This window comes from Peromyscus eremicus, chromosome 5 (genome assembly GCF_949786415.1).
Source record: "Peromyscus eremicus chromosome 5, PerEre_H2_v1, whole genome shotgun sequence".
In the NCBI taxonomy this organism is placed as follows: Eukaryota; Metazoa; Chordata; class Mammalia; order Rodentia; family Cricetidae; genus Peromyscus; species Peromyscus eremicus.
Window position 1 is genome coordinate 123,906,349 of NC_081420.1, and position 72,089 is coordinate 123,978,437.

Genomic DNA, 72,089 nt, shown 5'->3' on the forward strand with positions numbered 1-72,089 from the left:
GGTTTTTGTATAAGTCAGTTCCTTATGCATGCATGGCTTTACCAGATGAAGCCAGTCTCCAAAGCCCTTCTTCCTTCCTTCCTCTGAGCCATGCTGCACCTGGCTTCATTTCTGCTTAAAACTGGTTACAGTACTTAGAATACCCATGAGGTGGTGTGGTCATCATCCTACACAGCCTTGGTAATCTCCCACCACCCCAGATAGGCAGCATAGACCAATTCAGGTCATCCCAGCCCCCACCACAGCTGCAGCAGCAGCCACTGTCTGCCATTGTGAAGATAAGTTGTTGTGATTGATGTAATAGAAAGCTGAATGGCCAATAGCTAGGCAGGAGAGATAGGCGGGACTTCTGGGGAAAAGGGAGGAAGGATCTCAGGATGATTTTAGGCACACGCAAGGGTGACACCAACAAGACACAGAGGGAGTTAGACATACAAAATGAAAGACAGGTAAAAAGCCACGAGGCAAGACATAGATTAATATTAGTGGGTTAATTTAAGTTGTAAGAGCTAGTGGGACAAGCCTAGGCTAAGTCCAAGCTTTTGTAATTAATAAGAAGTCTCCATGTTGTCATCTGTGGGCTGGTGGTCCAAAGAAAAATTCTGACTACAATTCCACATAGGGCCGGGATCTGAACTACAGTCCCCGACTAGAGCAGCAAGTGTCTTAACCACTGAGTCATCTCTTCAGTGCTAAATTATACGAGTTTTAGAGAAAAACTCCAGAAGAGAGGATGTAGCACCGTGATAGAGGGCTGGATTCCTATCACTCGCAAGGAAAAGATATGCATGTATGTAATGTGTGCATGCATAATTAACATGAAAAATCCCAGACTTACTTTGGAAAAACAGAGTCATTTTGGTGATTAAAAATTACTCTAAAACTGGCTGTGGTGACTCACACTTATCATCTCAGCATGGCACGCTGATGCAGGAGGATTGCCAGAAGTTTGAGACCTCGCTGGGCTACATTCTGAGTTCCAGGCCAGATTGGACTACAGAGTGAGACCCTGTCTCAAAACTAAAGGTACTTTGAGCCAGAGGCTGACATGGCAGCAGGAGGGGGGTGTCACTTGAGATACTGTCTCAAAACCAACAAGCAAGCAAGCATGGGCGGAGAAGGGCCTCCGTCAGTCAGGCACCTGCTACACACGCACAGAGACAGAGTTCCGATCCTCAGAACCCACAGAAAGCCACACTCAGCAGTGCAAGGTTGCAAACCCAGACCAAGAGCGGGAGACAGTCCTTGGAGCTCTCTGGCCCGGCAGCCTAGTAGAGGAGACGAAGTTCATTCTCAAAGCAGAAGGTGGGTAGCAACTTAGGAAGACACTGACATCAGCCTCTGACCTCCACGTACACATGTGTGCATGTACCCACCCACCCCCACACACAGGAGAACACGTGCACACCCCCACATACATAAACAAATAAATAGACTTTTGTCACTAGCGAGGAGACTGGAGACAGTGAACGTTTCTGATACCCAGTCTGTAAGAATGGCTTTTCTGTTTTGCACATAAGCACACCAACATCAGAGAGGTCATTCACTTACCCAATATCACACAGCCCCAGGTCATGCTGCCTTTTAACACAGCTTTGAGCCCAGTTACATCCTTCCCTTGTTTCTGTCCAAAAAGGGGAGGGTTGGGTTTGCTTTTTCTTGATAATTCTTTGAGACATGTTCTTAAATGGATGCCTCCAGGAAAAGCACTTTCAGCCACAAAGGCTGAGGCCATGTCTGAGAAGGGAGAAAGAGAAAGACAGAGACGGCTTTCACTGCCTGCCTGCAGGTCACTCCATTGTGGTTCCTCTGTGGGGTGACATGCACTCAAGTCCCCCAAACACAGCATCTCAGCTCTTCTGCTTGTCTCCACACACGGCTCAGATGGGGCTTGACCCCCTGGAGGTAGTGCTGTCAGGCTCTCTTGCTGTCACTTTGCTTGTCTGTGTCTCTAGTGTGTTGTCCTGTTTGTGTCTTCAGGCGCTGTGAGGTCCCTGGATTTGGCAGGCACACTGCCAAGATGGTCACTATGAGGCCGGAGCTCATTTACCACCCCAGGGTATCTGTGGCGGGGTGGAGTGTGCAGGTGCGTGAGACCAGAAGACAATGTCAGGCATCTCCTACCGTCACTGTCCAAGTTATCATTTGAGACCAGACTCTCACTGAACCCAGAGCTCCTAAATTGTCTAGGCTACTGTGTTCTGTGTGGCTTTGTTCTGAAACCTGACTGGGATGATGAGGGAATAAAGGAAGGACAGATACACAGACACTGTACAGAAAAGCTGGGATCTGAGCTCAACCTGCTGGAGCACCAACTACATAACCTTGAAAGGCAGCGTTTACTGGGCACTGCATGGGGGTGGGGGGGTAGTCTCCATGGAGATCTCTGCAGTTGAGTAGTCTAAGGATGCAGTCATCTAGGAGGAGGAGGAAGTGGTTGCTCATTATTGTACACACTGGTCAGTTGTCCGTAAATACTCTTTCTGGGACCAGGGGAAGGCTTTATCTAGAAAAGTGTAACTTTTCTTAAGCATGCCTCCCTCAACACTTCAGGGCTTTTTCACCAACATTTTGAGTTTCTTTACTCTCTCTCTAAAGATCCCTCCATGCCGTGTGGCTGCCCTCCACGCCAGCTCAAATGGCCTTTTCCCTTCTCTCTCCACTCTCTCCTCCAGGAAGCAGCTGAAGTGTGCAGCTGATCTACCCTGGTTTTTCTTTTAAACACTTCTGTTTGAGCCCACTCCTAAATTATTTTATTAATAAGGCTAATAACACCAAGGAGGAACCCCAACTTCCTCTGTATCGTTTGGCGAACATGAAGGGACCCCAAAATTCCAGCAACATCTTTTCTGCAGAATGTATAGAAAGGGTCTTTGCCAGCAGATAGCCTTTAACACAGCTCTGAGGTTATGGGAACAAATGCTGGGCCTGCATGGTGGCCACCTCAGCGACCACCGTGGCTTTTACCTTAGTGTTTGGGAGGCTGAGGTGACAGGATTTCATGTTTAGGACCAGCCTGAGCTACATGAGACCCTGTCTCAAAAATAAAGTTTTTTTTTTTTTTAGGGTTTAAGAGATGGGTCAGAGGGTGAAGGAGCTTGCCACCAAGCCTGATGACTGTCCCCAGAACCCACGCGGTGGAAGGAGAGAACCAATTTCCCCAGTTGTCTCCTCTGACCTCCACTTGCACCCTCCACGTGTCCAATACATAAGCGTACAAATATATACAAGTAATAAAATTAAAGTGCAAGTCTTGGAGCCAGACTTTCTGGTTTGAACTTGGGCAGTGTTCCCTGGCTGTGGAACACAGATGTTGCATATCTATTTCGGCCTCAGACCCTGGGAGGTTCAGCAAGTTGGTATCTGTGAAACACTTAGAGCGACTGACATTTGTGACTTAGTGGTCAAACACAGTTGTCACCACCTGGACAAACTTCCATGTCAGCTTTTCTCCTTTGCCTAAACTATGTCCAGGTTTTAAGAAGTCTACTTTGCACAGGACGCAGACCCGGGTAGCACCCCCCATGCCAGCTGGCTCCCTCATCTCTTAGGGGTGGGACCACACTGAGCTGCAGTGCAGGAATTCCAGCTAAAAATGCTGTGCTGTCGAAGGTGTGCTGGCAATGGAGTGCTTCTCTGGAATACACAAGACCCTGGCTCCAGCCTGAGCACTGTGAAAGGCGGGGAGGAGGGAGGGAGAGAGGAGAATCAACCAGGCATAGCAGCCCCTTGTCAATCACCATTTTGAAGACTGTACAACTGATTTAAGAAATTGGCCTCAGAGTAGCATTCACAGCTATTTATATATAGATGCAGACTTAGTTTTCCATGCATAACAAAACTCCCAAGGCAGGTGTGTTCGCCAGCCCAGGTTGATATAATACATGAGATAAGCCAAAGTTTCCTGTGTCTCGGGCTTTGGAAGGTCCATGCAGCAATCAAGCATCTCCAGTGCTTTGAACCCTGGAAGAGGAACTCCCCATAACCCAATTTCCTCCTGGCCTCACCTCTGGAGGCTCCCATACTTCCCAATAGTGCCCCCTGGGGACTAAGCCAGACTTCTAGGTTCAACCATTCTAGGTCCATATGGGCTCAGTGCTGGTGGAAGCCAGAAGAAGTCATCAGATCCCCTGGAGCTGGAGTTTTTATGTGGTTATGAGCCACCCAGAGTGCTGGGAACTGAATTCAGGTGTTCTCCAAAAGCAGCCAGTGCTTTTAAGCACTGAGCCATCTCTCCATCCACCAGGCTTATTCTTTTACAGTCTATACTGGTAAGACCTCACCAGCATCCCATGAGTCCTACCTTAGTTCTTTTCAAGACAGTGACCCCCAAAGAACCCCAGCTAAGCTCTGCTTTTCCATCACCCCCTACATACTGATCTCAGAGATCAAACTTGGACTCTGCTGTCCAAATCACAGCAGATGGTGTAGGAAGGTCTGAGGTCTTCAGTGGGCACACTGCAGATGAAGCCTGTGTGACAGACTTGAAGTTTCTGTGGGTCTGATGCTATGGAAGCTGTCTTCTCACTTACCCAACACATCCCAACACGTCTCAACACATCCTTCAGAGTCGACAGGGACCTCTCCATGGCATTTACACATAGAGGCAGTCTGAAGGAGCCCTTGCCATCTGGAGCTTTGCTGCATTTCCTATGCAGTAAAAAGGCTTGCTCCAGGGGGGAGCTTGCTGTCCAAGAGAATGTTCCAAAATAATGCACCTTACCTGTGTAGTCCTATAAGCAGCTACTTTAAAACACACCTATAAGACACGTGGGTGTGTTTTAAAAGTTCTTTTTAAGAAATACATAAATGATGTTTAATTATATGTGGCAGGGGTGGGGGCTGTGTGTACATGTGTGTGTGTGTGTGTGTGTGGGTGTGGGTGTGGGTGTGGGTGTGTGTGTATGTGTAGGTCATAGGACAACTTGAGGCTTGAGTTGGTTCTTTCTTTACATGTGAATACCAGGAATTGAACTAGATCATGAGGCCTGACAGAAAACACCTTTATCTGCTGAGCCACCTCTCTGGCCTTTAAAAAAATATTTTCTTCTTTTTATTTATTTACTTATTTAGTCACATGTGGGTTTTGAGTAGAAATGTGACTTTTTTTAATGATTTATTTATTTTTATTTTATGTGCATTGGCTTGACATGCATGTACATCTGTGTGAGCATGTTGAATCCCCTGGAACTGTAGTCACAGACAGTTGTGAGCTGCCATGTGGGTGTTGGGAATCGAACTCAGGTCCTCTGGAAGAGCAGCCAGTGCACTTAACCATTGAGCCATCTTTTCAACCCTGAGATGTGACTTTTATGACTGAAAAACACATTAGGGCTGGAGAGATGCCCAGTGGTTAGTAGTGCTTCCTGCTCTTGCAGAGAACCTGAGTCCAGTTCCAATACCCACACAGGGCAGACCACAGCAGCCTGTGATGCCAGCTCCAGGAGAGCCGATGCCCTCTTTTGGCCTCCACTGGTACTGCACTCATGTGCACATGCTAACTCACAGACGTACTTACATGTAATTTAAAAATAAATGTCTGAACGCATTGGCATAGGAGACCACTTTCTAAATAGAACACCGGTAGCACAGACACTGAGAGAAACAATCAATCAATGGGACCTCTTGAAACTGAGAAGCTTTTGTAGGGCAAAGGATACGGTCAACAAAGCAAAGCGACAGCCTACAGAATGGGAAAAGATCTTCACCAATCCCACATCTGACAGAGGACTGATATCCAGAATATATAAGGAACTCAAGAAATTAGACATCAAAATGCCCAACAGTCCAATTAAGAAATGGGCTATAGAACTAAACAGAGAATTCTCAACAGAGGAAACTCAAATGGCTGAAAGACATTTAAGGAATTGCTCAACATCCCTAATCATCAGGGAAATGCAAATCAAAACAACTCTGAGATACCACCTTACGCCTGTCAGAATGGCTAAGATCAAAAACACTGAAGACACCTTATGCTGGAGAGGATGTGGAGCTAGGGGAACTCTCCTCCACTGCTGGTGGGAATGCAAGCTTGTACAACCACTTTGGAAATCAATATGGCGCTTTCTTAGAAAATTGGGAATCCATCTCCCCCAAGATCCAGCTATACCACTCTTGGGCATATACCCAAGGAATGCTCAACCACACCACAAGAGCACTTGTTCAGCTATGTTCATATCAGCATTGTTTGTAATAGCCAGAACATGGAAACAACCTAGATGCCCTTCAACTGAAGAATGGATAAACAAAATGTGGTACATATACACAATGGAATACTACTCAGCAGAGAAAAACAATGACATCATGAGGTTTGCAGACAAATGGATAGATCTAGAAAAAATCATCCTGAGTGAGGTATCCCAGACTCAGAAAGACAAACATGGTATGTACTCACTCATAACAGGATACTAGATGTGGAACAAGGATGACTGGACTGCTACTCACATCACCAGGCAGGCTACCTGGAAAACAGGATCCCAAGAAAGACACAGGGATCGCCCAATGACAGAGAAATGGAATGAGATCTACATGAACAGCCTGGACATGAGTGGGGGTAGTGAAGGGCGAGGGTCGAGGGAAAGAGAGCTTGGGTGAGTGGGAGATCCCAGCTGGATCAACAACAGAGAGGGAGAACAAGGAATAGGAGACCATGGTAAATGAAGACCACATGAGAATAGGAAGAAACAAAGTGCTAGAGAGGCCCACAGAAATCCACAAAGATACCCCCACAACAGACTGCTGGCAATGGTCGAGAGACAGTCCGAACTGACCTACTCTGGTGATGGGATGGCCAAACATCCTAATTGTCGTGCTAGAAACCTCATCCAACTACTGAGGGATCTGGATGCAGAGATCCATGACTAGGCCCCAGGTGGATCTCTGGGAGTCCAATTAGCGAGAATGAGGAGGGTTTATATGAGCGAGAATTGTTGAGACCAAGGTCAGATAAAGCACAGAGACAAACAGCCAAACAAACGGAAACACATGAAATATGAACCAATGGCTGAGGGGTCACCAACTGGATCAGGCCCTCTGAGTGGGTGAGACAGTTGATTGGCCTGATCTGTTTGGGAGGCATCCAGGCAGTGGCACCGGGTCCTGTGCTCATTGCATGAGTTGGCTGTTTGAAACCTGGGGCCTATGCAGGGTCCCTTGGCTCGGCCTGGGAGGAGGGGACTGGACCTACCTGGACTGAGTCCAACAGGTTGATCTCAGTCTGTGGGGAAGGCTTTGCCCTGGAGGAGATTGGAATGGGGGGCGGGCTGGGGGGAAGGTAAGGGGGGCGGGAGGGGGGAGAACAAGGGAATCTGTGGCTGATATGTAGAACTGAATTGTATTGCAAAATAAAAATTTAAATAAATAAATAAATAAATAAAATAAAAATAAATAAATAAAAATAAAAAAAAATAAAAATAAATGTCAATCATCCCCAGTTTACTCATGGAGATCTCATCTATTTTCCCTTCCCAGGGCAATCCATGATTCATCCCTCTTTGGGTCTTCCTTGTTAGTTAGCTTCTCTGGAGTTGTGGGTTGTTGTCTGGTTATCCTTTGCTTTACATCTAGTATCCACTTATGAGTGGGTACATACCATGTTTGTCTTTCTGAGTCTGGGTTACCTCACTCAGGATATTTTCTAGTTCCATCCATTTGCCTGCAAAACTCATGATGTTATTGTTTTTCTCTGCTGAGTAGTACTCCATTGTGTATATGTACCACATTTTCTTTATCCATTCTTCAGTTGAAGGGCATCTAGGTTGTTTCCATGTTCTGGCTATTACAAATAGTGCTGCTATGAACATAGTTGAGCATGTGTCCCTGTGGTATGATTGAGTATTCCTTCGGTATATGACCAAAGTGGTATAGCTGGGTCTTGAGGAAGATTGAGTCCCAATTTTCTGAGAAACCGCCACAATGATTTCCAAAGTGACTGTACAAGTTTGCACTCCCACCAACAGTGTATGAGTGTTCCCCTTGTTCCACATCCTCTCCAACATAAGCTGTCTGCAGTGCTTTTGATCTTAGCCATTCTGACAGGTATAAGATGGTATCTCAAAGTCATTTGATTTGCATCTCCCTGATGACTAAGGATGCTAAGACATTCCTTAAATGTCTTTTGGCCATTTTAAATTCTTCCTTTGAGAATTCTGTTAAGCTCTATAGCCCATTTTTTAATTGGATTGTTCATTATTTTGATGTCTAGTTTCTTGAGTTCTTTATATATTTTGGAGATCAGACCTTTGTCAGATGTGGGGTTGGTGAAGATCTTTTCCCATTCTGTAGGTTGGGTGGGCAATAGAGGGTAGGGGATAGGGGTAAGGATAGGTAAGGGAATGGGATGGTCAAGCTGGAACAGGGATGGAGTGGGAAAACAATGAAAGAGATACCATGATAGTGGGAGGCATCATGGGGATAGAGAGAAACCCGTTGCTAGGTAAGTTGCCAGGAATCCCCAAGGATGACCCACCAGCTTGGACTACTAGCAATAGTGGAGAGGGTGCCTGAACTGAACTGGCTTACCCCAGTGATCAGATCAGTGAATACCCTAACTGTCATCACAGAACTTTTCTCCAGTGACTGATGGAAGCAGATGCATAGATCCACAGCCAATCACCAGGCGGAGCTCCAGGAGTCCAGTCAAATAGAGAGAGGAGGGATTCTATGAGCAAGTGCATCAGGATTATGATGGGGAAACCTGCAGAGACAACTAAACCAAACTAGTGGAAACTCATGAAAGTTGGATCAATGGCTATGGAGCCTGCACGGAACTGGACTAGGCCCTCTGCATGGCAAGACAACTGTGTAGCTTGATTTGCTTGCCCCTCCCCCCCCCCGTAGGATCAGGATCCATCTCTGGTGCATGAGTGGGCTTTTTGGAGCCTACTACCTATGATGGGACAACTCCTGCAGCCTTGAGGCAGGGGGAGGGGCTTGGACTTGCCTCTACTGGATGTGCCTCCCCATGGGAGGCCTTGCCTTCTTGTGAGGGGGGAGTAGGTGAGTTGGGGGGAGTAAGGGGTGGATTGGGAGGGGGAGAGCCTGGGAGAGCAGGAGGAGGGAAGAGGGTAATCTTTGATTGGTGTATAAAATGAATAAAAATATTTTCTTAACTAAAAAAGTAAAAAAAGATAAAAAATAAATGTCAGTCATTTTGCTTTTTCTTTTCTTAAACATTTTTTGAGATTATACTATAATTACATCATTTCTCCCTTCCCTTTCCTCCATTCAAATCTTCCCATGTACCCCTCTTTGCTCTCTTTCAAATAGATGGCCTCTTTTTCTTTAATTGTTGTTACATATATGTGTGTGTATATATACATATGTGTTCCTAAATATATCTACATATGTAAACACAACCTGTTCAGTCTGTGTAATATCTCTTGTATGTATAAGTTTCAGGGCTGACCACTTGGGAATGGATAACAAATTGTGTTCTCTTCCCTTGGGGAGACTGTTTTTCCTGCTCTCAGTATTCCTAAGCAGTCTGTAGTTCTTTGTCTAGGGTTAAGGCCTCATGAACTTCCCCTTCCACACCAACATGGCTATTGGTGTTGCCCGGACAAATATATTTTTTTTTAAACTAACAACACATTTTAAGCCAGGCATGGTGGTACATGCCTTTAACCCCAGCACTTGGAAGGCAGATGCAGGCAGACCTCTGTGAGTTCTAGGCTGGCCTGGTCTACAGAGTGAGTTTCAGGCTCATCAGGGTTACATAGTGAGATCCTGCCACAAATATAAACAAACAAACAAAAGCCAAAACAAAACAAAACAATAAAACTCACATTTTAAATTTGGTTTATTTTTGTTTGTATGCATGTGAATGCATATGTGAGTGTCCTGGCTAAATTTTATGTCAAATTGACACAAGCTAAAGTCATCTGAGAGGAGGGAACCTCAGTTAAGGAAATGTCTCCTTAAGATCAGACCATACACAAGCCTGTAGAACACTTTCTTAATTAGTGATTGATGGGGGAGGGCCCAGTCCATCGTGGGTGGCGCCATCCCTGGGATGGTAGTCCTGGGTTCTATAAGAAAGCAGGCTGAGTAAGCCACGATGAACAAACCAGTAAGCAGTACCCCTCCATGGCCTCTGCATCAGCTCCTGCCTCCAGGTTCCTGCCCTGTTTGAGTTCAGGTCCTGACTTCCTTTGATGATGAACAGTGATGTGGAAGCATAAGCCAAATAAGCCCTTTCCTCCCCCAAGTTGCTTTTGGTCATGGTGTTTCCTCATTGCAACAGTCACCCTAACTAAGACATGTGTGTTCACATGAGTATATCCACATGTTAAGCATGCATGTGGAGGTCAGCCTTGGGTGCTGTTTCTCAGTTACCATTTACTTCATTTCTTTGAGACACAGTCTCTCACTGGCCTGGAACTCCCTGAGTAGACAAGACTGATTGGCCATTGAGCCCTGGGAACCTGCCTGTCTGCAAACATGGGCCCCCACCCCCCAACTCCCCTCCCCCACCACAACTCTCAGCTGGGATTACAGGTGAGCGCTGCTGTGGGAATTGAACTCAGGTCCTTGTGCTCACAAGACAAGTTACTTTACCAACTGACTTATCTCTAGAGCCCAAGTGTTAAAATATATGTAAGACTAATAACCTCATATAGCCAGTAGTCACTGTCTGGGCAGTGCGGCATTAGAGACATCTGCACTGGCCATTACATCATAGAATTCATTTCCACTGAAAGCTCATTGATCAGACATAGTCACGTGATCCCAGAAAATTTTTTTAAAAAAGAGGGGGAGGGGAACCTACCTTGACATGTGTCTGCAGGTGGAGAACTAGAAACGTTTGGTGCATAGGTCTGATGGCTATGGAAGAGAATAGGTCACTTGGGATCCTGGGAGGAAAACCGACTCTTTCTTCTTTTAGGGAGCATCATGGCTTTGATCTGGAATGTGCTCTAAAGAACCTTGTTCAGAAGGTTTGATCTTCAGGCTATGACACTATTTGGAGTTCACAGAACCTTTAAGGGGGGGAGTCTATTGGGAAAAAGTTGAGTCATTGAGGGACTATTAGGTATAAGGCTCTTCTTCAGGGCACACAGAAGCTTTTAGGTTATTATTGATACTTTAGCTAAGAACCCAAGCCCCTGAGGTTTTGTTACCTTTTACCATTTTGTCCAGGAAAATTAAAATATATAATATAATCATTATAATATATAATCGATATAATCATTAAATTTCCAAAAATGTTCAAAAAATGTCTTCATACCTGATTAACTTCTTTCTTCCTTTCCTATTGATTGTTGGCTTTTTGAGATGAGATCCCTCTATGTAGACCTGTGTGGCCTGGAACTTACCATGTAGTCGATGCTGGGCTTTAGCTAAACCCTATCCTTCCTGCCTCAGTTTCCTGAGTACTAGGACTACAGGTGTGCACCACCATGTGAAGCTATCTTTGCTTTTTAATAAATGGATTTGTTTGGTGTTTTTGTTTAGCTTTGTTGTTTGTTTTTTTGGTGATGATATTACAAGATAAAATGAAGAGTCTCATATCTACTAAGCTGGCATTTTATCACTAAGTCCTTCTTCCAGTCCCAGCATCTTTAGATCTACTGAGGCTAGAGAGCCAATTCCAGAAATCAAACAAATTCAAAAACCTCATCCTTAAAATTGTGTGGCTCTAGGTATGTCTGTAAGACCTGCAAGTAAAGACCAGCACCAGGACCGCTGTGGCAGGAGAGAGGGAGGGCCAGTGGCTGAGTGTCCTCCACCTATGTGACTGACAGTCCCCAAGCAATCCTGGGCTGGAAAGAGTTCAAGGTGACCAATGAAGAACTTCCCAAAAAGGTCCATCTAAGTGAAACAGAGTTCAAAGTCATGGCATGAGATGAGTTAATTCTAAGATGGAAACATCATGAAATGATGTCCACTCAAATGATGTGACTAGCTTAAAGGAATCTGAAGAAAAACCAAAACAGCAACAGCAGGAGTCTTACACAGGGAAAACATTCTTATTGTGTGACTAGCAACCAAGGAAGAGGAGGCATAGGAGTGTACCTCTCAAATCTAGTACCTCAAGCAAATCCAGCAGCCAGTGTGGCCCCACCGAAATCACAGATGGTATGCCCAGTGATCAGCTTGTTTTTCCTAAAAATAAAAGGTCAAGTGCCACAGGCTAAAGACAAACTCGAAGAAGCCTAAAATGACCTGAGTGCCTGAAAGTTTGTTTCTACCTGATAGGTAAGCGAATCATACTCCCAGCCTTGGCTGCCCTGAAAATCCCACATGGAGAAAGCTGTGGTGGGACAGCCAAAGACTCATTTCAACACCAAGACTCAGACTTTTAGAGCTAAAAAAGCCACATTCTTATACTGCCAGATTATATTGGCTAATGTAAAACTTCCCAGATTAACCTTACATTTCAGCTTCTTTCTCTTCCCCTTGTTTCAGATGGAGAAGAGTCCACCTTTGAAAAACTCCCTCCTTGAGAAATGTTTCTGAAGATAACAGAGGGAGAAACAGAATTCTTACATGTATGGCACACCGTGTCTTCAGTTTGGAGGATTGAAAATCTAGAGATGTTAAATCATGAATTAAGCATGTAAAATTCCAGTAAAACGTAAAAATGGAAAATTCACTGCTCTTAACCTTGAGCATAGTGACTTGGAGATAGTGCACATCAGTTATGCCAATAAGACTGTGGACTGACTGTTGACTACTGGGTCAAAACTCAAATGAGGTGAATTTTGCTTTTAAAGGGTTTACATGTACATTTACAACCAGCTTCTAATAGTCATGAGACAATCAAGTTATAGCTACCAGTAGTACAAGTAGCAGATCTATTTCTGCAATTAGCTCTGAGCTCTATATTACATAATGGAGCCTTAAATCCATGGGGTTCATATAAATCATTTTGTTCTTTGAATGCTTGTGGAAACTGTAAATAACTGTAACTGAGGAATGTGATAATGTGAAGGTGTGGTCTTAAACTTCAGGTTTAAACTGTTTAGAGCATTTTAAGCATCCATTTCACAACTAGATTGTATAAGGTATTGGTTGTGATGAGACTCATTCCATTATTCAATAAACCATCTCATTCAGTAGGTACATGGTAAACAGCATTGTCTTTGGTGTTCCATGGGGAGTAGCTTTCATATTGATCTATTGAAATTAAATTAAATGTGCCTTGAAATAGTTGGGGTTTTTTAACTTTTTTTTTATTGAAAGCAGATTTTCTTTCATACAATATATTCTGATTATGGTCGCCCTCTTCCAACTCTTTCCAGATCCTCCCCACCTCTCCAAATCTACATTCTTTCTTGCTCTCCCTCATTAGAAAACAAACAAGCATCAGAAAGAAAGAAAGAAAGAAAGAAAGAAAGAAAGAAAGAAAGAAAGAAAGAAAAGAAAGAAAGAAAGAAAGAAAGAAAGAAAGAAAGAAAGAAAGAAAGAAAGAAAGAAAGAGGCGAGGGAGAGAGGGAGGGAGGGAGGAAATAAAATAAGATTAAATAAAAACAAATAAACCTGATCAGGACAAAACAAATAAATAAACAGAAAAACAAAGAGCCAAAGAAAAAGTACAAGAAACACAGAAACACATGGAGACACACACATTGGCACACACAGAAATCCCCTAAAAACACAAAATCAGAAACAATAATATATAAGCAAAAGACCTATAGGGTAAGAAAAAATACAATTAAGTTCGTTTTGTGTTGGACATGGGACCTCCCCTTAAGAGTGGTTTGTTTCCCCAGTGAGACTCCCTTGGAGAAAACTAAATTTTCATTTGTGAGCAGTTATTGGTTGGAGATAGATTCTGGGTTAGGGATGGGGGCTTGTGCCTATTTCCCCTCTCAGAGTTGCGACCCATCAGGTGAAGACCTGAGCAGATCCTGTGCCTTCTGCCACACACTCTGAGTTCACACACGCATCAATCCTGCCTTGTTTCCTTGGTGTCCTCCATCCCCTCTGGCTCTTACAATTTTTCTGCCTCTTCTTCCATAGGGTTCCCTGAGCCTTGTGGGGAAGAAATTGATAGAGGCATTCCATTTAGGACCAGCTGTTACAAAGTCTCTCACACCCTGCACCTTGTCCAGCTGTATTCATCCCCATCTGTTGTAGGAGGAAGCTTCTCCAGCGATGGCTGAGCTATGAGTAGAGCAGAATATCACTTTGTTGCTTCATTCCTATCTGTTAAAGGACAGTGTTTCATTTTCTGAGGCAATCAAACCATTGAGTTCTTTCCTCTTTTCTATTTTAAGTATCTGGTGCTACAACAGTTCCCTCTCAGCAATATTCTATATGAGTCTGATAGTCATTTTTGTTGTTCATTTTGTGGTAATGTTATTCTTCAAGATTCCTACTTTAATGGCTCCCTCCTCTGTCAGTACAGTCAAGTCCAGATACCTAGTCTCCTCTGTTTTTTAGCCAGAAGTTAATAAGTTTTATTAATATTTTCAACATACATACTAATTTTTGTTTCATTTTATCAATTGTTCTTCGGCTCTTTTTTAAATATTTTTATTTTATAATTAATTTAATTTTATATATCAGCCACAGATTCCCCTGTCCTCCCTCCTCCCACCCCCCAGCTTTCCCCTCTAAACCACCCCCATTCCCACCTCCTCCATGGCAAGGTCTCCCCTGGGGAGTCAGCCCAGCCTGGTAGATTCAGTTGAGGCAGGTCCAGTCCCCTCCTCCCTACACCAAGGCTGAACAAAGTGTCTCAGCATAGGCCCTAGGTTCCAAAAAGCCAGCTCATACACCAAGGACAGGTCCCTGGGGTCCTCCGAAACAGTTCAAGTTATCAACTGTCTCACTTATCCAGAGGACCTAGCCCAGTTCCATGGGGGCTCCTCAGCTACTGGTTCACAGTTCATGCATTTCCACTAGTTTGGCTATTTGTCCCTGTGCTTTTTCCATCATGGTCTCAGTATCTCTTGCTCATATAATTCCTCCTCTCTCTCGCTGATTGCACTCCTGGAGCTCCACCTGGGGCTTGGCCATGGATCTCTGCATCTGCTTCCATCAGTCACTGAATGAGAGTTCTATCATGACAGTTAGGGTGTTCAGCCATCTGATCACTAGAGTAGGTCAGCTCAGACACTCTCTCGACCATTGCCATTAGTCTATTGTGGAGGTATCTTTGTAGATTTCTGGGGACCTCCCTAGCACTCTGCTTCTTCCTATTCCCATGGGGTCTTCATTCATCATGGTATCTCTTTCCTTGTTCTCCCACTCTGTTCATGATCCAGCTGGGATCTCCCGCTCCCCTAGGCTCTCTTTCCCCTGACCCTTGCCCTCCATTACCCGCCCCCTTACCCCCAGTTTGCTCATGTAGATCTCATCCATTTCTCTGTCGCTGGGCAATCCGTGTGTCTTTCTTAGGGTCCTCTTTACTAGGTAGCCTCCCTGCAGTTGTGAGTTGTAGTCTGGTTATCCTTTGCTTTACATCTAGTGTCCACTTATAAGTGGGTACATAACATGTTTGTCTTTCTGAGTCTTGGTTATCTCACTCAGGATGATATTTTCTAGTTCCATCCATTTGCCTGCAAACCTCATGATGTCATTGTTTTTCTCTGCTGAGTAGTACTCCATTGTGTATATGTACCACATTTTCTTTATCTATTCTTCAGTTGAAGGGCATCTAGGTTGTTTCCATGTTCTGGCTATTACAAATAATGCTGCTATGAACATAGTTGAGCATGTGTCCCTGTGGTATGATTGAGCATTCCTTGGGTATATGCCCAAGAGTGGTATAGCTGGGTCTTGAGGGAGGTTGATTCCCAATTTTCTAAGAAAGCACCATATTGATTTCCAAAGTGACTGTACAAGTTTACACTCCCACCAACAGTGGAGGAGTGTTCCTGTGCTCCACATCCTCTCCAGCATAAGCTGTCTTCAGTGCTTTTGATCTTAGCCATTCTGACAGATGTATCAGTATCTGTAAGATAGTATCTCAGAGTCGTTTTGATTTGCATCTCCCTGATGAGGGATGGCTCAACCATTAAAGGCTCACAACCAAAAATGTAAGTTTTTTGGCTCTTAATTACTTCTTTCTCTTCCTGTTTGTCTTATTTTTTGCTTTTCTTAAGTCTGTGTGTTCTTTTGTATTGTGTTCCTCTTTCCTTTCCTCTCTCCCCAAAGCACTGAGGGTTTAATCCAGATTCACACACACTAGGGAACTGCTCTGTCACTGAGCCAGATCCCCAAACCATGTGTCCATATCTCTTTTCTCGATTTGGACACAAATTTTGGCTCCCCACAACCAACACTGATTTGCCAAAACAGCTTCTCCATTGATTTTACTTTTTCTTTCTCATAAACTATCTATTTCAAACATTGCACCTTCAAATTACATGTGCTTTTAAATCTCTTTCATACACACACAAAAAAAAATGTGGGATATCTATACACTGTGTGAAGATGTATTTGCTATGATTGGTGTAATAAAAAGCAGCCAATAGCTAGACAGGAGGTATATGCAGGATTTCCAGAGAGAGAAAGGAAGAGGAGGAGAATCTAGGCACACAGGAAATGTCAGTAGAAAGAAAGAAAGAGGAGCTGCAAGATAGAAGAGAGGTAACACCATGTGATAGAACGTAGATTAATAGAAATGGGTTAATTTAAGCTATAAGAGCTAGATAGGAACAAGCTTGAACTATAGGCTGAGCTTTCATAATTAATAAGAAGTCTCTGTGTCATTATTTGGGGCTAGTGGCAGAAAAGAAAGTCCATCTACATACATACATACACACACACACACACACACACACACACGCACGCACGCACAGATCCATTTAGATTTTTTTTTCCAGAGCTGAGGACCGAACCCAGGGCCTTGCACTTGCTAGGCAAGCGTTCTACCACTGAGCTAAATCCCCAACCCCATTTAGATTTTTTAAAATTAGGATGAGCTTTATAACTTTCTAGTAATGGGTCCATTAGATGTTTATTATTTCTCTTCTGTTTTCCCTTCCCCACAAAGCCTTGTAAAAAGGCAAGTGAGAGGAATGGAGGAATATAAGCAATAACACGTTAAATTTGGTATTTATTTCTCCTTTTACTCAGATTTATTTTGAAGTTGGGCTATTCTCTCTCTTCAAATTATTGTAAGGGCATGACTTTCTGTAGTTTTATTTTTCTCTTCTGGTTGCTCTGCATTAGTTTTGGAGGGAATATTGGAAGATTTTGTAGACCCACGTGACTGCCATTGTTATCTGATACCCAGGAGTCCCAATCGTACAGAATTCTAAAATTAGAAACATGTTTGCCCAGAGTTTTTGTGCTCACCTTTCATCCCAGCATTGGAGGGTAGAAATATACAGATTTCTGTTAAGTTCAGGAACAGTCTGATCTGCATAGCAAGTTCCATGCCTGCCAGAGTTACACAGTGAAACCCTGCCTATAACTAACTAACTAACTAACTAACTAACTAACTAAATAAATAAATAAATAAATAAATAAATAGGTTTTTCTGCTGACTGATTATTTCTTGTTCTAAGTATGTTTTAACTTACAGTAAAAATGTGTAGCATACTAATGTGGAAATAATATACAATTTTCCAGGTCTAAACTGATTTTTTTTTCTTTCTATTGGTTTTGTTTTTATGAGACAGGGTCTCACTATGTAGTCCTGGCAGGACTGAAATTCTCTCTGTTGTAGACCAGGCTGGCCTCAAACTCACAGAGATCTGCCTGCCTCTGCTGCCCAAGAGCTGGGATTAAAGGTGTGTGCCACCATGTCTAACCATATTTCTTTATTTGATTCTGTTTTCAACCTCAGTGGTTAAGATCACATACTACTTTTGCAAAGGAGCAGAGGACCCAAGCTAGGTTCACAGAACCTACATCAAGCAGTTCAAAACTGCTTGTAATTCAAGCCTAGGTGACCTCATGCTCTCTGCTGGCCTCCTCAGGTACTTGTACTCACAAACACACACATAATTAAAAATAATAAAATACATATTTTTAAAACTTTTCAAGTGTAGACTATAATGCCCTTTGTCATTCTAATTCAGAACATTTGGCTAAATCAAACAGACTATACAAAAGTCAACTTAAATGTTCATCCATTTCTATACCAATGCCTTAGCATCATCCTCCATAGTCACTTTTTCAGAGACCTTTCTTGCTAGAACCATGATAGGCAAAAACAGATTATTCTTACGTAGTCTGCTTTAGGTGTCACTGTTTTAAACATTATACTTTCAAAATAAATGTTCACTGCTAAAATCTTGTATTAATTTAGCAGTCATGTTCTGGCATGTATTTTTTTTCAGAAATTATGACTTTGGAGTCAATATATGAGAGTGGTTAGTACATAGAGTTCTCAGAGCCAGGACACCTGGATGAAAATCCAAGTTTTGCCATTACATACCTATGTGGCCAGGTTGCTTGAACACCTCTGTACAAGAAAAGGAAATAGGGGTAAGAAAAATCTTTACACCTCATAGGGGCACTGAGTTAATACATATGAAGCCCTTAGTGTGTGACATATAGTAAACATATGTGTTTATACTACTTACTGTATCACTTAGCTTGTTTTGTACACCTTTTGAAATACTTTTGGAAATTAAGTATAATTCTATCATTTCCCCTTTCCCTTTCCTCCCTCCAATCCATGTACAACCCATGTTTGTCTCTCTCAAATTCATGGTCTTTGTCTTTACTTGTTGTTATGTGTGTGTGTGTGTGTGTGTGTGTGTGTGTGTGTGTGTGTGTGTGTGTACACATATTATATAAATATATATCAATACAATCTGCTTAGTTTGTATAATGTTAGTCGTAGGACACCAACAGACATGGTTCCATGGAAAGAAAAAATCACATGGGCCATGCCCATGTCAACAACATACATTCACTCAGGGCTTCACTTGCTCCCTACAGCTGTGCATCTCTAGGTTCCTATTGCTCAACTTTTTGTTTCATAAAGGTTAATACTAGAATTGATTGGCCACCATTGACTTTATTTCTTGGGTTCTTTTGTCATCTTTTCTGGCTCCCATCCTCAAGTTCTTTTCAGTCCCTGATTCCTGCTTTTGTTGTCATAGATGGTGTTTGGTGGCTATATTTCCTTATATAAAGATCATAAATAGATACCTGAAGGCCTACTTAATCATCCCATCATCCTGTTGTCCTTTCTAATGTGATAGCTCCAGAAAGTCTGGAGTATGTCACTGATTTTCTAAGATGAGCACTACACCCAACAACAATAGTTATTTTTGTGATCTATATGGTCTTGTGCGTACTAGCCAAATGCTCTATGTCTAACCCACATCCCCAGCCCCAAAGCTAATGTTTCTTCATCATTTCTTATGTGATGGCATCTTGCTAAATGCCATACATGAATTATTTAATTTAGTCTTATGTTTTCATGTAGAAGCTTCTATTATTTTTCCACCTTTAAATATGACAACATAAAATACAGAAACATCAACTTCCCCAAAAGTCACCTAGCTCATAAATGTTGTCATATGTCATCACAATATCCATCTTCAGAAAATTTCTATGATCTCAAAGTAAAATGCTGTCCTCATTCAATTTCCTGTTCTTCACACTACCAAGTCCCTAGCTACTAGCATTCTGCTTTCTGCCCCTGTGAATTTAACCACTGTAAGAATATGATATAAGTGAAATTACAGCATATTACTTTTCTGTTAGCATAATGTCTTTAAGGTTCATTAACATAAATAAAGTATATTGAAATTCCATTCCTCTTGAAGGTTGGATAATGTTCTATTGAATGAATGTAACCTATTTCATTTATTCATCTCACCACTGATGAACACTTACTTGAGTTTTTGAACCTTTTGGCTGTTATGAGAAATACTGCTATGACCATCAGAGTATGAGTAGTTGTCAGTAAAAACTATACTGAAAATAATACTGCACAGATAACCCATGTATGTGTAGCACGTGTGTGCTCATCATGTACATAGATGTGCTAGTTAGAGTGCCAAAAGTGATTTGAGGGGGCTGGCACAGATGTTAAGAGCACATGCTTCTCTTCCAAATGTCCTGAGTTTGTTTCCCAGCAGCTGTACTGGGTGGCTCACAACCACTTGTAACTCCAGCTCCAAGGGATCTGATATCTCTGACCTCCACAGGCACCTGCACTCACATGCACATACCCCCACACACTCATACACATAATTCAAAATAAATATCTTTAAAAGGTGACTTAAGAGATGTACATCAAACATTTAAGTTATCTCTAGAATGAGAATAGAGTGTGGTAGAAATGAGTCTATAAATTTTGTTATTACTACACTATTGTATTTTTCCAGAAAAAGAATAGATTGATATATATCTTACATAATTTTCAAATGCAATAAAAAATAATAATGAAGACTTCTGGCATCTGGTAGACTGAGAGTAAAACATACTTAAAGAAATTTTCAAAATGTCAGAAGAACACAGGGGACACAGGAAATTGGAAATGACTATGTGACTCATGCCTGTAATCACAATACTAAGGAATCTGTAGGAAGCAAATTGAAAGAGACTACCCTGGGCTACATAGGCATCACTGCCTTGGGGGACCAGCCTCCAGCATCACAGGGCTCAAAGGGAAATCCACAGTCAGTGAGTGCTAGAGTTTTCTATCTGAGGGGGTTAGGGAAAAAGACACTCACACTCTCTCTTGATGGTTTCCTTTATTCTTCTGTGTTCTTCATTCTGTGTTCTATATTCTCTTTTCTTATCACTATGCAGAAATGGCTGTTTTGTCTCTCTGAATATTTTCCTTCTCCTTCTACTCTCTGGATGTTCTCCTAACTCTCTGATATTTTCCTTCTCTCTCATTCTTGATGTTTTCCTTCTAACCCATTTTAACTCTATCTGTATTCTTTCCCTTACAGCTTATATACCCCAGCAAAATCTTTCAGGCAATATAAAAATTACACAGTGGTTACATTCTGTTTCTCAAGTGAGTGATTACAATGAATACAAGTAAAAAGTAGCAAGTTTTCCATATCCCTTATATGATTAAACATTTTACGTATTACAGGTGAAAAACAAATTATCCCAAGAATCCACATACATTCATACCCAAGCAACCTGTTATAGACTAGCCATGTGGGCAAGCAAGATATTCTTCTCAGTCAGGACTTTTACTGGCAGGCTGCATTTTGCAGTTACAAAGAAAGGGCCAATTACTTTATTACTTATCTTGAAAGGTAATCTTATAAAGAATCTTAAAGTAATCATAAACCTAAACTTTTATGGATGAAACAGAATCAGCCAGCTCTACTTTAAACCTTTAGGGTGCATACCCACTCATCAATGGTTTTCCATATCAGGAGATTGAGGGTAGAAATGAATATAAGGAATTAATCACCACCTTTGGTCACCAACCAATCCTAGCAAGAAAATTGCATCAGCTGGTAATAATTGGGCTGCTTTCTGTTTGTTCCCTTATCTGAAGGAGTTCCTCACTCAGCTCTGCACCTTTCTCAAACTTTAGATTGTCTTCTTGAGTTTTTCACCTCAAAGCTATTTGACAAAACATCTTAGTCTAACTTTGGTTATTTTCAAAGCTTGTTTCAGACATGATGTATCCAGAAACGTGTGAACACATCTCCCAACACTAAGATTAAAAGAATTTAAACTAGCTGAGCTACTTGGACTCAATTGTTTTTCTTAATCATTATCCTAAGCCACAGTCTATTTCTATTAAGGCTCCTTAATAGAAACTCATGTGTTCTAGCTATGTGACACTTCCTTGTTTTATTGTTTTCATCAAAACTCTTTTTAAACTAACATTATTATTATTATTATTATTATTATTATTATTATCAATTTTCAGGGTAGAGGTACTATTATTTTCAGGCTAAAGGTACTGGCAAGACACTGAGAACAAGACCATCAGATATAACAGAGGAAATCAGAATATCAGCAAATGCTCAACTCTGAAGAACCAAGGGAGAGAAATCTGTGCCAGCATTCCTTGCTGAAATTCATTCAACGGTGACCCAAGAGCAGTGCTCTGGGCCAGATGACCTTGAAAGATTCCTAGGTGTCTGAGGGCCATGGGCCTTTTCAGAAACACCCAGCTGGGTCATTGAACTCTGTCCCTTTACTTGTTATAGTAAAAATACCCTGCAGACTGAAGATGTATGGCTGGGATAGGGTAAGTGCAAGTTTGGGTCCATCTTTAAAATGTGTGATATGGTGCTGGAGAAATGGCTCAGCAGTTAAGAGTGCTTGCTGCTCTTCCAGAGAATCAAAGTCTGGTTCCCAGCACCAATACGGTGGCTCACAATTGCCTGTAACTCAAACCCCAGGGGGTCCTATGCCCTCTTCTGGCCTCACGAACACACACACACACACACACACACACACACACGCATTTATTATTTACTTTTTGATATTCCTGGAATTTTTGCACTAATTTTCATTTTACAGCGTTGTATTAAAACATCATTTGTCTTGATAAACCAGTTTGTAGGCCACTCCTTAAATTTTGTGCTATAGTAAAGCATCTCACTGAGCCTAACCCTAACCCTGTTAATAATAAAATAACAACAGACAATATAAAGCAAAACCTGGAGTTATAAAATATATCTGTTAACAGATGTGGTGGCTAATGCAAGTAATCCCAGCATTCAAGAGGTTGAAACAGGAGGATCACCATGAATTTGAGGCCAGCCTGGACTACAAAGTGATTTCCAGGCCAGCTTGTGCTGCAGAATCATAACATCTCTCAAAAAGAATGGAAAGAACCCTAAAACATAGATAAAATACATCTTATGCATGTAAAAAAACTTATACATAAGTTTAATCAAAATTTTTAACTTTATCCCAGAATTTCTGAGTATGAAATGAGTGATTTTTAAAAACTAGTTATGTGAACCTGCAGATGAAATATAAATCTATGTTAAAGTAAAAAAGTAAATGGTTTCTGTATCCCTTGTGAATGTGAAATATTTGGGTACCAATTAATTTAGAAGTTTTCTTCCTTCCTTCCTTCCTTCCTTCCTTCCTTCCTTCCTTCCTTCCTTCTTTCCTTCTTTCCTTCCTTCCTTTCTTCCTTTCTTCCTTCCTTCCTTCCTTCCTTCCTTCCTTCCTTCCTTTCTTTCTTTTTTGAGACAGGGTTTCTCTGTGTAGCTTTTGCTGTCCTGGAACTCACAGAGATCTGCCTGCCTCTGCCTCCCTGAGTGCTGGGATTAAAGCATGTGCCACCACTGCCCAGATTCCAAGTTATTTCTGAAAGACTGTCTTTAATATTAAAAAAAAAAAAAGAACTGAGCATGGTGGTACACAGCTTTAAACCCAGCACTCAGAAAGTAGAAGCAAGCAGATCTCTATGATTTCAAGGTCAGCCTGGTCTACATAGTCAGTTCCAGATCAGCCAGGGCTACACAGTGAGACTCTGTCTCAATATATGAATTAATTAATTAACAGGTAACAGGTACATTCTTTCATTCTACAGTCACCAGTAAAAATGAAAAAGTAGGTTAGAAAGCCAGCAAGATGGTTCAGCAAGGTACTAACTGCCAAGCCTGAGAACTTAATCCCTGAATCTATATAATAGAAGATGAGAACCAATTTCTGACCCATACTTCATGGCATGCATACCTCCCCCAACACACACACACACACACACTAAAATAATTGTAAAAAAGACAAATTTATTCAAAAATAAAATTACTACTTTTACTTACAAGTTATTTGTGGAAAAGGATTGTTTGAAGCTTCAAGATAAAAGTGGGTCCAATTTTCACTGGATATTTAGTTTTGTTGTGTTCTAATGGCCCTAAGTGGATAATATAGGATACCACTTGTATCCTATATTCATTTGACATGCTCATTCATCATTTCCTAATTATTTTTAAAAATTTTTATTAATTTGAAAATTTTATATACATATACAATGTATCTTGATCATATCCATATCTTAATACCCTCTCCAATTGCCCCATGACCTCCAAACCATCTCTTTCTCAACTTCATGTCCTTCATTACTTATTCATTTATTTTAGCCCACTGAATCCAATTAGTACTGCTAATCTACATAAGTGTGGGGTCATCCATCGGGGCATGAACAAACTTCCAGTGGCCAACCCCCTCCCCCCAAAAATGACTCTCACTCCCCTAAGCAGCCACATTCAGCTAGGGGTGGGCCTTGAAAGTGTCTTTTTGCAACATGGTGGAATTTTTAACTAGCTATCTCTTGCACTGATAACTAATGATGCTCTGAGTTAATGTGCACAACAGCCATGTAATGTCCAAAGGTCAGGATTTCACAGCACTCCTCCTCATCTTGGGGCTCTTACATTTTTTCTATCTCTTCTTCTGCAATGTTCCCTAGGTATTGAAGGGGAGTTAGTGTTATCTATGACTGAGCACTCAAAGCCACTTATTCTCAGCACTTTGAATGGTATTGTCTCTGCATTAACTAGTACACACTTGTGTGACAAAAATTTCCTGAGGAGATGCAACATACATGTGTACTCATCCCAGATGGGGATCACACAAAGACCAAAGTACAGATACCACCAAAGTCCAATTTGGTGAACCAATGAATTTTACTTGGGTTACTGACAGGAATATGGAAGAGGAGTTACATACAAGAACAGAAATGAATCAAAGACAGTTGCATCACCAAAATCCACCCCAGCACAAAGCTGGGAACCTGGAGCACACAGCACAGGCTGCAGGCAGCTCAACACGTTGGAGAGTGTCCTTTCCAAGTGACTCAGATAGTCTAAACCTCTTCCAGGCAGCTAGCTGGTCTGGTCTTGGGGTCTTTGTAGCTTGGCTTATCTAAAAGTAATTCTTAGCCTTCTTTATTGTTTACTCTTGAAAGGGCAGGGCCTAGTAATTCTGGTCAGTTTTAGGGACTTCCTGAGCTATTTTGAGTTGACCACCTCCTAGGAGCATCCCTGCAGGATAGACTGTTTTAATCTCCAAGGAAACTGCTACACAACACCACTGCAATAGCAATCTCCTATGATTAAAGTTTGGAGCAGCCTAATGTATAGGTATCAACATAAATATCTAAATGGCAGTTTAATAATATGACCATTTAGGAAACCATCAACAGGCTCTCGCCTAGGGCCTATGACTTCCTTAGCCATGTATTTTGACCATGTTTATAGTACCAAGCATGAATCTCTCCTATAGAACAGACCTGAAATCAAATTAAGAGAGTTATAGGATACCCCAATAAAGTCTTGCCACTATTGCACCAGTAGGCACATCATGCCTAAAAGGTCAATATCGTAGCACACAGGGTCCAGCATTGAATAAGACTACTGATACTGTTTTTTCCCCAGCAGCCTGCAAAGTATGTTCAAACACAATGAAAGCTAATCACCAGGGAGTTTCCTGATCAATTTAAGATTTATTTTCTGTGTTCTTCAACCAAAATGTATGGTGTCTTCATCAGTGGGGTCTTACCATCTAGTTCTTCTGATGAACAATCTAAAGCAATGCCAATAGCCTGTATTGTACTGGGCACCTCTAGGGCCTCTCTGGCCAATAACACACACACACACACACACACACACACACACACACACACACACACACACATTTGGTCATGGTGACACATGCCTTTAATCCCACCACTTGGGAGGCAGAGGCAGGGGAATCTCTGTGAGTTCAAAGCCAGCCTGGTCTACATATCTAATCCCAGTCCAGCCAAAGCTGGCCTAGCAATCGTGAATTCCTTTAATCTTCTTTTATTACGGAAAGTTGTTGTTCAAATCTTAGATGGTCTTTTAATAGAAAGTTTCTATTTCTCCTTCAATCTTTTTTTCCTTTTATTGAAAATAGATTTTTTTCCTCACATAATATATCCTGATTATGGTTTTCCCTCCCTCTACTCTTCCTAGTTCATTGCCAGCTTATCTCCCATCTGAATCCACCCCCTTTCTATTTTTCATTAGAAAACACACAGGCATCTAAGGGATAATAATAAAACAAAATGTATAGTAAGATTAAACAAAAAGTATCATATTAGAGTAGGGCAAAACAAATAAACAGAAGGGAAAGGGCCCAAGAAAAGGCACAAGAAACAGTGACGACTTTTGCTGAGTGATCCGGTCCATCTACTCTTCTGTCCCTCACACTAGGTCTTCTCCATGATCCATTCTGTTGAGATGATTTTCATTGCTTTTTTATCTGGTTCATCAAGTTTTTCATTTCCAGCATCATTTCAATTTGGATTTTCTTCATCAATTCTCTTTGTTAAATTATATCTAATACTTTGCATTTATGTCCCCATTTTACTCACCTCTTCGTTTTTGTTTGTATCTTCTTTGAATTATCTGAATACAGGTATAATTGTTCTTTTGAATTCTTTGTTTAGAAGATCTTCTAGATAATTCTCATTGGGAGTAAAGGCATGAGCCACCACACCTGACTGTAAATCACTTTTCTTAAGTGTAGTTATGTACAATGTTCATGAGAGATTAAGTTCTAAGATGGCTGAGATATTGTTTTCCTTTGTGAAACTGGTAATGAGAGTTGCAGGTTATATCCCTTGTCATCTTTAGGAGTCTGCTATGGTTCATGGGAAGAGACACTGTCCAAAATCAGCATACCTCTTGCCGTTCCTCTCCTAAGCTGATTTCTGGTGTGGCTCTCCACATTTGGTTGTCCTACTTTGATGTGGTGGACTGAAGAGAATGGCTCTCTTATGTTCAAATACTTGGTCATCAGTTGGTGGAAATGTTTGGGAAAAAATTAGAAGGTATGGCCTGTTGGAGGACGTATGTCACAGAGGTGGTCTTTAAAGGCTTCAAATGCTTCCTGCCATCCCCAGTGAACTCTCTGTTTTCTCTTTGTGGATCAGGATGTGAGCTCTCAGAAGATTCTGCTTAAGTGCACTGCCTGCCTGCTGCCAGGTTCCCCACAAATGATGGTGATAGATTCCTACCCTCTGGAAATGTAAGCTCTAACTAAACTTTTCCTTCTATATGTTACCTTGATCCATGGTGTTTTATCACAGCGATAGACAAACAATAATGTACTTAGCAAGTTCTAGCCAATTAGTCATTAGGGATATATCTCGGGAAGATGGGTGTGTAGTAGGGAGGCCTAATGTGTTGGGAGGGTCAAGGCCTACCTGGGAACACTAGGAAGTAAGAAACCAGAGGAGTAAGCAGTTTGTAGGATAGAAAGGAGTAGATCTAGTCTAAGGTATAGAGATGAAAGATCCCAGAGGAGCCTAGCAGCTTGGCCACACGTGGAAGCAAAATCCCAGAGAAGCTGGGAGGCCTACAGAGTGAGACAGAGGAATGTCCACCTAGTATCTCAAGGAAGTGAGGTCACAGAAGACAAGAAAAACAAAAAAACACCAGATGGCCTATGGCGTGGAAAGTAAAGGAGCATAGGCTACCTGATGGGTAGGGAAGGGAGGTCTCAGAGGACTCCAGCTACCTATGAGGTAAGGCAGGATAAGGTCTATCTGGCAGCATGGAGAAGGGAAGAGCCAGGCCTATGAAGTAGGAAGAAGCAGCTCACATTCTCTCTTTTAAGCACATGTATTCTTTGGTTCTTCCAATGTGCCACTGCCTTCTCCACCACACGCTTGTGCGCATGTGCTTGCCTCCTTCACTAAGACACACTTCTCTTTCACTTTTTCAGAGTCTATTTGTTTTCCAGAACTCAGCTCCAGTACAGTTCCTACAATGTAACTGGCCCTAGACCTCCTTAATGAAATCAAATCTGTTATTCTCAGTTCTACTTGCACACAAGTACTTTTCTTTAATGTTTCACACACACACACACACACACACACACACACACACACACACACACACAATTCTTTCTACCATTGAAGCCTCCATAACACAGAAGAAGCCCCACTTTCGAATTGAATTCTGCCAATTCTTGGTGATACAACACAAAACTACAAGAGCAAATTCGTTTACAGGAATGTAGTATGCTTTTCCCATTGTCACATGTCTGTAATGCATATACACCTCTCGAGGAGAAATGTCTTACATATAGACCTCCCTTGTCTGAATGCTGATAAAGAAGCCAGGACAGGCAAAAATAGACTAAACAAAGAGAGACCAGGACATGTGCTTAAACAAGGCATCTCCTGGTGTCTCTGTTTTAGGAGCCTAGGCTCAGAGCCCTGAGATGAGTCAACTCTTTGAATAGTATATGCTGGTTCATATATACTGACCGAATGTGGTTGTCAGGAAAAACTCCTCAGTAAATTGAATGCTCTTTTATATAGCAATTCTAATTAACATCTATTTCCCAAGTAGGATTAATTATGATGATTAATTTCTTAACTTAATGAACTTATTGCCTACCATAAAATAGCTTTATCATTAAAGAAAATAATTTTTCTCATTATCCAGATAAAGGCACAATTCCCAACTGCTATCACATCTGATAGATTCTTTAGTCTATCCATTCCCTACAGCATCTGTTCCCAGCCTTCCTCACTGTCCTCAGATCTCTGCCCTACCTCCTTTAAAAATGATTTGTACTTTTTCCATTGCACAATTCCACTGTGTGCATATATAACATTTTCTTTGTCCATTTCTCTGTTGTTGGATCCCAAGGTTGGTTCCATTACACAGTTACTGTGAAGAGTGCTGCAATAAACATTTTTGTGAAAATATCTCTGCAATATGTTGACTTTGGGATCCTTCAAGTAAATATCTAGCAGTAGTATAGCTAGGGGGTGGGAGGGTTATATCTTCTGAGTACATTATCTGCTTACATGATAATGGCCTTTCTTGCACTTGCTGTCTTAGGTCATATGAAAGAGCAAGCTCATGAGCCATGGATAGCAAGCAAGTAAGCAGTATTCCTCCATGGTCTTTGCTTCAGTTCCTGCCTCTAGTTTCCCACCTTGAGTTCCTGCCTTGGCTTTGTCGGAGTGTAACTTGTTAAGCTCAAATAAACCGTTTCCTCCCCTGAATTTCTTCTGATCAGTATTTTATCACAGCAATAGAGAAGCAAACTAGAAACCAATCTCCATAGTTGAGCACTAAACTTCTGCTAGTTAGGAAGCCCGACTGTGCTTTCCCCTTGGCACAGCATTTCAAACCAATCAAGACAGCCCCTGTCCAAACTAGCAATTTGATCTTGCCACTGATTACAGTCAAACTTGAAAGCAATGATACATATCAGCTGTGATGATTTGTGGGCGACCAGCTCCCACATTTACTTACCCCAGGGACTCTTGAGGAATGAGGGATAAGAGACTTAGGTAGAAGTAAAGAGGGGAGAGAAACAGAAATGCAGGATAGCCTCGGGTGGGCATGGATCCTTATCCACCAGCCCAGAACTTTATTTCAAAGGGCTTTTTATAGCAATGCCAAGGGGAGGGGAAAAGGACCTCCCCCTTGCTAGATACAGCCAAGTGTAGACCCTTACAAACACCTGGTACTCGGGCTCATGGTTCAATCATCCTCTTATGCAGTCCTGCTGGGTAAAGCCACTAGGAAACATAGGTGCATACCAACAGTGATTTAAATGAGAAATGTCTTCCACAGGCTAAGGTATTAGAGCATTTGGTCCCCAGTGGATGGTGCCTTTTGGATGATATTACAGAACCCTTATGGGGTGAAGTTTTTCTGGAGGAAGTACATCAGTTAGAGGTGGGGTTCGAGAGTTTATAACCATGCCCTACTTCCAGTTTGTTCTCTCTGCTTTATGTTTGCAGTTAAAATGTGTCTCTCAGATTCCTGTTTCGGCTGCCTACTTCCATGCTTCCCCCTGCCATTATGGCCTCTCCTTCTGGAACTGGAACTGAAAATAAATTCATCTATAAGTTGCTTTTGGCTGTGGCATTTTGTCACAGCGATAGAAAAGTAACAAACAAGCTAATATCTCTTTATCAGCTCTTGATTACTCCACAACCCATTGAGATCTGATTTCTGCCTCCATTGTTCCACTGAACATCTTTCATTTGCTTTGCTGGATCAGCCACTTTTACCCAAATTCTAAACATATGAATCCCTCTGAACTTGGTCTTGGGTATTGTTGGAGGTTTTTGCTGTTTTTTGTGGGCCCACCACCCAGCTCCCAAATAAATCACACATGGAGGCTTATTCTTATTATGAATACCCAGCCTTAGCTTAGCTTGTTTCTTGCAAGCTTTTCTTAACTTATCCTATCTTTTGCCTCTGGGCTTTTCCTGTTCTCTTACTTCTATAAATTTTACTCTTACTCCATGGCTTGCTGTGTAGCTGGGTGGCTGGCCCCTGATGTCCTCTTCTTTCTCTGGCTTCCCCTTCTAGATTTGGATCTCTCCTCCCAGTTTTCTCCTTCTACATATACTCTCTGCCTGCCAGCCCCACCTATCCTTTCTCCTGCCTTGCTATTGGCCAGTTCTTTATTAAACCATCAGGTGTTTTACACAGGCACAATAACACAGCTTCACAGAATTAAACAAATGCAACATAAACAAAAGTAACACACCTTAAAATAATATTCTACTATACTTGGGCATTCTTCTTAACCTTCTCTCCCTAGGTTGTTCATATCTGCTTCTACTAACTAGAATTAACATTTAGATTGGGTTTTTGAAACAGAACCATGAATAGAATTTGGATGTAAATAAAAGTAGATTTTTTAAAAAAGGTGGTGGTGCACGCCTTTAATCCTATCACTCAAGAAGCAGAGGCAAGTGGATCTCTGTGAGTTAGAGGTCAGCCCGAGCTATAGAGCACGTTCAAGGACAGCCAGGGCTACACAGAGAAACCTTGTCTCAAAAAACAAAAAATAAAACAAACAAACAAAAAGTAGATAAAAACATAAATTTTGGCTAGTCAGTGGTGGTGCATGCCTCTAATCCCAGCACTCAAGAGGCAGAGGCAGTTGGATCTCTGAGTTCAAAGCCACCCTGGTCTACAGAGCAAGTTCCAGGATGGCCATGGCTACACATAGAAACCCTATTTTGAAATACCCAAAACAAACAAACAAAACCCATAATTTTTGTGACTGTGTTTGTATGTGTACAGGTACATGTTGGTAGGAGCACATTATAAGCATTTATGTGGAGACCAGAGGTAAACCTCGGCTGTCTTTCTTCAAGTGCTATCTACCTGGCTTGTTGAAACAGGGTCTCTCATTGGCCTGTAGCTCACCAATTAGGCTAGGCTGGCTAGACGGTGAGTCTCTGAGATCCACTTGTCCCCACTTCTTCAACATTGGGATTGTAAATCCACCATTTCCAGGTTTTGCTTACTGGGGTGCTAGGGATCTAAGGGAGGTCTTCATGCTTATGCTGCAAGCCCTTTATTGAGACATCTCTCTCCAGGCTGAAAATGTTAACTTTACATATTTAGTAATCTCTATTGCACATTTAATATTTCTTCCAATTATTAATATAGATAACAAGCCAATATGTATGACTTTGTCATTGATAGAAATCACAAATATTTTCATGTATCATGGTTGTTGCTGATACATCAAAATATTATTGATAATTATCATTATTTCAGCTTATAGGCATTATTAGATTTACCATCAGATCATTTAATAAATTAGTAATTACATATATTCTTACATCATAATATCTCTATTTGATAATTGTATCTCAGTATAATTTCTTTTCTTTGTAATCTGATTCATTTCACATTTCCCTTGATCCATTTAAAAATACTAAGCTGAGAAAAGGCCATAGGCTTCCCACCCTTCCAATAGTATAAAGAGTATTGGGAAGTCCTTTTCCAAAGGCTGATGACCTGACTGGCTCATGGACTTCTGTATTTGGTATCTCATGGGAATCTCCAACAAAACTCTAGATTGAGCTTAGCGCTTCTTCCAAATCTCATTCTCCTGTGTCTTCTATTTCATAAGAGGGGTTAATAATTACCTAATTATCTACATCCAAATCCTGAGCTCTTCCAACTCCTCCTTTACATCATCCATAGTAGTCAGAGGGAAAACAAGAGTCTTCAACATTTCTCAAATTCATCCATTTTTCTTTCTGTACACTATGAATATGTGTTGCTCTCATTGGTTGATAAATAAAGCTGTTTGGCCAACGGCAAGACAGATTAAAGTTAGGCGGTACATTCAAACTGAAGATGGGGGTGAAGAAGGGTGGAGTCACAGCAGAAGCTGTGAGCCAGCACCAGGAGAAGCAAGATGTGAGAGAACATGAAGCCACACGGCAAAACATAGATTAATAGAAATGGGTTGAATTAAGTTATAAGAGCTAGTAAATAATGAGCCTGAGCCATAGGCCATACAGTTTATAATTAATATAAGTCTCTGTGTGTTTACTTGGGACCAAGCAGCTGTGGGACCAGGTGGCACACAGGAAAACTTCTAGCTACAGACCTTGTCTCAAACAAACAAACAAAATTCTGTTTCACAAATGTAGTAGGGAAAAGGGGCTGGCTAGAGAAACCCACCATGACCCTGGAGTCCAGAAATAGGAAAGGATGGCTCAGATAAGGCCAGTGGGAGAAACACAGTTTAGCTCAGATCAGAGCCATCTCTGCCCCTGGCCAACTGACTTGTGAAACCAACCAATCACAGAGCAGGACAGCAGAATCCTGGCCCTAGGGCTCAGAACCAGGGAAAGAAACACAGCCTGTGTTTGGGACTTGAGCCAGAGAAGTGAACACTTTATCCCCAAACCCAGAACCCAAGAAATATGCCCTGACTCTGAGACTAGTACCAAAATAACCCTCTTGGCCCCTAGAATCAGAGTCAGTGAAAGAAATGTGCCCTGATTGATAGACCCCAGACTCAGGGCACTATCCTCTCAGGTGGGCACCCCAGAAACCCAGATTCCAGACCAGTTGATGCAATCACATGAGGCTTTATTTTAATCGTTTGTGCAAACGGACCCCACTACACAATTCAGTGAGAGGAGCCCCGAACAATAATGGCAGGCATCTTTTAAAGGTGAAAACCATAATATTAGCATAGCATTTGGGGAAATACATAATTGGCTAGTTTAAAAATCAGCACCAGGGAGGGGTAGTACAGCTATGGGGACTTTCCATGGGGGCTGCTTTTCTTCCTAGAATAGCCACAGGATCTTCTGCTAGACCCAGACACTGTCACAAGGTTATTCTGCTGATGCCACAAGAAATATGACAAGAATATTTCTGCTGAGGATAATGGTTTGGGGACCTGGTTTGGGGGCCTGAGGCTGGTACTCGTTCCTCTTTCTCATGTTTAATTCTTTCACTGGCCTTAGAGGTAGTGACAGAAAGCCAATAAAGGCCAGTGAAAGAAACACAGTTTGGCCCTGAAATCAGGGCCATCTCTGCCCCTTGCTCACAAAACTGGTCAGTCCCTGGGCAGGAAATAAACTAACCAATCACAGTTGACTCCACCCCCTAGACATCCTATATAAACCACCCTGCCCGGTCAGTTGTGAGCTGTTCTCTCCACCCTGGTAGAGGCAGCTACTCTCCTGGACTCCTCCTTCCCAAATAAACCTCTTTCTCAAAAGAGTATTGGGTGAAGACCTTCATTGACAGCTGAACAGAAGAACTTTGCTGGGACGTCCCATAGTGGACTGAGCAAGGGGGAGCTGAACAGAAGAACCTTGCTGGGATGTCCCATAGTGGACTGAGCAAGGGGGAGCTGAACAGAACTGAGCGAGAAAGAGCTCGTAACACTGAGCCAGAGATTGTGGCTCTCCAGGAAAGGAGCAGGATTGCTGTGTCCTATGGGGGAAAGCATCCTCCATCATACCATCATACCAGGTATATCCTGACCTTCCCAAAGAGTCAGGATACCCTTCCTTGCTGAAGCAGTTCCAGGCCTGACTCTCCCAAGAAGTCAGAAAACATTCCTTTCCAAGGTTGGGCTGTTTCTTTGCAGTCTCAGCCATCAGAGCTGTGCTAAATAAACAGCTCCAGGTGTCCGGGACACCTTCAGGGCAGAGCTCTTGTCCTAAGTAGCTCTGAGGTGTCCGGGATACCTCGTCCTCTAGGGCTGAACTGTCTCCAGTTCAGCCATCACAGCTGTGCTAAACAGCTCCAGGTGTCCGGGACACCTTCAGGGCAGAGCTCTTGTCCTGAGTAGCTCTGAGGTGTCCAGGATACCTCGCCCTCTAGGGCTGAACTGTCTCCTCGCAGTTTCAGCCATCAATTTACTTACATTTGGTGCCAAAACCCAGGACACCAAACCCAGAGTTTTTGCAGTTTACTAACATTTTGGTGCCAAAACCCGGGACACCAAACCCAGAGTTTTTGAAGTTTGCTAACATTTGGTGCTAAAAACCTGGGACACCAAACCCAGAGTTTTTGCAGTTTACTTATAAATGTCTTAGTTTCTTTTTCCTGTTACTGTGATAAAATGTTCTAACAAAATCAATAGAAGGGAGAAAGAGCTTATTTTGGCTCACAGTTCAAGGTTACAGTCCATCATGGCAGGGAAGTCAAAGCAGCAGGAATCTGAAGCAGGAGATCACACCACATCTACAGGCAGGAAACAGTGATAAATGCATGCATGTTAGTACTCTGTACACTTTCTCTTTATATAGTCCAGGATCGTTTGCCCAAGGAATGCCTTGACCACAATTAATGTATCTTCCAACATCAATTTACATAACCAAGGTATTACCTCTCATGGACATGCCCATCTCCCAGATGATTCTAGAACTTGTTGACAATTAACACTAATCATCACAACACCTGTCTTAGTTACTTTTCTATTACCATGACAAAACACCATGACCAAGGCAACAAGAAAAGAAAGCATTCAGTTTGGGGCTCATAGTTCCAAAAGGTTAGAGTCCATGACTACCATGGCAGAGGGCAAGGCACAGGCCAGCAGGCATAACAAACAGGCAGTGGCTGAGAGCTCACAATGGATCCACAAGCCAAGGCAGACAGAGAGAGCAAGTTAACTCACTGGGAATGAGTGAAATCGCAAAGCCCACCCAGCTACACAACTCCTCCAACAAGGCCTAGCTCCTAATCATTCCCAAACAGTTCCACCAGCTGGAGCCCAAGTATTTAAATATATAAGCCGATGGTAGTCATTCTCATTCAAACCCTAACAGTATCTGTGATTAACAATCCTTTAATCTGCTGGACTGTGGTGACACATGAGTTCCAGGGCAGCCAGGGCTACACAGGGAAACCCTGTCTCAAAAAAAAGAAATCCTTTAATCTTGTTTCAATTAGAAGATTTGATTGAAAAATGACTAAAAGTCACTTGAGGGGCTGGAGCGATGACTCCAAAGGTTAAAAGCACTGGCTGCTTTTGGAGGGGATCTGTATTCAATTTGCAGTACCAACATTGCAGCTAACAACTGTCACTCAAGTTCTGGGAGATCTGATGTCACTCCAGTTCCAGGGGATTGAGCACTGTCTTCTTGTCCTGTGTGTACTATGCAAATATGGTGCACAGACACACGTAGAACAAAACATTCATGGACATAAAATACAAATATAAACTTTTAAAAGTCACTTGATAAGATCTGAACACAAAATTTGCTGCTTTTCCACAGTGAGATTATGTTGTCAGAGCCTGATGCAAAATGACAGTGATGTCGCAAACCCCAAGGCCAGCCTGAAGCAAATAAGATACAGCAGTAACCTTAGCCAAAGAAACATTCTGGCCACACTATGGCCATGCAGTTTTTTATTTACATCCTTTTCTTGTCCATTTGGACAATCAATTGTCTAAATAGAAATCTAATTAATAACTCATCTACCAACACTACTATAGGTATGTGCCTAAGCTTAATGTTTAAAATGTATTATCTATTATATTATTTATTGTGTTATTAGGAATGCTAGATTAATAAATATGCTGTTATAATGGTGTTACTATTATGAGGTCTTTAAGAATTCTGAGTACAATAGCTGATATTTTAAGATCTATGTAAAAATTCTAAATCTAAAGAATACAGTTCTCTCTGACTTCCCTTTAACACCCAGTCTGCCAACCAAACTAGACAACCTCATGTGAGTAAATTTACCTTGGGACTTAAGTATCAGGGGTTTGTTTTGATTCGGGTTTGGTTGTTGGAGTCAGGTTCTTCCTGTATTGTTCAGGCTCATTTCAAGTACCTGGCCTGAAATGACCCTTCATTCTTAGCCTCTGAAGTGGCTGTTCCTAATATACCATTGAGTATGACCATGATGTGTTGTTATCCTGTCCTGTTTCCTATCACATCCATTCACACAGTAACACTCAAATGCGCAGCATACACTTGAAATCTTAGTTACCGCAATAACCACCTGTGATTCAGAGGTAATGCTGATAATGACACAGATTAACTAGAGATACTACTCACATTTGACATTCATAGCCAGGATATGCTCAAGGAAAGAAAATTACATTAGAGGGCTCAGTGGGTAAGGCAATTGCTGGACAAGTGTAATGACTTAAATTCAGAGCTCCAGAATCCACATAAAGCTGAGCAAAATGACAAGTTATCTATAATCCCAGTGTTCCTTACAGTGAGATAGGAGGCATACAGGAGAATCCTTGCAGACTTATTAATCAGCTAGCCTGGCTTTCAGTGCAGTGATAAACAACAGAAGAGACCCTGTCTCAAGCAAGGTGGAAGACAGGGGATGACACTCAAGATTGTCCTCTGACCTCCACATGTGCATTGAAATATACACTTCAGCCGGGCGGTGGTGGCGCACGCCTTTAATCCCAGTACTCGGGAGGCAGAGCCAGGCGGATCTTTGTGAGTTCGAGGCCAGCCTGGGCTACCAAGTGAGTCCCAGGAAAGGCGCAAAGCTACACAGAGAAACCTTGTCTCGAAAAACCAAAAAAAAAAAAAAAAATACACTTCTCCATACACAGACAAAACCATTTATACACAATTGCACACACACACACACACACACACACACACACACACACACACACACGAAAATTATAATGGAAACTTTCTTAAACTTCAAAAAAAAACTCACTGAAGGATAGGGAGATGGCTCTTGCCATCTTGTTAAGAGCACTTGCTTCTCTCACGGAGGATTCATTTCAGTTCCTGGCACTCATATGGTGGTTTACAAGCATTTGCAACAACAGTTTCAGATTATCTGACACTCTCTTCTAACCTCTGCCAGGTTCCAGGCGTGCATGCATATGGTGTACACAAATGCATCCAAGCAAACACTCAAACAAATAGGCAAATTCACAGACATAAAATAAATACATTTTTCAAAAAATCATTGAGAAAGAGATTTGACTTCAATGTACAGTGCAAACAACTCTCAAAGTAGGAGAAAATTGGGTTACCTAACATTTCCTGATGGTATAATCTTTTTGCAGAAGACAGTAGTGCTTCGGCACAATCAAAACTGGATGACATTAAGAAGCACCCATTTGATATCATATTTAGAGTTTTGGTTGGAGTACCGAATTTAATTGTTTTTTGCATTATGGTTTTTCACGCTATTTGTAAGAAGGACCCGTCACCAAGAGGGTAAGTTTCACACATTAAAGAATGAAAAGTGTGTGCGTATGTATGTGGGTGTGTGTGTGCATGAGGTATTTGTATACAGGTGTGTGTACCCATGCAGAAACAAAAAGAGGATGTCAGGTGTGTCCTGCTCTATCATTTTCTGCCTTATAGCACTGATACAGGGTGTATCACTAAACCTAAATGTAGGTTCACAGGCAGGAAGTCCCAGCAATCTTCCTGTCTCTACCTCTCCCTCACACGTGGGACACAGACATGTGCTAATATACACAGCTTTTTACATGGGTTTTAAGTAAAGATCCATGAGAAAGAAAGACATACAAGGGGACAAGCAACTCAAAATTAATCGAAGCTTTTCAAAACTATTTACTTCTATATGTGTGGGTATTTGTCTATATATGCAAATGTGAATCATGTGCATGCAGGACCCACAAGGGCCAAAAGAAGGCATCAAATACCTTGGAAATGGAGTTAAGGCTTGTTGTGAGCCACAGTGTGGGTGCTGTTAACTAAAACCAGGTTCTATGCAAGAACAGCAAGTACTCTTAATCTCTAAGCCATGTCTCCAGCCTCAATAGTACAGGCTTTTATTTGGGGGAAAGGAAGTTCTTCAGAAGAAGTCTCTGTTGTAAGGAGAGACGGCTTAGCAGTTAAGAGCACTGGCTGTTTGTTTGATTCTCAGCACCTACACAGCAGCTCATAACCATGCGTAACTCCAGGTCTAGGGGACCCACTGTCATCTGGTCCCTACAGGCACCAAGCACTTACATGGTACAAAGACATACATGCAAGCAAAATACCCATATACATAAAATTAATTTTTTTAATTAAAGGAGTAAGAGCTCACTGTCTGATTACAATCTGGGGTAGTTATGGGACAGAAAATTGGGAGGGTGGTGGCCTGATTTACATAGTGAGCTCCAGGCCAGCCAAGGCTAAAAAATGTGACCTTGTCTAAAAAGAAAAAAGAAAAAAAGTAATCAGCAGGGTGATGGTGGTGCACACCTTTAATCCCAGTACTTGGGAGGCAGAGGCAGGCAGATCTCTGTGAGATCCAGGACAGTTAGAGATACACACATAGAAACTTGTCTCAAAACAACAACAACAACAACAAAAAACCCAAAAAAATCAACAAATAAATTCCTTTTATGGCTTACAGTTGGTCCTTGCCCAGGGTAACCAGTGAGCTAGTTAAAGGATCTTAGGTGATTAATAAACATCTTTTCATGGCTGCTCCCTTACTGGAGGTTGATAGAGAAAGGAAGGCAGGAATCTAGAGAAGCATGTCATGACTATGAATAATATTTCCTGACTTTTGTTTTGATTATACAGGGGGAAAACAGGGAATAGTTGTCATTTTTGTATCTTTTGTTGGACAGGATCTGTATCCTCCTCAGAGGGGACATGAGGAAGTCTTCAGTATAGTAAACTTTGGAAGAGGAGGATGATGGAAGGGAAGGGTCCTTTTCAATGGCCTCCAAAACTAGTATCTGTTTAACTGCCTAACATTTTCCCCTTAAGAGTTGAGACCCTAAACTCATTTAGAAGACAGACATCAAGTCACTCTGTGCACTTTTGGATGAAATTAAGGGTACATAAGGGTTGAGGGTCCCCACTCTTACTGAATTTCATGCACTGGAGATCAATCAAGAGGGCCCAGATATATCGATGGAGATAGATTGTTGCAGAATCACCTGAGTGTGGATGGACAATGAGACGGTGGTGTTTGGCATGGTCTTAGTGCAGGTAACTATAGTTACGTGAGTTAAGAATTACAGTAATTGCATCATCGAGTGTAGGGAATGGCCTTTCATCTTAGCCCTTCACCTTACCTTCCAGCTCTTAAATACTTCTGGCCACCTCTTCCACAAGGTTCTCTGATTCTAAGAAGTGGTGGTATAAGTGACTTGTCTGGGGCTAGATTCACATTCATGACTTATTTTCTACATTCTTCACTGTTCATTGCAAGGAGAGGCTTCTTTGATTAAGTCTGAAGCTGCTTTTGTCTGTGAGTATAAACACATAGGTGTTTGGAAAGCAGTTTGCTGCTCTATCAGTTTAGTTAACCATCAGAAGTACACTCCTCCTGTGGGCTTACTACCTCCTCTACTTGAATTGTTAGCCCAGCTTACTGGTCCCCTTCCTATCCCCCATACAGAGAATCTAGAACCCATTCAGAGAGCAGTTAGTTAGCCCCTGCTACTCTAACGGTCAAGCTGTTATTGCATAGGTGGGTATATCTAGCTTTCCAGGTTCTTTATACTCTCTTTACACCAGTTAATCCTCCTCCATCCTACATTTTCATCTCCCCAATTCCCCCTCTCTCTATCGAAACATTTCCATTCAGAGTCCCTCTTTCTTTATATCTCTGTTCTACTCCCCTCCCTCCCTAAGGCACACAAACTCCCTGCACACATCACATTTGCTTTTTTGTTTCCTGGTCTGCACAGGTACTCCACTAGATGTAATATACTAAAGCTAGGATCCTCACATGAGAGAGAACTAGCGGAATTTGTCCTTTTTATATTGGGTTACTCATGTACAACTCCATCCATTTCCCCTACAAATTTCATTTTTTATGTCTAGGTAATATTCTGTTATACATGTGTACTACATCATTATTATTATTCACAACTTTGTGTCATCCCATACATGGACTATAAGTTATCTGATGCCTTTGAAATAGTAAACATATTCTTGAAGGAAAATTATTCATGAATTCATATGTGTAACACAAGTTACAGGTGTCAGCATACTCTAATAGTTACTGTGTTTACCTTTGCTGTGGAAAAAATATCCATACTCTAAGCTAGCATTGTATTTTCTGATGATAGCAATAGTGCTTTTGTTTTAAATTATGACACCCCAAGTTTTCTGCATTTCAGGCTCAACAAAGAAAATATGGCAGCTATATCATCCAATGTATCAGCTTGTCAACTCGATATAACAACTGAAGATCATCTAGAAACCCAGCTTTTACCATTAAATGTAAATCAGCATCCGGGCCCTCATGCCAAGAAAAACTATGTATAACAAGCAGTGCAATAAAATAAATTCAGCCTTCAAGTCTAGAAAAATCAGTCATACCATCCAATGCACAAAGACCAGTGAGATACTCAAGTACAGGTAAGTCATCCATACCATGCACTGTAAAAAAGTCAAAAGGGCAATTAGATTTGAAAAGGCCAACCAAGTCATCAAGTCCCCAAAGATTACATAAGTCACCTTACTTAGAAGAGTCGTATAAGAAACACAACCTTAAAAAAACACATAAAATCACCCATGCCTGTAAGTTAGCTAGTCAAATCAGTTCATCCAATTCAGAGAAGCAAGTCATACCACCTTGGCTAGGTATTCTGCAATCTTCAGATGTGCTAGCCACACAATCTTACCCATCAGTCCCACATAATCAAATCCTGTCCAACAAACCATCCAGAATAAAGAAAACACATCAGTCACATGAAACCCATGATCTGAAAAAGCCAGTGAGTACAGGAAAGGCTATGTTACCCAGGAGGCATCTATCAGACGAAGTTTGCCAATGTTATCAGAAAAAAAAAATGCCTTATTTGTAATACTTCTGGAATTCTTAATGATCTTTTGGGGCCAAATAAGGAACATCCTGGAAATCTTTCAGGGAAAACGAAATCATCTGCCAAGTCTTTTTATGAAACAGATCACAAGTACGGTGAGCCAGAGTACCAGTACAATTCTTATCAAGATAATGGCAGTGATGATACTTTGAAAACATATGATAGTGAAAATAGTGATGCAGAGATAGTCATTATTTATGACACAAATCATGAGAAGGCTCCTTATATTATTAAAGACTTAAAACAATTTAACTACATACCGAATATCCACATATAATTAATTATTAGCAAGAATTAAATGCATGGCATAACAAATTATTGTTGTATTTATCATTGCATCTCATAGGCACAAGATTCATTTGGTGTGTCTTATTTATATGTGGTCACTTAAATGGAAACCATACATGTACATGAACATACAAATCTAGAAAGAAATTTTAAGATGGATATGCTTAACTGCTCTTTCCCCTGAATTAGCTCTCAATGAAAGGCCCAATTTGACATTATTTATGGAGCTTTTTTTTTCAGTGTTGAGAAGTAAACCCAGAGTATCATGTGTGCTAGCCAAGAGGTCTACCAATGAGCTTTGTCACCACTTATAAATGTATTTTAATTTTTTAATTAATTTTTATTGTTATTTTATGTGTATGAGTGTTTTGCCTCCATATATGCCTGAGCACCACTTGTGAGCCTGGTGCCCAAGGAGGCCAGAAGAGAGATTCCCTGGAACTGGGGTTACAGACAATCATGAGCTGCCATGTGGATGCTGAGAATAGAAACTAGGTACTCTGGGAGAGCTCTTATCCACTGAGCCATCTCTTCAGGCCCTGGAAATGTATTTCTAAATTTTTATTTTCAGAGTTGGAAGTCAAACCCAAGACTGTGAATACTAGGCAAATGTTTTACCATAGAACTATACTCCCAGTCCCTGAAGTAACTTTAAGTTGGGGGTGGGATATGCGTTATGGTAATAGAATCCAGAACCTTGCATATGCTAGGCAAGCTCTCTGCCACTGAACAACATCCCCAGCTCTACTTTTTAATATTTATGTGGAAAATTCATGGTTTAAGACGGTCTCTCTCTATAGGACATGGTGCTTGTTGGAAATAGCTCTGTACTATGGACTGAATGCTTGTATTTGCCCCAAATTCATGTGGTTGAAACTTGATACTGTATAGGATGGGTATAGAGTCCTTCGGTGGTAGTGGGGTCATAAAAATAGAGCATATCATGAATGGGATTTATACCTTTATAAGGAGCTAAAGAGTGTGCTTTCTCTGAGACACAGCCAAAAGGTTCTATCCATGAATTATAGAGCTGGCCCTCACTAGACATCTGCTACTGCCTTAAGTTTGGACTTTCCAGACTTCAGAACTGTGAGAAATAAACTTGCTGCTTACAAGCCACTAAGTTTATGGTATTTTGTTATGGATGCCAAACTGACTAAGATTCTCAGTACTGCTTGCTTCTGGATGATTTAGAAAAATTCCTAACAAGCAGTTCTAAGCACACCTCCTCCTCTAGAGATTGCCACCTAAATGGAGGGTTCAGCCTACAGCACACACTCCTGGAACTCTATGATATCCTTCCAAGTGTTGGAATTAACTCAGCAACTAACTTACTGCAGCTAGGAAGGGCAAGGGGCCCACAGTGAAAACTACACATTGATTATAAATATCATAATGAAAACACATGTTGGGGTCCAAAGGAAGGCTAGGAGAAATGGTTCAGCAGTTAAAAGCACTTAACTACTTAAGCAGAAGACCCAGATTTAATTCCCAACACCCACATGGCTACTCACCATGACCTTTAACTCCAATTCTAGGGGATATAACTCCCTTTTCTGGCCTTTACCAGCTTCTGCACATATGTGATACACATGAACTCATGCAAGCAAACATAAAAGAAATACATAAAAGAAAATCCAAAGAAACAAGCTCTGTAAAAGTATCAGCCAAACGTCTTCCTAATTGTTATCTATATACAATTCACAATTATTCCTGTACTGTTTTGATCTTGGAAATAAGAATTAAAAATAATATTATCTTCACCAGGCATGACAGCACATGCCATTTATCCCAGCACTAGGGAGGCAGAAGTAAGCCTATCTTTGCTTCAGGCCAGCCAGTTTGTCCTTTATAGCAAAAGGCCTTTTAGTTACAGGCCAACCAGAGCTCTACAATGAGACCTTGTCTCAAACAAACAATAATATTAGCTTTGCAATTATTCATATTATGCATAGAATGAGCCATCTCTGAAGTAAATGAGGGCTGGTTATAACTTATACCTGATGAGAACTTTCAGAGTTTTACTTGCTTAGAACTATCCATTATCTAAGTCCAAACACTTTGAAAAGACTGCTGAAGGGGAGGAAATGAACTGCTGTGAATCTGTCATACACAATTTGCTTTTAAATTACAACATAAGAATAATATAGTCATGTTCCCTGGACATTGAAAATTCATTCATAAAAAGCCATTATCATTAATCACTTCCCTTACACATACCTTTTCATGGCAAAATGGGCTATTTTTAAGACATTTTCCCATCCCACTGTATAGTACACATTGGCCTGGAACTTCCCATGTAGCCTCAGCTGACCTGGAATTCTTGATCATCTTGCCTCAGCCTCCTGTGTTCTAGGATTACAAACGTGTACACTTGGCTTGGCTACTTTTAAAATATTGCATTGAAGCCAGGAAGTGGTGGCTCATGCCTTTAATCCTAGCACTCTGGAGGCAGATGCAGGGGGATGTCTGTGAGTTTGAGGCCATCATGGTTTACAGAGTGAGTTCCAAGACAGCCAGGGCTACACAGAGAAACCCTGTCTTGAAACAATTGCATTGAAATGACCAAAAAATAGATAACTATAAATGTATAAAGAATACATGAGGTTATAAAATAATCTGCAATTATATAAAAATTTAGACCTAGAAATACTGAGAAATGACCATATTTATCATCAGTAGACTTCCTTTATTCTCTCTGGCATTCTGCAAAGTAAGAAAATCAATGTCAAATTGTGTGATTACATAGTAGGACACAAGAATTATCCTTAAGCTTCTTGCTTTTTACTTCTGAAAGTTCATCTACATGAAGCTGCTGAAAGAAAATCCTTGAGTTCTACAAGAGCAATGGCATGCATTATAGATTATTACAATAAAGATAGGCAGCTTCGTAGAGTGATGCTAGTTTGAAAAGGGAATATATTGCTTCTGTTTGATTGTCTCTTATAAAACTTGGTTTAATAGAAGGAGCAGAGATGATAAAGTAGGATTATCAAATATAAAGCTTTCCAGGATGGTAAGATGTAGTGATATATTGTGTACCCTAATGAAATTTATATGAAGATCAGAGAACATAACAAGCCACTAGATTAAACATAGAGGCCAAGCAGTGGTAGCACACACCTTTAATCCTAGCACTTGGGAGGCAGAGATCAGTCTGGATCTCCATGAGTTCAAAGCCACCCTGAACTACATGAGATTGACTGAGTCTAGGAGGAAAAACAGCCAGGCAGTGGTGGCACACACCTTTAACCCCAGTACTGGGAAGCACATATGCCTTTAATCCCAGGAAGTGATGCCTGGGAGGAGAAAGGTACATAAGGCTGAGGAGACAGGAACTAAAGGCTTTTGGCTGAGGAACCCTTTTCGGCTGGAGGTCTTTGGGCTAGAAAGCATTTTCAGACTGAGGAGTCGGTGAGGTAAGAGGTGATGGCTGTGCCTTGTTTCTTTGTCTTTCTGATCTTTCAGCATATACCCCAATATCAAGGATTGAATTTTTTATTAAAAGACCATTTACAAATTCTGTTACAGTAAGAGCAGGCAAAAGTACTTGCCATGCAAGCCTAATAACCTGAGTTCAATCCCTGGAACCCACAGTGGAAAGAAAGAACTGATTCATAAAAGTTACTCTCTAACCTACACACACACACACACACACACACACACACACACACACAAGCCATGGCACACATTTTCTACCCTTGTGTATACACACACGTGCATGCACACACATATAGAGAGATACACGTATGTACACACAAATAATCTTTTAAAAAATAAGGTTTTCACTACAAGTCTCATTGTTAATATAAGAAATGTTAAGGGCATATTATATAGACATTTATAAAATTAGAAGTAAATGGGAAGAACTCTATAATAGGAATTATATGTTAGTACTAGACTACTGGATTACCAACAAACCAGTCTAGAGCACTACACTTTCACACAAGCTGTTTTCTTTTTTATCACTGTTACCAGGAACCAAAGTAATAAAATTCCGAATCACATATGTATTGTTCTCTGCAATTTTAAAACACTTATATTTTATAACCAGTCCTCCAAAGATTACCTTTCTTGTTCATTAACTAGGTACTGAATGTTGGACCAGAAAAAGAAGAAAAAAATGTTCTCAGACCATGACATCACATGGATCCTAGATATATATCAGATGAAGCATAAATCTAATTAATCTTATCAATAAAAACCAGGAGTCAGATATCAGAGTAAAAACCAGAAAGATCAGAGAAGCAGGGGAGCAGCTACCAGTGACTTCCTACCTCTTCCATTCCTCTGATCAAAAGAACCGAGATCCTGTCTCAGCCCCACCTTACCACATCCTGTCTCATATCTGTCCACAGTCCTCCAAGCCTTTATGGTTAACCAGTGGCTAGCTCCTATCTCTGACTCCAAGCAAGCTTTATTTGTCAGAACACAAACAAAATATCACACAACATTTTCCCCTTTTCTCTAAACAAAAAGCATAGGTTTTAACTAACAAAAAAAACTATATACAGTAACCATATACAAATATATGCAGGCAATAATTACATCAACAATGTCTAGTCCACTAGCATTTGACAAATACAGAGAAAATACCCCATTATTTATCTTGATGAATCCAAAGTTTTGCACCTAATTCACTTTCTATCCTTTCATTGCTGACCCAAAACTATCTTTTTATGTCTCTCAACCTTATACACTTTACATCTCTTTTGTGAGTTTCTTTTCTGAATTTGTTAACAAGGAAAACTATAACTATAACTATCTAGTTTTCACCTCCATCAGAGACCTGAGAAGAATATAATATTTCCTGAGTAAACAGGAAGTGAAGAGCAAACAACCTCCAAAATTAAGAAATGACAGAAACAGCTGGCTACCTGGACAGTCACCCAAGGTTCCTCTGCAATGTTGGGGCATCTATGCTCAGCCTGCAGGCCTAGAATATCTGACAGACTTACCTGTGAAGCAGGATTTTTGAAGGACTGTCCCTCCTTGTCTTGGCATGGTTCAGTGTCACTTTCTTTTGTGTCCTGCTTGTCCAATTTGGACTGCATACTGTCAGCAGTCAAGGCAAGGGCACTTTCTTGCCCAGTGGCTAACTTTTGCCATCATCTTCTTTGAAGTACCTTGGAACTGCCAGGAGTAGACATGTCTCCTTGTCGTTAAAAAAAAAAAAAAAAGAACCTTATGTTATTAAAACATCTTAAATGCCCTATTCTGTAGGTCTCTGAAGTGTTTGAAGACCATCTGTCTACTTAAACTATATCTGTTTGACTTTGAAAACATACCTAACATGACAACAAGTTCAATTGCAATAGGTGACTAACTACTGACCTGCATTGCTTTATTTTCCTAAGTAGTTTGTAATAATAATTTTCAAGATCTAGAAATTTACATTACATTGTTAAGTGAGATGAATAGGATCAATACATTGAATAAGAGTAGAAACATACATACAGTACAACAAAAATAACCTAAAATTTGTATCAATATACAAAAATCCCAACCAATGTAAACTATTTAAGACTAGTAGTTGCTTTTTTACTTTAAAAGTAGATTCAATAATCTACTCTTTTGTCCTACCATTTCTGTATCCTCCCTTTTTCTTTTCAGAGCAAGATCCCTGAATCTAATCTCCTTTTTTTTCAGCTTTTTTCCTGACCATTACCAATAACAACTTGTAACCAATCCCCCAAATGATGACAAATATCCACAACCAAGTAAACGACCAAAACCTGCCCACCCCATCACTTGGGAATGTGGGTGTCATGTTGTTAAAATTACTTCCAGCTGTCTGGGGGCAACATCATCTTTAGGGGACCCTGAAAAAAATTGAGATAATTGTCAAGTCCTTGGAGAGCTAGCTGTATCACTTGTTGTCCTGTGTCTGTAATGGAAAAGTGCAGGGCTTATGTCAAGTCCTGGCTAGAGCAGTCTGTGAGGCTGGAGCATCTCAGCTAGCCACCTTGAAATTGCCCTGAGAAGTTTGTAGTAAAAAGCCAATCTTTAAGTAGTGTTTGTCAGCTTAATGTGTTAGTATAATCCATGTGGACTCATCATTGTGGGGCCCCATCCCCATTTTGGAGACTTCAAAAGTCACTGTTAGGCATGGTCATGATTCACTGCAGAAAACTTAAACATTTTGAATGTCATATGCAGCAGATCTCAAAGAAGTTAAAGGACCATAATGTGTTATGTACATCCAGAGTACAGTCTTAATTTCTACATACCTGATAGAGACTCAAACCCCAAAATCATGTACAGGAAGCTAGATGAAGTCTTTTTCTAGAATTAGTACTCTATATTGCCATTAATATCATGACAAAAACTTAATATATATACTAATTTTATAAATTTTGAGATATATATATATATATATATATATATATATATATATATATATATACACCTTAAGAAAAGTTTTAAAGAGTCAAAATAAAACCAAAGGATTATGACATTAGTGGCAATAAAATAGGCCCTTAATTTTGGTTTTTCTTTAGTCCCATATTAGGTGGCTCTTCTTTCATGAGACAGAGATTTTAGATTTTCCTTTAACAAGCATGCTTGGGTTTAGAGAAGGAGAAGGTCATGCTCCAACTCCAAAGGCAGCTTTAATTTTTAATTGAACTGGGACTACAAAAAGACCATTTGCATTATGTGTCTATAGAGAATCAGAAGAAACAAACATTTGGGAAGATTTATGAAATTTTATCCTGTTGGAAATGTGATATACCAATAGGTCAATTTACTCTTTTTCTTGGGACATTTTCTCTGGATGATTTGTCCTTTTTCTTCAGATGTCTCATTTCTCCAGTGATCTTCAGATTCCTTAGCTGGATGCCTTCATTCTTCTGGAAAAACAAAAACAAAACCCTCCCCCAACTCTAACTTTTGGGAGTTTCTTTTCTGGCAAGTTGTATCTGATCAAATGAAAAGCATTTGTTAGTTTTATAGGTTAGTTTAGATTGAATGGTCACACTGTTTGTTGAAATATCACCTCTCCTAATCAAGAAGTCTCTCTTGTTCAAATAAAATCTTTATCAATTTTGATGGTATTCATAGCTTTTCTTCTACTGTGGAAATAAAAGCAAAACCTTTCCCCCAAAATAACACATATCCTGGTTTCCATTTTGAGGTCAACACATCTTTGAAGTATACAGGCTGATTCAATTCAGTTGTTTTTTTTCTATTATCCAATATCTCTCCACAGCTGTCATTCCTTGTTCATTAGCATTTAAAAATTTAAAGTTAATAAAGCATTATGTAATTTATCTCTGGGTTCTTTATTATCCATTTCTGTCTATTAAGTATATCTTTTGGAGTTCAATTAGATCTTTCTTTAACTGCTTGCCTTGTAGCATTGTGTAATACACCTGTAATATGCTTTATGTTGTAATATGCAAAAAAACTGTTTCATTTTATTAGAGACATATGATGGAGCATTGTCAGTCTCAATTTGTATTGCATCCCCATGATGGCCATAACTTCTAACAAATGTGTGATTACAGAATCAGTCTTTTCAGAACTCAAACAGTTACACATTGAAGTCCTGAATATGTATCTATGGTGTGGTGTAAATAGTTTAATTTTCCAAACTCAGAAAATGAAACACGTCCATTTGCCAAATTTCATTCCTCTGAGTACCCTTTGTGTTACTTCCTGCAGGTAGTGGAGTTTGACTATACAAGGAACAAGTAGGAGATTTTCTTATACTTTCCTTGGCTTGTTGCCAAGTGATGGAAAAATCTTTTTTTCAAATCCTTGTTATTGACATGGTGTTTGGGGTTTTTTATGAAGTTCTGAGGCTTCTAGCACATTTCCTACCTATAGTTGGTCAATGTCATCATTGCCTTGTGCTAGAGAGCCTGGTAGACCTGTATGGCATCTAATATGTGTTATATATACAGAATGATTTCTGATTATTTCTTGTAACTGAATAAATAACAAAGTTAAATCATCTAGACTAAATTCAGAAGTTTCCATACGTAAAACAACTCTTTCTGCATATGGAGAGTCAGTAACTATATTAAGAGGTTCTGAAAAATCTTATAATATCTTGAGAATAGCATATAATTCTGATTTTTGAACAGAATCATAAGGACTTTGAGCCATTTTATTCAAATTTCCAACCCTGAGATGTGTGACTTTTCAGTGGCCATGGCAACTGCACAGCAACAGAACAGGAACTAAGACAGTGCTCATCACGACTGGCTTTATTTCCACAACATTATCCGGTACCTCACAGACTTTCCCCTTGTCAGTGAGTGTCAACACAACTACTGCCATTTCTGCAGAGCAAATGCCTGGTCTGTGACAGCAGCTCACCTCAGATACTGTTTCAAGGCACTTGTAAGTGTCTTCACTTCTCCAGGTCCAGCTCATTGCTGCTTTTGCATCTGGCGAACAAGCAAAAATGAAAAATTAGTTAAAAATCTGACCATCCCAAGTCCTGACTAGCTCAGGAAACTTCCAATTTTAAGTGGTCAAAACAACAGATTATTAATCCTGGAGTTTCTCAAGAAAAACATTCTATACAATCATTTAATAACAACATAAGCTACCCTGTGTTACTAGACATTTCTAGTACTTCAGAGAGTCTACAGGAGAGACCAAAGCAAAATGATCTAAAATAAATATAGACTAAAGGTGAAGAAGAAAGAAACGGGGCAGCTCATGGGAAGCGATGTCACATCAATTAAAGACGCCAGTCAGCAGCCACAGCTTGGAGCGTGTGGTGCTATCAGCAGCATGGATATGGCTTGTATCTGTTGACACCACTACTACCACATAAGAAACCCTGTCACCATGAAGGTAAACTGATGATTAAAATGGCAGCACGTCAGTGGGAGACAGAGTAATTAGTCTGGTCTCACATTCAGTGGCTGTATTCCTTACAGTTGTTTTCTGAAGATAAATATATGATCAACCCAAACAGAAACATGACAACAGAGGCTCAAATGCTATTAATTTTAATATCCTACAATGTAAACGTGTCGATACACCATGTTACTACATTAACATGTACAATTTTATTTCTTTGTATTAGTAAAAACAAAAGTTGCAATTAAGATATAAAGTAAAAAACAAAATCTCCTTAAGTGAAAGGATGTCTGTGGGTAATCCTTCACTCCAACTTGCAATCTATTTACCATCCAGCACACTAGATGCCTCTGGGCAGCACCTCTGGAGTTCACTCTCAATTAAACTAGTTTTATTTGTCCTAAAAGTGTGTTGCTGATATTTTGTTTCCAAATGCTCTTTTACAGAGCTGGTGTTCTAAAGAAAAGTGTGCAAGTCCAAACAGAGGAGGAGGGACAGGCAGACAGACAGACAGATGGGGGAGGGAGGGAGGGAGAGAGGGAGAGAGGGAAGCAGGAGTTTATGGTGTTAATCCAGGTTGAAATAAAATGACAGGACAATGGGAATGGCAAACATTCTCAGGATGGTGCCGTTCTTGTCCATCTGGGTCACACACCTGGGTCTTCCACAGCTGAGCTTCAATGCTGTACCAGCCTGGAACAGTAAGCCACCCCAATCGAGGAAGTCCCAAATCCAACTGAGTTTCAGATCCTCATCTGCACCAAGGAGATCTAAGCATAGTGAACGCTCCTATAAACTAGTGTGAGCATGCTAACAAATGTGAACACTCCTATAAACTAGTGTGAGCATGCTAACAAAGTAAGGACATGGGCAGACTTCCATGAATTATCAAAAGCAGCAGATCATTGCACAGTCAAGTCATTAAAAGCAAAGACATTCCATGGTGGTTCTCTCCGCAAAGGAAGGAGGCAGAGAACAGGTTATAAAGAAGGGTGTCAAGGACTCTGGGGGTCAGACCCTCAGCAGCGAAGACGGCCTGGAGGTCCTCTAGAGGCCCAAGAGGAGCAAAATGATCTGAAACACGTGGACTTGTGTCTTACGGGCCTGGCTTAGGCATTTACAAAAACTGGATTTAAAATGATTTTGGTGAGTGTTGAGAGTGTCTCCAGAGCTTGCTTCTGGGCGGCAGTGTTCAGAGGTGCTGGGTCACTCTAAGCTCCTGCGTGGATTGAGCCACTGAGGGCAGACAGACAGTGGGAGGTGGTAGGTCTGGAGGAAGTGGCCTGCCTCAGGCTGCCACAGGGTCAGGAGCGCTGCTCCGTTCTCTTCTGCCGTGGGGTTCTGTCCCCACAGGACCAAGGACAGTGGAGCAGGCTAACCTTGGAATGAAATGGCCAAAATAAACCATCTTTTGACTTGATTTTTCTGTTATTTTGTGACAGTGATGGAAAGCCAACTAATCTAATAAGTTTCCTTAAGTTGGCATGAAGAGAGTGAGTGATGGGTATTGTTTGTCATATGGTGGATGTCACCAATTTTGATTGACAGTAAGTTTTTTTGTCCTTTATTGTCTGGTATAAGTATAGCTGGGATTATGGGAAAACAATGCTTGCTGTTTCCAATGTGCTACCACTCTGACCTAATCGATGGGAATCCGCTGTGACTGCCGAGAATGTGTCATGAAAACATGGTCTGTCCATGCACAGTGTGGCCTAGCACAGCACTCAGGACCGGATGCCAACAGGTCTCTGTGAATTTGAGGCCAGTCTGGTCTGCATAGTGAGTTCTAGGCCAGCCAGAGTTAACATAGTGAGACCTTGAAAAAAAAAGTTGGTGTCAGGCAAGGCTTGATAGCTCATACCTGTAATCCTACCTCCCTGGAGGTTGAAGCAGGATGGTAAGAAATGAGTTGAGTTCAAGGCCAGCCCGATGCATCCAAGAGTTCTAGGCTCATCTAGGTGACAATGTAAAGCTTCCTTGTCTCAGACACACACACACACACACACACACACACACACACACACACACACACACAGAATCAAAACACCACCAATAAGATGTTGTGCTGGCTGTAGTCTGTCCAGTCTACAGCAGTCTCTTTTCTGTGTGTCTGGATGCAAACCCTGGAGCAGTGGCTCTCAGCCTTCCTAACCCTGCGACCCTTTAATACAGTTCCTCATGTTTGCTGACCCCCAACTGTAAAATTATAATTTTCGTTGCTACTTCGTAACTGTAATTTTGCTAGTGTTATGAATCGTAATGTGGATGTCTGTGTTTTCTGATGGCCTTAGGCGACCCCTGTGAAAGGGTCGTTGGACCCACTGTTTGAGAATGCCGTCCTAGAGAAGTTCGTAGTACTTGGCAGTTGCTTTCTCCTAGGAACTATTCAGAGGCCATTGCTAATTGAAACATTTCTTGCCTGGGTATGTAGCCTCAGAGTCTTCTTCAACACCAGGTTCATGGCTGCCTCTCTTTTTTCCTAAATATGCATCTTTCTGCAGTACGTTGTAACCCTGGCCTAAGGTGCTCTGGGTTGTCAGCTCCATTGTCGGTTAATTAGCGTCAAATACGTGGAATTAGTTCAGGTGGAGTTGAAAGATGATGGGGAGCCTTTAGAGATCTGGGGGAGGAGGAAAGGGCTCTGAAGGGCAGGTAGGGGTTGGGTAGCTGAGGGGAGGGGGTTTTGAACACAGAGGTGGAAGAGGAAGTGCAGACCCTGCTCTGGCGACTGAGCAGGTACACCCGCCCGGAGCGTGTCTGCAGGACAGGCGTTCTTGTCTCTTCCTGTCTCAGAGCCTCTGCTAGCCCAGCTGTTTCTCTTGGTCTGTGCTCGAAGGAACATTTCTAGCAAGTTCCTGGTGATGTGGATGCTGCTGCTCTAGAGGTTCCTCTTAGAAAAGCTGAAACTGAAACACCAGGGCTGAAAGGGTTGGAGCAGAGTTGGTGTGTTCATCGGCCAGCCAGGATGCCCACATGTGTGCTGTGCTGCCCTGTTGCACAAACGCTGACGAGCCTCAGGAGTGGACACTCCACCGTGGGCAGTGGGAAGACAGGCCCTCACTCCACCGTGGGCAGTGGGAAGACAGGCCCTCACTCCACCGTGGGCAGTGGGAAGACAGGCACTCACTCCACCGTGGGCAGTGGGAAGACAGGCCCTCACTCCACCGTGGGCAGTGGGAAGACAGGCCCTCACTCCACCGTGGGCAGTGGGAAGACAGGCACTCACTCCACCGTGGGCAGTGGGAAGACAGGCCCTCACTCCACCGTGGGCAGTGGGAAGCCTGGGATGACTTTTGATCAGGAGAGACTACCAAGAATGGTAACACAACTGTGGGGAAGAAGCTGTGGCTGCAGCGGTTTGTGTTAGGAGTGCATGCTGGTGAGAGCTGGCTGCTGCTGTGTGTGTGTGTGTGTGTGTGTGTCTGTGTGTGTGTCTGTGTGTGTCTGTGTGTGTGTCTGTGTGTGTGCGCGCGCACACCGGCTTGTGTTAGGAGTGCATGCTGGTGAGAGCAGGCTGCTGCTGTGTGTGTGTGTGTGTGTGTGTGTGTCTGTGTGCGTCTGTGTGTGTGTGTGTGCGCGCGCGCGCGCACCGGCTTGTGTTAGGAGTTTATGCTGGTGAGAGCTGGCTGCTGCTGTGTGTGTGTGTGTGTGTGTGTCTGTGTGTGTCTGTGTGCGTCTGTGTGTGTGTGTGCGCGCGCGCGCGCACCGGCTTGTGTTAGGAGTGCATGCTGGTGAGAGCTGGCTGCTGCTGTGTGTGTGTGTGTGTGTGTCTGTGTGTCTGTGTGTGTCTGTGTGTGTGCGCGCGCACCGGCTTGTGTTAGGAGTGCATGCTGGTGAGAGCTGGCTGCTGCTGTGTGTGTGTGTGTGTGTGTGTGTGTGCGTCTGTGTGTGTCTGTGTGTGTGTCTGTGCGCGCACACCGGCTTGTGTTAGGAGTGCATGCTGGTGAGAGCTGGCTGCTGCTGTGTGTGCACCCAGGAAGGTGGTAGAGGAAGGCTGTCCAGGTGGCCTGGGCTTCCTTCAGCTTGTGGCCTGGAGTTGGAGACCCCGTGGACAGAAACTGTTCTGGGGAAGACCTCAGTTTGTAAACTGAATTCAAGCAGTTTCCTTCTGAAGAAGTTATTGTGTATCCTGTGTTGTAAAGAAAGCTCCATGCAATTTTTTATGCCTTTAAATTTTAATGCTCCCCCCTCCACTGGTTCTCATTACACAGTCCTGCATTAGCCTGGAACTCACTGTGCTGACCAGGCTGCCTCTGCCTCTGCCTCTCAAGTGCTAGGATTAAAGGCATGTACCACCATGCCCAGCCTTTTAATTGCCTTGAATGTCTGAGCTTTACATGAGTCTGAATATTGTAATCTTGTGTTTCCCAATTTAATCTCCTACTATCCTGTAGTTTAAATGGAACAATATAGATGTATTCATTGAAAACAACACTAGTAATTTTGTGGTAATTCTTTAGGGCCTTCACCCTTATAGTCTTGTCAAACTAAAAGTGAGATAAGTCACTTAGACTTGGAGCTCCGTACCTCTAAGTGATGGGGTTGCAGTATTGCCACAGTGACCTGTCCCCTTATCAGTTTGTAACTATTTTGTAATGAATGGTCATAGATAACACTTAGTTTCTTCCTTATTATTCAAAGTGATGCAGGATCATTTAGAAGATTTGGAGCATAACTATAAGATTGAAAGCTAAAACTTGTTGATAAAATGTGTATTTAGCTTGTGTGAGGCCTCATGTCCGGTCCCTGGCACCAAGTAGGGGAGGGGTTTGTGTGAAGTACCTGTAAATTATAACATTGACATTTATTTCACTCAGTCCTTCCTGTGGTTCCAAGTCCATTGGGGAGTGTGGTGGATCTTGTCTAGGATTCCTTGGTAAGCCAGCAGGAGGACTTAGGTGACAAATTCTTTAGTAACCAGGTGTCTGGCTGCACCACCTTCCTGGGAGGAAAAAGTCAGGGGAAGAGACCGTGACCTGGTGGAATGTAAGCTTATCACAAAACGCACTTGGATGGACTTCAGGAAGGAGGAGGCTAGAATTGCTCAGATGAACCACATCTCACCACAGGGATCTGTAGAGAGGGACCACGGAAGGGGGAAGTCACTGTGTGTCCTTCAGAGAGAAGGAAGTACCTGAAGTTGTGACAGGTCAGCCTCTTGTGGCTGGCTGCAGCCAGGGAGGAACTTCACACAGGATGACAAGAGGCAGGGACAGGCTGAGGCAGGCAAGGCCATCTGATGCCCCACAGAGACTGCAGGTGAGGCTCACTCTGAGGGAGCCCAACAGTGGCCTGCTGTGCTGTGGAGCCTGTAGAGGCAGGGACACAAAGTAGCCTGGGTTGTGTATGGGGTCAGCCTTCCTCCTCCACCTTAGGGAATTCTGAAGAATGAGACGGGAACAAAGGGAATGCTTCCATCGTGGATTTGACATTCCGATCCCACAATATCAGGGAACAGTTTGCTGGTGATCTTAGGACCAGCCTGCCTTGGTTTCTTAGCCACATACATGTCTTTTTTAAACATGGGTTTTGCCTATCCTAGCCTTAACCTCTTTTTGAAAGTTTTCATTTAATTTATTACTGTTCTCTCTCTCTCTCTCTCTCTCTCTCTCTCTCTCTCTCTCTCTCTCTCTCTCTCTCTCTCTCTGTACGTACGTGCGCACGCAGGCATGTGAACATGCACGCCACAGCGCATATGTGGATATCTTTATGGAGTCAGTTTTCTCCATCTTTCCAGGATCAAGCTCAGACTGTAACAAGCATTTTACCTGTGGAGGCATCTTGACAGCCCAGGCTGTGGGCGATGAGTCTCCTGATTCTCCACACCCAGATGAATGCTTAGTTTTTGTCCACACTGGGCTACTGCTCATAGTGGACCTGATGTGGGATCTCCCTTCATACTGGGGGTGTCTGAATGTGTGCGTTAAGGGACAGGGAGCAGCTTTTACTACTTGGATGCTTCTTGCCCAGAGCTCATCTGTGCTTCTACTGTGACGCCATTTCTTCTGTGTTCCTTCTTAAACAAGACAGTAATAGGACTTGCTGTATCAGAATGATTTTGACATGCTAACTATTTTACTAAATAAAATATTATTAATGGCTTGTGTTTCATCTCCAAGATGTAGAGTTTTCTTAACCAACCGGCATAAAATTACTACTGTAGATTTCCTGTGAGCATCCGCCACTGTGTATGAGAGCAAAGTAAATATCTGGCTGTTTTCAGTTGAAGCCAAGTTTTTAGAAACACAAAACTAGGTCAGATTTGTATAGTTCCTCATACATATTGCCAAATTCTAGGTGTCTGTTTTAAATGTAATTTCTGAGGTAAAATACTGGCTGTTTGGTGATAGCAGTTTTGATGTACTGTGAATAATTTTGAAAAAGTTACTGGATAGTTTTTCTTGCTTAATTTTTCTTTGTGACCTTGAAGTATAGAGGGTAAGATGCTAAAGTCATAGCTTCCAATGCCCTCTCCCTCCCTCCCCTCTCCCTCCCTCCCCCTTCCTTTCTCCCAGTGCCCTGCAAATGTCCTGTGGTAACTGGCTTAGGAAATTTGTTTTGCAGTTTGTGAGCAGGGTGTGGGCATAGAAAGATTTGGCTCTGAAATTACTGTTCTTTGTGAAGTTTGTATAATCGTTAAAGGATCAAGTTTTGGGTGTGTTAATCCTGATCATGAGGAGTGTGATTCCTTATGATTTCATGGAGGTATGACATCACCTGAGGAGTTCTGGTGACATTTTGATGTGGCACATGGATTTTTATTATCTGCATGGAACTAAGTATATTTCCAGGAATATGTTCTTGTGGCTGCTCCTGAGAGAATACGGTGGCAATGGTTGTCAGCAGAAAGAGTTCTTACCTCCACAAGAACTGAAGCTATGGAATCTGCTATGGGAGAACTGTGTGTAGGTCTTGGGGTCAGATGGCTGGAATGGGCCTTATAAAGCTGTGTGTACTCACTGGCTTCACCACTGCTAATGTCTGATTGCAGTATGCCTGCTCTGTGTAGAATTTGTTAGGACTTGCTCAGAGGGCCAGAGTAGTTTGCAAGCAGGACAGAAGAGACTTCTGGGAAATTCATGTATAGAGACTTCCTGGTTGCTTGGAGCACATTCTTGAGTTATTTAAAGACACAGAAGATTTTGTCATGTATGCCAGACACTGCAGTTGTTCCCAGATAATAAAGTTTATTGATAATCTGTTCCTGATAGTTGGAAATAAATGCACCAAGCCAAAGGGGAAGAGTGACAGGACCTGTTTGGGTCCCAGGATATTTAGGATTAAGTCATAAGATTGAGGTATCAGAGCTTATGCCTTTTGAAGTATTACATAATGTAAAAATAAAATCACAGGACCTCAGTGTCCCTCTTTGATTGGCCCTTGGTTTTTAGATGGTAGTGTGGGCCTTTGCCTGCCCTCCTTGTACTGGGTTTGGCATCTTTTTGCTCTTTGGTCCCAGGTACTGATGGAGTTGCAGTTGGCTTTCATTGCCGCACCCCACTCCAACTGTTTTCAAAGGCTGAAATCAGTGGTGTATAATGTTCAGAATGGGAATATTGTAAAGAGAATGTTTGTGGTTAAGGTGCTCCTTGGCCATTCCTGAAAAGGATGTATGACATCCAAGGACATAAATGACATGAGCTAGGAGCCACCTAAACATAATGTCTTTCCCATAAACACAGTTGTATGAAATCCTAATGAAAACATTCACCGCTAGGAGGATAGGACTTTGATTTTCCTTCTATCTTTATTTACTGCTTTTGGTCAGTGTGGACAGTCGTGTGATTCCATACGTCGATGGTCAGTGTGGACAGACATTTCATATGTGATGGTCAGTGTGGACAGTCATTCTATACGTCGATGATCAGTGTGGACAGTCGTCATTTCATATGTGATGGTCAGTGTGGACAGTCGTAATTCCATATGTTGATGGTCAGAGTGGACAGACATTTCATATGTGATGGTCAGTGTGGAGAGTCGTGATTCCATACGTCGATGGTCAGTGTGGACAGTCGTGATTCCATACGTCGATGGTCAGTGTCGACAGTTGTGATTCCATATGTCAATGGTCAGTGTGGACAGACATTTCATATTTGATGGTCAGTGTGGAGAGTCGTGATTCCATACGTCGATGGTCAGTGTGGACAGTCGTCATTTCATATGTGATGGTCAGTGTGGAGAGTCGTGATTCCATACGTTGATGGTCAGTGTGGACAGACATTTCATATTTGATGGTCAGTGTGGAGAGTGGTGATTCCATACGTCGATGGTCAGTGTGGACAGTCGTGATTCCATACGTCGTCGATGCTCAGTGTGGAGAGTTGGTTGTCACTTCATATATAGACGATTGTGCCCCATGAAATCATCACAGAGGTTTGGCTCATAGGTGACTATTAAATGATGATTATTTCCTTAACCTCTAGGTATGCAAACCACTCCCTCTTTTCACAATTTATCAATGAATAAAAATTAAGTCTAACTACTAGGAAAAAAAAACTGTACGAACTCCTTTTACTGGACAAACTTGTTTTCTGGCGTTTTGAAAGTTGAGGTTATGGGCTGGAGAGATGGCTCAGTAGTTAAGAGCACTTGTTCTTGCAGAGGACCCAGGTTCAATTTCCAGCACCCATGTGGAGGCTTGTCTCATTCCAGTTCCGGGGGATCTGATTCCCTCTTCGTGGGCACCAGGCACATAGGTGGTACACAGACATACATACGAGCACAACACTTATACACATAAAATAAATCTTAGAAGAAAGAAAGAAGATTAAGATCAGTTTGTCCATATTTATTGGCAAGAATTTTTCTGGGGTGGATCATTTGAAAGGTTTGTCTCCCTATTTTTCCCTGTTCAGAGAAGGGCAGAGGGACCCTGGACTGTGGACAGAGCCAGGGAGCATGCAAGCAGTTTTATTCTGTCAGACTGCTGTTGTGTATAGGGGTTGGCGGGAGCAGAGGACAGCATGTCACTGATTGTCACATTTCCCTGAGTCTGGAAACACTAGCATTTCCCCTTACATTGCCAGCAACCCACCCCTGAGACTGGGAACAAGCTGGCTTGTGGTAGTGGGGAAGAATTTCTTCTTCTCTTTCCAGTTACTCTTTCTTCTCTGAACCAGGATACTTTCCCATCACTGGGAGCAGAAGCGGGGAAAGTTCGCGAAACAGCAGTAGGGAAGGAGTTGTAGCATTTGAAGCTGGATTTCATCATGGAGTCCTGAGTCCCAGCTTCACTCCCGGCCAACGCCCAGGTTTTTGAGGATTCCGGGTCAGTTTCAGCCATGTTAAGGAGGGCTCCCTTTCAAAAACAAAAAACAAGGCTGAGCCTGGCAGTGCATGTTTGCACTGGGGTTTGAGAGACCGAAGTTAGTTAAATGGTCACCAGTTCAAAGTCAGACTAGTACACAGAGACAGTCCACATCCGATTGTCTCCCTCTCCTCCTGACCCCCAGAGTCTGCTCGGCTCTCCCTGCTCTGATACTGTCCCCACGAAGGTCACACTCCTGACCTCCTTGGACTCAGTGCTGTGCACACTAGCTGCTTGGCTTCAGTTCTTGGCAGAATTGGCTGCCTTGTAAGTCACTCCTTTGTTATTGAGCACTCTCTTCTATGTCCGGAAGGGCTTGGAGTGCTGGTCCCCGTGCCCGGGAAGTTTAATCTTTTGCTCACTACACTCACCTCTTTCTTTAACCAGTAGCCAAAATGAAAGCCCATGAGGCTCTAACAGAGTTCTGGAATTGAGAGAGGAGTTTGAGGCTGCAGGGCCAGGTGGGATACCTTTCAGGGGAAGTACTATTACTTTTTTTTTTTTTTCTTTTGCTAACTGGTTCCTGAGAGACACTTGGCTGGGAATGTTTCAGTGAGTAAAGATGGGTGTAAACAGGATTAAGAAGGAAGAGTTTCAACATTGGAAACCTCCAGAGTAAAACATCAGCAGAGGGAGGAGCCAGAGTTTGGGGAGGTAAACAGGGATCATCCTTTGGCGTGGGTGGAGTGATAGGAGTGGGCGGGGCGGGAGCAGAGCCAGTGGCCGGCAGGGGTGAATAGCAGCTAAGGAATTGGGGCTGAGCTCACCAGGCAGAGGATGAGCCCTGATGGCTGGGGCGGGAAGGCAGTAGTTTGGTGTGTGGGAATAGAATGAAGTAAATCTCATTTGGTCTCACCTCAGTACCACCTCTAGGGCATTTTGGCTCATGTTCAAGCTTACTGCCTCCTTGCTTCCCTGGGATCAACTCTTAGGACCAGTTTCTTCTTCACCAGGGCCTCCTGGCCTCGTGACCAGGACCATAAATCTTGTCACCTTGTGTACACGACCTAGGGAACCAGTCAGTGACAGCCCTGACTGTTCTGATAACAGGCACGCTGATAATACTAGAGTGACCATACTTCCTTCTGGGAAACAGTCTTGTCCTTGGGATATCGTGAGGAACAGGCCTTTGGACTGAGGGGCTGTGGTTTAGGAAGTGCATGAAGACCCTGCCTTTGATAGGGTTCGAGATAAAGAGAGTACATTTTAAACCCAACAATTTCCTTCCATCAAACTTGACGGGAATTTACTTTAGGTTTACTGTCTAACATGTGTCTTTTCTTGTCTCCACGAGCCTGACACACCTCTAAGATCTCACACCAGCGCTGCGCTCTTGTTTTTGGTTTTAGAGTGGGCACTTTGAAGCCTGTCCAAAGCCACGTGAAAGCATAAAGGAATGCTGAGGTGCCTGTGTGTGCAAACCTCGCGGAGCCACAAAGGGCAGACCCGCCCACCTCACTCTTGGTGCCGACTCCTTCACCCTGTGCACTCAGCAGTGTTCTCTGTGTGTAATTTGAGCAGTGGCTAATAAATACTCTGTACCATCTCAGCAAATGTTTTGGTAAAAGTGGGGAAATGCATCCTGAGGTACTTTACTATGAGTTGTAATTATCAGTCGTCTGGGCAGTCCTTACGGCATCAGGAAAGCCGAGCGTGCTTGGGAGGCTGATGTTTCCTTATTCACTGTGTATGTCTCTGTAACATCTGGACAGTCCCTCACAGAGTCACACTGTCAGTTAACACAGGACAGTGAGGTGTAAGTCCTTTTGTAGCAGTGGTGGCTGCTTTCTTCAGCTAATGGCATTTTCCTGAGCCAAGTGACAGGCGCAGCTATGACTGCCTTTCGGAGGAGCCCCCCCCCCCCAGAAGCCCCACCTTTTTGTGAGTAAGCCCTTAAAAAGTGGAAATGGATAGAACTGCCATCTTATATTTACCATGGTATAATTTTCTAAGCAATGTTTTGTGAATGTGTTTTATACTCCCTGGTGCCACCTGACTATGCTCTCCATATATTTTAAGTGAGAGGTGTCTATTCCTGATATATCTTATCTAGATTACCTGGACCAGACTCATGTTTTCTGTCATGGTGTAGGCAGATAACTGGCCATGTAGGGCCACACAGTTAGATGATATCGGAGCTGAGTCCTTTTAGATTTCCTTTCCCATTGGAGACTTTCCTAAATACATTACAGATCTAATACTAATCCAGAGACACTGGCACAGGGGCCAGGATTCAAATGGCATATGAGAGTCTTGTTGGCCAGGAAGGGCTCCCTTTCTTGTTTCTTGGGTTTCACTCTATAGCCCAGGCTGGTCCCGTGAGTCTCTGGAGTGCCGGGATTACAGGCATGCACTCCTGCTCACGTCAAGAGCTTTCCCAGCACCTCAGAAAGACCTGTTATTTATGAACAGAGAGCTCTTTTTATTTCAGGGCTGAGGACTGAACCCAGGGCCTTGGGCTTGCTAGGCAAGTGCTCTACCACTGAGCTAAATCCCCAAGCCCCAGAGAGCTCTTTTTAAGTCCCATTGTCTTAGTCTTATCTGGATGCTATAACACAGTACCACAGACTGGGTTGGGTATGGCATAAAAACAGCAGGCACTTAGCTCTCAGGATTCTGGAGGCTGGGAAGGTCAAGATCTAGGTGCCCTAATATGCTTGGTTTGGGGTGGGACTCCTTCCTAGCTCACATTCATCACTGTATCCCCGTTGAGGACACTAATTCCATTACTGTGGTGCCACTCTGCCCCTCTCATGGTGTCATTTACCTCTAACCACTTCTCACAGTCTCCATCCCCAATACCATCCCATGGGGGCGGGGTGGGGGGCGGTGTTTAGGACTTCAATTTAGGAATTTTGTGGGAACATAGACATTTGGTCCATAACTCCTAAAATGCCTTTTTTTAAAAAAAAAAAATTTATTGTTTTATTTTTTTTTTTTTTAAAAAAGCTGTCTAGTCATATGTGGTTGCATGTGCTTGTTCTCACAGCACCTAGCAGGCTGAGGCAATGGACTCTTGAGATTGAGGGCAGCCTGGCCCACATGTCACAGAGCCTCTCTGGACAGCAGAACGTTGGGTTATCTGGTGGAAAATTTATTCTTTATTGACGAGCCAACCTGGTGTGTTATTGATAACTATTCATACAGATACTTAAACACACGACTATATATATTTAAAACTACATGGAGATGAGTAGAATAATGATTGAATCTTTTCCTAACTGCTTGTCCAGTTCTTTAAGCAAATACTTGGGCGTGTCTTGTGAGTGTGGCTGTGGAGCTCACATTCGCTAACTAGTTCTAACGCCACACACTAACAGTTTTCTTCTAATCCTCTTTTGAATAAGTTTTTAGTCAAGTTGCATTAATTCTTTCATTTTCTTTTTGATGGAACATTTTACTACTTGTGTAGAAAATTATAATGAATTCCCAAGTCTGCACAGATGCAAATATTTAAAGGATATGTGTCAAAAATATCTTCCCAGTATATGAGATGGACATCACCCCAGGCTGAAGACCCCTGGACATCCCCTTCTGTCCCTTTCTGGAAGAAGGAACCATTATCCTAGAATTGGGGTGTGGCATTGCCACACATATTTTATACTTTTATCACACACACCTTTGTAAGAAATACAAATATTTTAAAGCTTTATGAAAGTGATAGCAAACTATATTTTAAGAGAAAAAGCCATGCTTTAGAAATGATCTCATTTTGACTTATCACTGGGGTATTTTTAAACATATCATTTCATTGTATGATTATTCTACAGTGTGTTTACCTGTGAGATTTTTAAGGCTGTTTCCAAATTTTCACTAGGGATCCTGTTGGTATGTTTCCATGTAGCTGCTGATACACATAGATGCGTTTCTCTGAGTATGCATTTCTTTACAGAGCAGCAGTCTATGATGTGTGATGTCACTGACCAGTGTCTTTTCACACACATACATTGACCTTTCAGTGTGTGTGTGCATGAGTGCATGTATGCGTGTGTGTGCGTGTGTGTGTGTGTGTGTGTGTGTGTGTGTGTGTGTGCAGATTTAATTATTTTATGTGCTTGAGTGTTTGGCTTGCATGTACATATGCATCATATGCGTGCCTGGTGTCCATGGAGTTCAGAAAATGGTATCAGGTCCCCTCGAACTGGAATTATGGATGGGATGGTTATGAACTGTATGGGTGCTGGGAACTGAAACTTGGTCCTGCGAGAACAGCAAGTGCTCTTAACTGCCGACTGAGCACTGTGGATCCTTCTGTCCCCTTCCTCCGTGTGCTGGGATTACAGACGTGTCTTTTATTTGACTTATGCTGGGGGGAGGGGCATGTCACTGACTGAGCCATCTCCCCAGGCCCCGCCTCCTTTTTGATTTGTCTGTTTATAATGTCCGTGATGGAGTGATTCAGTACAGAGAACTGGATAAGTCAGTGATTTTTGACTTAGGACTCATGATCTTGGCTCTTGCTCATTTTTTACTCACACTTCTAATGCATTGAACTGAAGTAAACTCAGCAAAACTTCGAACTAACAACTTATAGTGTCTTGGATGTTATTATTCTTGTTTGATTCTCTGTGGTTTTTGGATCTTTCTTCAAAAATAATTAATGTCTTAATTGTAGTTTCATGACCCCAGTTCATTTATAAAGCTGTTTTATAATGTAGTAGTGCATGTACATGTGACACTGAAATACTGAAGAAAGAACTTACGTGATTATTTTTATCTCTTTTTTTTGTTATTAAGAAGTTTTCTATTCACTTTACATACCAACCACAGATTTCCCCCCTCTTCTCCCTTCCCGCCCGCTAGCCTTCCCCCCAAACCCACCCCCCATCCCCACATTTTCCAAGTCAAGGTCTCTCATGGGGAGTCAGCAGAGCCTGGCACACTCAGCTGGTGATTATTTAAATGTACCAGCATAATAGATCTTTTTCCAACATAAAGAAGTCCCCCATATGAACTTGTTTGTATTTGGGAGTTTGTGTGTGTGCATATGTGTAATATATCCCTCAGCTGAGCCACTGCGTCTCTGCATGTTGTATTTCCAGAGGCAGAGTAGCTTAAATGGGAGCAAATAACCTGACTTCTTAAGGAATAAACCACACAGAAGTAGGTAAATACTAAAGGTGCTAACGTCTGATTCTGTAGATCTTTCTTTCCAATCTTTTAAGTGCAGAAATATGTCTTCTGGGTGTGTGTGTGCATCAAGCCACTTTTACCTGAGGCTGTTAGAGCTAAAGGATGGGCTATTGCTATTCCATAAAAAGCCTTGGGGTACGAAGATCTAAGATAGGCCAGGTGAGCTGTTTATGTCTTCAGCTTCACTGAAGAAATAGACTGGATTATCTAAGTCATGTGACCTCACGTGTTGACGTAGGCCATCAGGTGTCTCACGTAATTCTGTTCTCTTCCTTCTTACATTGTGTGCTCTATCATTTTTGTAACTGGGGCACAGTGGGAGGCTCAGCCACTCTAAGCATGCTTAATGTACTTCATTACTATCTGAACTGAAGATTTTACTCTCGTGCCACACTCAACTGATTGTTGCCTGTTATTATTACTATTTCATCACCTAAAAAGGAATCAGTCCAGCTAGAGAAGCAGGGAGGGCCTTGTCCTGCACTTCAGCTCACTGAGAAACGGAGCACCTCACTTTGGGAACAGGTCGCCACTCCTAGAGCCAAGCATGGACTTAGCCCCAGCAGGCCTTCTGCAAGCCTGCTTTTCAGCAGTAAGTTGTTTTTGTGGAATTTTAGCTTTGTAGTTTTTGGCTTTGTGTAGTCTCCCCTCCAGCTTCCTTCTGTGTGCGGTATATAAACCAGGTGTGCTGTAGGTCCTGGGACTTTGAGCAGTGCCGTTTTGTCTGTGATAGAAGGCTTCGTGTTTGCCTTGTGGAAGCTGCCGCCCTGTCTGCCCTCCACTTATCAGAGACACAGTGATCAGCTGTGAGTTTTCTGGGAGCTCCTCCAGGAATGGACGATGGACAGTAGTGACTTGGGTATCTGTTGGGCGATCTCCCATGTGCAGGCCAGCGCGCCATGTAAATGTGCCAGTTCTTACTTAGGCCCTGCATTTCTTTATTTTTTGGATAAAAATTGCTGTGTATATGTGTGGGTACCCTTGCCATGGTGCTTGGGTGGAGGACTTGGTTCTTTCCTCCACTCTAACGAGGGTTTGGGGTCCTTAGGCCTCAGTGCTCTCTGCTCAGCCGCCCTTTTGTGTCCCTGGCCTTGCGTTTCTCGTTGCCACTGTTAGTGTGATGAACCCAGTTTTCCCGTTGTCTTCGGCTCATTGACTTTAGTGCTGTGTACCATTCTCCTGTGTGCATACTGCTGTCAGCTGACGGTGGGGTGAGGAGTGGGGCTGTTGAAGGAAAAGTTATTGCATGAACATTCCTTTGAAGGAATCTGAGTGTGTGCACGTGCGCATGCATGCATGCATGCATGTGAGTGCAGGTATTCAGGTGTCATGCTTCACCCTTGGCCTTGTTTGAGAGGAGGTATCTCGATGCTCCAGGCTGGCTCACCTTTGACCTTCTGAGGCACTCTCTTCCGCTGCCTCCCATCTGTTACAGGATCCCTAGAATTACAGACGTGTGCTGCAGCGTCTAGCTTTACATGTGTTCTGGGTCCTCAGGTTTGTGTGGCAAGTGCCCTAAGCTGTGGACCCATTGCCCTAGTCCTGGACATTAATGTGTATTGTAGATGTGTTTTTAATATATGTCACACACGTGCACACACGCACACGCACATGCACACACAAATCTTGCTGTATGGCCTCTCATTTTACTTGGCCAGGGAGTGCTCAATGAGGTGTCTGATCTGGTATTTAACCGCCCCCCACCCCATACTAATTTATAGTCCCCTAAGCAATGCGCAAGGGAGCAGGTTGTTTTAAAATTTCTTCCCAATGAGTACTTAAATTTAGGTGTGTGATGTCCCTAGGAAACCTTTTGGTTTCGGTGGGTAAAGTGGCAGTACCAGCTGGTGTGGCGAGGTGGTAAGGGTTCACCTGAACTTACGCTGCGTGCTGCTGAAGGCTGTCAGGGTTTATGGAAAGAGCTGGACACTGGTTGGATGGCCAGGTGAGCTGGTTTGTATTCCCAGTCTTTGCTGATGTTTGGTCCTCGAGACTGTTCCCTTCTAAGTTCAGACTCTCTCTCAGAGGACTCTTTCTTCAGTTCAGACTGTCCATGGAGCTCCCTGCTCTTTGGCAATGTCTGTTCTGTTCTTGGTGGGCGTTTGACTTGTGTGCTTTTTAGTTAGAGATTCTGAGTTCTGACAGTTAAGCATTGTGAACTTGTGGTAGTGCTGTGAGGGTCTGGATCAAAGGTGTTTTTAAAATCCAGATGTTTGGTCCACATGGATGTCCGTGTGAGGGTGTCAGGTCCTCTGGAACAGGAGTCATGGCAGTTGTGAGCTGCTATGTGGGTGCTGGGAATTGAACCCAGGTCCTCTGGAAGAACAGCCAGTGCTCTTAACCCCTGAGATGGTGGCACATGCCTTTAATCCCAGCACTCGGGAGGCAGAGCCAGGCGGATCTCTGTGAGTTCGAGGTCAGCCTGGGTTACCAAGTGAGTTCCAGGAAAGGTGCAAAGCTACACAGAGAAACCCTGTCTTGAAAAACCAAAAAAACAAAAAAACAAAAAACAAAAAAAACAAAAAAAAACAACAAACAAACAAACAAAATTAGATGTTTTGGTTTCCATGATATTAAACTATATTGTACAGTAGACATCATTTTGAATATGCAGTTGTGATTATTTAAAAAAAAAGCAAGGGGGAGCTGGAGAGATGCCTCAGTGGTTAAGAGCACTGGCTGCTTTTCCAGAGGACCTGAGTTCAGTTCCCACCACATACAGGGCTAGAGAAGATCTATAACTCCTGTCTAGGGGACCAGAAGCCCTCTTCTGAGCTCTGTGGGCACCTGAATGCATGTGGTGCACTGAAATACACTCAGTTCCATACATATACACACACTATAATGTAATAAATCTTAAAGGATACATTTCTAGAGTCTGACAGTCTAGGAGATGAGCACTGGAGTCCTAACTCCACTGTCTATAGAAGGAGTGGGCCTTTGTGCACAAGAGAGGGAGGCGGGCCTTCACAAGAGAGGGAGGCGGGCCTTCACAAGAGAGGGAGGCGGGCCTTCACAAGAGAGGGAGGCGGGCCCTCACAAGAGAGGGAGGGGGACCCTCAAAAGAGGGAGGTGGGCCTTCACAAGAGAGGGAGGCGGGACCCTCAAAAGAGGGAGGCAGACCTTCACAGGAGAGGGAGGCGGGCCTCCCATCAGTGGTCCCTTAGCCTGAGATGCCAATGGTCTGTGGACAGACTGCCCAAGCACCCTGTTGGCTTTTTGCTTTAAGTGTTAGTCCCTCTTACTGCTGAGGTTCCGTAGGTATGTCATTCCAGTTGTCCGGGATCTACCCCTTCAGAGTTATACATTATAGTGACCCAGACCTGCAGTGTCTTCCCCTTAGCAGCTAGCCTCTCAGAGTGCGGGAACCTTGTGTCTGTGTGTGTAGACTGAGTGAATGAGGAAACAGGTAGGAACACTGGCATTTTACCTATGAAGCAAATTGCCAGCACTTAGCCAGCAAGGTTGAGGATATTGTGTTTGTTCTAAGGCTTTTCCAGTCATTCTGTTAGCGTATTCTGCAAGCGCAGGGTGGGATACTGCTGAGCATCTCCTGTTCCATGTTGGGAGTATGCAAAGACCAGCATGTGCTTGAGTCTTTGAGGGTACAGCAGGGCAGGCTGGGACATAATCATGGTGCAAGTTGTAAAGTCAGTGTCCTAGTCAACTTCCCTGGTGGCTTTGCTGTTACAGAGGTTGTGCTGTGCTTCACCTGGGAAGATGCTTCAACCAGCGAACACTGCAGCCTGAAGCTGCAGAAGGGCAGACTGAAAGAGGGCCTGACGGTCACTGTGCGGCCACTTGTGTATCAGGCAGAAAACTTCAGTGTGGACTTAATTCTTGTAACCCAATTTTAGTTCATACAATGCAGATAATATTATAATTATCATTACCCCTCCTTAAAATGCTTCTTACTGAGCTGTTCACGGTCCTAGAGGAGTGTGCCTACAAGTGTACACCTGGGTGGATTGTTACGAGTCATATCCATCCTAGAGAAGTGTACCTTCAAGTGTACACCCGGGTGGGCTGTTACAAATCATATGCATCCTAGAGAACCGGAACCCAAGGCAAAACCAGAGCAAGTGTGCCTTGAAGCGTGTAGTACATCTGTATTTACTTATGTGCATGTGCAGGAGTATTGCCTGCACGTGTGTCTGTGTATCACATTCGTGCCCGGTGCCCGTGGGGGCCAGAAGTGAGTGCCATGTCCCCCAGGGCTGGAGCTACAAAAGGTAGAGAGCTGCCAAGTGGTTCTGGAATCGAGTTCTGCAGTCCATGCTCTTAACTGCTGAGCCGTCTCTCCAGCCCCAGCACACAGTCTTTGGTCACGGTGAGTTAACTTTCCTGGGGAGACGTGAACAAATGTCTGCTCACTCTAGAGCAGTGGTTCTCAACCTTCCCGATGCTGCCACCCTCTAACACAGTTCCTCATGCTGTGGGGGCCCCAAACCATAAAATTATTTTCATTGCTACTTTAGAACTATAACTCTGCTACTATTATAATCATGATATAAATATCTGATATACAGGATATCTGATATGTGACCCTTGCGGAAAGGTTGTTTGACCCCCAAAGGGGTTATGACCTCACAGGTTGAGAACCACACTCTAGATAGAGCACTAGCAATAGACGAAAGTAATGATTCCACTCAAGTTCAGTTTTGACTTACAGTAGCATGGGTGACTCCCTGTGGAGGGTTAAAGAAAATGGCCCCCAAAGGGAGTGGCACTATTAGGAGGCATGGCCTTATTGGAGGAAGTGTGTCACTGTGAGGGTGAGCTTTGAGGTCTCTTTAGTTCAAGCTTCCCTCAGTGTGACTGTCAGTCAGTTTCCTGTTTCCTACAAGACACAGCACTCTCAGCTCCAGCTCCACATCTGCCTGCTCCCCATGTTCCCCATGTTCCCATCATGATGATAATGGACTGAACCTCTGAAACTGTAAGTGAGTCACCCCAATTAAGTGCTTTCTTTAGAAGAGTTGCGTGGTCATGGGGTCTCTTCACAGCAATAAAACCCCCAACGAAGACAGAAGTTGGTACCAGGGACTGGGGAATTGTTGTGATTTGCCTGGACCATGTGTTTGTTTGGAGGAATTTGGACTTTGGTTTAGGAAAGCAATGGGTTGCTTTAAGCGCTGCTTAATGGGCCGTAGTAGTAGGAGCTTGGGAGTCCGAAGCACTGAGAGTTGTTTGAACTGTCATTCAAGAGGTTTCGGAGGAGAAGAATTTTAAGGTGTTGCCTAGAGATCATTTTTGTGATATTTTGGTGAAGTGGCTGCTTTTTGCCCTTGTCTGAAGAGTTTGTCTGAGGCTAACGAGTTTTGGATTAATTCGTTGGCAGAAGAAATTTTTTTTTTTTTTTTTTTTTTTTTTTTGGTTTTTCGAGACAGGGTTTCTCTGTGTAGCTTTGGAGCCTGTCCTGGAACTCGCTCTGTAGCCCAGGCTGGCCTCGAACTCACAGAGATCCACCTGTCTCTGTCTCTCGAGTGCTGGGATTAAAGGTGTGTGCCACCACCGCCTGGCTTTTTTTTTTTTTTTTTTTTTTTTGGCATAAGAAATCTTAAAACAACCTAGTATAGACTCTGTCGTGTGGTTTTTAGTTGTTAACTCTAATGAAGATTTATAATGAAAGGAGCAGGCTGAGCAGGGTAAATTATACGTGAAAATTTTGAGGAGACAAAGAGCACCAGGAAGTGGAATGGAGCCAAATCCTGTGTTCAAGGGGATAAATAGATTAAGAGATGGAATAAAGGGGGTGGTGACCTCAGGGCAGGATCCCACCCAGCTAAGTTTCCAGCTTGTGGAAAGGAACCAAGGGAAAGTTTAGTGCACACCTTTAATCCCGACACTGGGAAGCCAGAAGCTGGTGGATCTCTGAGTTTGAGGCCAGCCTGGTCTACAGATCCAGTTTCAGGACAGTCAAGCTTAGGCAGTGAAGGACAGAAAGCTGGTGAAGATGTCATTGAATAAGGGGGCCGTGTTCCAGCCCCAGCAAGCAGCAGACCTTGGCAGCTTTGGCTTTAGAGTTAAGGTTAGAAGGAAGAAGTTACGGAATAAAGCTGCATGTGTCAGGGGTGTCCCTGAATGGACACCCCGTTGTGTGAAGCTGTGAAGTGGAATCCTGGATTGACTTGGAGAACCAAAGATGTTAGAGATGCCAGAGTCGTGGGATACCTGCCGAGGAGAGCCACTAATGGAGTGGAACCAGCCGGAGAGAAAGAGTGTGCTGCAGTGAACGAAGCTGAGCAGAGTTGGAGATCTGCAGAGCGTGGTGACATCAGACATAAAGCTGCAGAGTTTGAAGTTTGTGCAGCTGGTTTTTAAGTCTTGCTTTGATCCAGTGTTTCTCACTATGCTCCTTTCCTTATGTTTTGGAATGGTAATATATATCCTGTGCCATTATATGTTGGAAATATGTGATCTGTTTTTGATTTTGATTTTATGGGAGATTATAGTTAAGAGATTGTATGAAATGAATCTCAAAGAGACTTCAAATTTTGGACTTTTAAACATTGTTGTGATTGTGATAGACTATGGGGACTTTTGAAGTTGGACTAAATGCATTTTTTATTATGGTATTGTTATAAGCTTATGGGTGCCAGGGAGTGGAATGTGGTAGTTTGAATGTAATTGGCCCCAAAATCTCATAGAGTGGCACTATTGGGAGGTGTGACTTTGTTGGAGTGGGTATGGCCTTGTTGGAGGAAGTGTATTACTGTGGGGGTGGGCTTTGGGGTGTCTTATGCTCAGGATATCACCCAGTGGGTCAGTTGACTTCCTGTTGCCTGCAAGAAGGAGGACTCTCAGCTCTGGCACCATGTGTGCCTGCATGCCACCACGCTCCCCACCTTGATGATAATGGACTGAACCTCGGAACTGTAAGCCAGCCCCTCACTTAAGTGTTTGCTTCAGAAGAGTTGCCATAGTCATCTGATCTCTTCACGCTGTAAAACCGTAACTAAGACACTCCCCAACAACTCCCATCATTGAAAGTCTCACTCCAGGATGAGTGACAGCTTCCCCATAGCTACCCAGTTAAAAGCTCACTCTTCTGTTAATTTTCTGTATTCCTACATGAGATCGCTCCTCCCTAGATCATGTGCTTCTGGGACCACATGGCCTACAACAAGGAGGGGTGTGAGTGCAAAGCCGATTGAGTGGCTGAAATCTCAGATGAGGGTCTCATGACCCTTCCTGTCTCCTCTCTCTGTGAGGGGACATTAACAGGGTCAGTCTTGTTGAAGGTCTTGGGGTAATCACAGATGCTGTGATTAGTATGGTAATGGCTACCGTGTGTTTTGTTACTGTGTGTCGTTGTAGATTGTTCAACCTATTGTGTTCTGTTATCCCCAGTTTACAGGTGATGGAATGGAGGCTGAGAGTTCAGAATAGCTCACGGCTGTAGTGGGTAGCTCTTCTACCCACTTGAAGCACCGCCCCTAGTGAGGTAGCAGGTAACTGTTACACCTGCCTAGGACCTTGAAGTACACGCCTCTGGGGCGTGGCCACTTGGGACCCTTAGGACCTGGGCTGCACTAAGTGGCACTCTCTTCTCTTCCTCGTGGGACTTGGATGCTGGGACCATCTCAGGTGGAAGAAGAGCCGTGCCTCGCCCTTCCACACAGCCGTGAAGCGAGTGATGGAT

The 72,089-nt window shown here is 42.5% G+C and overlaps 2 long non-coding RNA genes and 1 pseudogene across 2 annotated transcripts; 2 read left to right on the forward strand and 1 right to left on the reverse strand.

Annotated features, from left to right (window-relative positions):
- The first annotated feature begins 8,406 nt into the window (after nucleotides 1-8,406).
- LOC131911148 (pre-mRNA-splicing regulator WTAP-like) lies at nucleotides 8,407-14,119 on the forward strand (annotated as a pseudogene).
- A 21,607-nt stretch (nucleotides 14,120-35,726) lies between these two features.
- On the forward strand, nucleotides 35,727-40,369 carry LOC131911932 (uncharacterized). Its single transcript, XR_009379479.1, has 3 exons — nucleotides 35,727-35,828; nucleotides 37,153-37,306; nucleotides 40,189-40,369. It is a non-coding gene; the product is annotated as an uncharacterized LOC131911932 (long non-coding RNA).
- Nucleotides 40,370-54,789: 14,420 nt separating this feature from the next.
- LOC131911936 (uncharacterized) lies at nucleotides 54,790-55,373 on the reverse strand. Its single transcript, XR_009379484.1, has 2 exons — nucleotides 55,139-55,373; nucleotides 54,790-54,946 (listed from the first exon to the last, which is right to left on the reverse strand). It is a non-coding gene; the product is annotated as an uncharacterized LOC131911936 (long non-coding RNA).
- Nucleotides 55,374-72,089: the final 16,716 nt, after the last annotated feature.